At 48.3% G+C, this 69,384-nt stretch overlaps 3 protein-coding genes across 9 annotated transcripts; 1 reads left to right on the forward strand and 2 right to left on the reverse strand.

Annotated features, from left to right (window-relative positions):
* Positions 1-1,424: 1,424 nt before the first annotated feature.
* ZNF219 (zinc finger protein 219) lies at positions 1,425-10,127 on the forward strand. 3 transcript variants are annotated; one of them, XM_049768606.1, is made up of 6 exons: positions 4,782-5,691; positions 6,417-6,508; positions 6,810-7,883; positions 8,226-8,364; positions 8,706-8,837; positions 9,026-10,127. In XM_049768606.1, exons 2-6 carry the CDS (start codon positions 6,503-6,505, stop codon positions 9,655-9,657), a joined length of 1,983 nt encoding a protein of 660 aa, XP_049624563.1. In that variant the 5' UTR covers positions 4,782-5,691; positions 6,417-6,502; the 3' UTR covers positions 9,658-10,127. The 3 variants fall into 3 exon arrangements, with proteins under 3 accessions (XP_049624562.1, XP_049624563.1, XP_049624561.1); XM_049768605.1 differs by lacking the exon at positions 4,782-5,691 and adding an exon at positions 1,425-1,445 and having other exon boundaries at positions 6,810-8,364; XM_049768604.1 differs by having other exon boundaries at positions 6,810-8,364.
* A 580-nt stretch (positions 10,128-10,707) lies between these two features.
* On the reverse strand, positions 10,708-35,386 carry ARHGEF40 (Rho guanine nucleotide exchange factor 40). Of its 5 annotated transcripts, none has more exons than XM_049768588.1 (24): positions 35,275-35,386; positions 32,841-33,038; positions 31,526-32,261; positions 30,721-30,888; positions 30,486-30,606; positions 29,831-29,927; positions 29,650-29,730; positions 29,408-29,524; positions 27,217-27,312; positions 27,006-27,121; positions 26,121-26,247; positions 21,278-21,400; positions 21,058-21,201; positions 19,435-20,033; positions 18,602-18,836; positions 18,079-18,165; positions 17,440-17,655; positions 16,238-16,408; positions 15,363-15,540; positions 12,672-12,776; positions 12,313-12,456; positions 11,695-11,825; positions 11,333-11,379; positions 10,708-11,207 (listed from the first exon to the last, which is right to left on the reverse strand). In XM_049768588.1, the coding sequence occupies exons 1-23, from the start codon at positions 35,275-35,277 to the stop codon at positions 11,338-11,340; spliced, it is 4,035 nt and encodes a 1,344-aa protein (XP_049624545.1). In that variant the 5' UTR covers positions 35,278-35,386; the 3' UTR covers positions 10,708-11,207; positions 11,333-11,337. The 5 variants fall into 5 exon arrangements, with proteins under 5 accessions (XP_049624545.1, XP_049624542.1, XP_049624541.1 ...); XM_049768585.1 differs by having other exon boundaries at positions 10,708-11,046; positions 31,007-32,261; XM_049768584.1 differs by having other exon boundaries at positions 31,007-32,261.
* Positions 35,387-52,997: 17,611 nt separating this feature from the next.
* LOC126001432 (ribonuclease 7-like) lies at positions 52,998-53,468 on the reverse strand. Its single transcript, XM_049768696.1, has one exon. It carries the CDS (start codon positions 53,466-53,468, stop codon positions 52,998-53,000), a length of 471 nt encoding a protein of 156 aa, XP_049624653.1.
* Positions 53,469-69,384: the final 15,916 nt, after the last annotated feature.

The raw sequence follows: 69,384 nt of genomic DNA on the forward strand, positions 1-69,384 counted from the left end.
ATGTTACTGACTATTTTCACCATTACTATTAGTGACACAAGAGTTGAGTCAGAAGTACCAAGAGGCAGACTCTTGAGAGGCAAGAGGCCTTGGTAAGCCACCTCAGCTCTGTTTAATGTGGGATCAACATTCATTGGAGCCCAGTGCCTGTTCTTCCTTTCCTTGAAGGAGAAAGTGGAAAGGGATCTTGAGAATATTGGTGCATCTATTTCCTCCTTGCTCTTGTGAACTGACTTTTCTCTTTGGTGGCTGTGGCCTGGGGATGAAGATGTCTGGGCTGGCAGGCCAATGACCTGAGACTCCTAGAGCCTCATTCTCTTAGATGAGCCTGCAAGTGGATACTGATTCTATTTCAGTGCTGTCTAAGCATCCTAGATTTCCAAATAACGCTGCGGCCGGAAGACCAGAATTCGGTGCAAGTCCTTTTGATGGAACCTGGATTGCTCTACTTAGGAGGAAGACTGGGTCTAGATCATGCTCCAACCTCTGTTCATCCCTCACAGAAGCCCAGTACAGTGCCTAGTCTTCAGCAAGCACCCATTAAATATTTAGTATATTGAAGAGCCATCGGAGTGACTAGGAATAAAAAAAAAACAAAAAAAACAAAAAACAAAAAAACAGGAGAGGAAGGAGCAGGGGGATTGTTTATCAAGAACAGAAAGGACCCAAGAGTAACTTTAATCATGTTTCTTCGATGGCAGACACGAACTCTTCTTCTTTCTGATCGCCCCTCCTCCTACCCCCAAAAGAGAGAGGGAGAAATTGGAAAGGGAGAGGCTTGGAGATAAAAACCCCAGGAGGAACTTCCCTAGTCTGTGCATGTTGGGGCAGCGGGAGCAGAGGGCCGCGCCAGCCAACTCCTTCCTTCCCTGGTATGTCCGGGTTCGGGGTGGGAGGAGCACCCCGCTCTCGTCGGCTTGGGGGTGGCGGGGGGGAAGGACGGGATGACCTTTTCCAAATCTCTTCCAGCAGTCTGGGGTGGGATCGCCGGCGCCCCACCCCCGCGCCTTCCTTCCCTCCCTCCCGCGCTCGGCGCCCCCCAAACGGCCCGCACCCCGCCCCAGGCGGCCGTCCGTTTTGCACCGCGCCTGCCTCCCGGGGGTCCCCCCGGCTCCGCGGAGAGGAGAGCGGAGCGCAGCGCAGCCCCGCGCCCGCGCAGCCCCGCCGCGCCTCGCCTCGCCGCGCCGCGCCGCCCCCCGCATGCTAATGGCCGGGCCGCCTCCCGCCGCACACAATGCGGGCCAGGGCCGGGGGCGGGGGACCGGCGAGGGGGCGGGGGCCGGGCCGGGCCGGGGGCGGGGGGGCCGGGGCCCGGCGCATCTCCCCCGGCCCCACGTAACGCTGACGCCCGCCCGCCCGCCCGCCCGCGCCGCCGGCCCGGCCCGCCGCCGCCGCCGCCTCCCGCCCGCACGCCCGCGCCGCCCGCCCGCCGCACGCCCCGGCCCGTGAGTAGCCGCCGCCCCCGCCGCGCCCCCCCGCGCCCCCGCCCCGCCCCGCCGACCCTCCCCGCAGGGGGGGCCCGGCGCAGCCCGGCGCGGAGCAGGTGCAGGGGGCGGGCGCGGGGAGGGGCGCCGGCGCGGCCCCTGCAAACTTCGCCCGGAGCGCTGGGGGGGTGGGGGCCCGGCCTCGGGAGCCCCCCGAGAGCGTGGGAGCTGGGGGGGCGCCTCGGGTGTTGGGGGGGCGCCCCGGCCCGGGAAGCGCTGGGAGCAGGCCGGCTGCGCGGAGGGGAGGGGAGGGCAGGGCAAGCCAGGCAAGGCAATGCAAGGCAGGGGAGGGGCGGAAGGGGAGAGCAGAGGAGAGGAGGGCAGGGCGGCTTTGTAGGGGCCTGGGGGTGCAGCGTGGACGAGCGCGCGCGGGGGGCCCCCTTCTTCCAGCCCAGGTATCCCGAGCCGGGGGGGGGGGGGAGGGGACCCGAACTCTTCCCCGAGCCGGATGGGGGAGGGGCGCGGACGGGCTTGGAAATGGGGGGTGCTTCCCTCTCTCTCTTTCTCTCTCTCTCCCTCTCCTCTCTCTCCGCGTCCCAAACAAAAGTGTCACAAAGAGCTCAGGCCGGCGGCTGCAGGCGAAGGCGGCTGCAAGTCCGCTTTTGTTCTCTCCGGGCCCCGGGTTGCAGAGCTTGCTCTCTCTCTTTCTCTTTCTCTCTCTCCTGGTCGCCCAACCCTGTCCCTCCACCCACCCACCCACCCACCCCCAATCTCATCCTCCTGGCTTGTCTGTCTTCTTGGGGAGCAGTCTGGGTGGCGCTGGATTGGAAGCTCTCCTGTTCCTGCCCTACTAGCCCACCACCGACTTCTGGGATTTTTGCCCACAGGCTCTCTCGCCTACCCCACACCCTATCCCCCTAGGCCCCCCAACCCCCCCCCCCCAAACCCCCAGTCTGGAAATGGAAAGGTGCTAAGATTCAGACCTTCCATGGGAGTCAGTTGCAGGGATGGGAACTCTGGGCGCAGTTTTTGCTTGTCCCCTGTCCCCTCCCCCTCAATACCAGCCCTGAACAACTTTGAGGAGCGGGGTCAAGTTGGGACATGTTTCTGGGATGCGATTCATCCATCCTAGTGGGATGGCAGCGGCGAGCTTCCTCTCCCCTCTCCCCTCCTGGTGTGTGTTCTGACGGAGGTCCCAACACAGAGAGGAGAGGATCATGGAGGGACCCCGAGTCTAGAGGGAAGCTGTGCCCAGAATTCAGTCTAAAAAGGTGGGCAGGCTGAGGAGTGAGATTAAGCCACCTAAGCCGCGAGGAGGAGCAAGCAGCAGCAGCAGCAGCAGCAGCAGCAGCGGGCCAAGGAGTGGAGGGAATGGCCGACATGCCATCTGTGTGGTCTCCTGAAGCAGCTCCTTTTCCTCTGCCCTCCTCACCCCCCACCTAGTGTCGTGTTAGCTGGGGAGGAGGACTGGAGGTGGGGGGGAGAGGATTCTTAACAGAAAGATCAAGGATTAGAGATGATCAGTGACTGAGGCCTAGTCAGGAATCCCCGTCTGAGTCCTGAATCCTTGCCTCTCACACTTTGTCCCTAAAACTTATGAACCAAGATTGAGGCTGTCTTCCAATCAGCATCCGCCTGTGTAAAATGTCCCTGTTTCTAATGAGGCCTCTTGCCAACCCCTTTCCCTTCTTGGTCTGTTTGGTAATGTCTGACGTCCACACTCCTTTCCTATCTCAGCTCTTTGAACACATCAAATTAATTTGCCTGTTGCTTTGGAAAGATTTTTTTTTTTTCCAAATCCCTATCCCTTGGCCCTGCCTCCCTGTAGAACCCAAATAAGGGCAAGATAACCCCCTTTTCCCAGTGGAGAGGGAAAGTAGGTCAGTGCTACTATCAGACCCAGTCTCGTGGAATGGTGTTTAGGGCCTTGAAAACTCTGTGATTTATTGCCCACAACTAGTATATGCCTGGCCTGAGTTGTAAGCCAGTCCACAGAAGCTGGAGCCCTTCAATTAAGAAAAATTCATGGGATCAGATGGCGGGGCCCTGGTTTGGTAGAGAGTTGCTTAAGGAGCCATCAGGGTCTGTCCATAGGTATTGTTGATTTGAGATCAACCCTCTGGGCAAACTTTCTGCTTCATTTTGGGCCTTTTTTTAAATTTTCCACTCTGGAAACACAAGGTTGGCTTTTATCTTTTTAGATTTTTTTCTTTGGTTTGGTTCGTGGACCACACCCAGTGATGTCCAGGGCTTACTCCTGGTTCACTGTGGTCACCAACTGCTGGCAGACTCAGGGGACCATATGGGATGCTGGGGATCTGACCTGGGTTTTCTGTGTGTAAAGCAAGTGCTCTATCCACTGTACTATCTCTCCAACCCCACCACAGGTTTTTTGTTTATGTTTGGGGTGGGAGAAGAAAGATTTACCCTGTTCCTGTACTGCTTGTCCTGGATATGAGGTCAGCCTCCTATGAGATATTTTTGCTTGCAAAACTCACAGGCAGTTTTTAAAGGTTCTAGAATTTATTCAGAATCAGAATATGTGCCCATAGGTTTAGTCAGCTATGACCATGCAGTATTCCCAGCCTCCCTCCTCCTCCCCCACCATCTGCTTCCTCTGACTACACCAGATTGGCTGTACACCAGGATGTTCCGGGAATCCCCAGGAGAGCAACAGAATGTGATGGACCCAAATATGATGCCTCAGTAACTCATTCCAGGATGTACAAACTGTAACTGTCAGGACACTCCTTTAGCTAATTAAAATTCTTCTAGTTACATCTATTTTCTATTGCATGTATCTATTTTCAGAGACATCCAAAAGGCCAAATAATTTCTGGTACCACAATTGTTGGTTCACCCCTACCCTCTGTCCCCCACTCTCCCCTACCCTGCCTAATCTTCTTCACTATGGTTTCCAGAAAGGAATGTTTAAGAATTCTCTAGCTTTCCTAGTGCTTTCTCAGTGTGGTGCTCCAGTAGCAAATGTGGCCCTTCTATCCCCTCAGAGCTCAATCTGTGGTACTATGGTGGCCAAAGTGGCTCTTCTGGTAGCCCACTGCACTCTCCATGGTACTGAAGGGATGGCCATTTGTTTTAACATCTCTCTGGGGTCCAGAAGAGTTCTGAGACTCAGAACCACAACACTTGCGCTGGAAGGGACCACCATTATAAATCGGTCCAACCTTCCTATTTTATAGATGAGAAACTGGGAGGGTAAGTGATGTACTGAAGGTTTCAGGGCTATTCCTGGTCAGACTGGGACCCCAATAACATCAGGACCTCAGAACTTGGCTGTCACCTTTTACACTACTGCTAGAGGAACCTGGTGAGGGTCTTGGTTCCAGAGAAGGACACTCGGTGAGGGGATCTACCTAATATGGGTGGATACTCTTATTCTGGAGCTACAGAAATACTGATAGTAAAAGTAGTAGTGATGGTTATTTAGTGACCTTTGGGCAAGGACACTCTGTTAATTAACCTCCTGTTAATAAAATTCTCATAACCCAGATTCCACAAGTAACAGGTTTCTGCCCCTTCAGGGAGTCCTATCACATCCATTAAATGTCAAAACTACAGGCGCCTTGGACTTGCAGAGCCTTTTCTCTTCGATGATAAAAACAGGGCTGGCTCGACCCAGTTGTCTTCTATTAAAAATCCTTAAGGAAAGTGACGCTTTCGGGTCTTTCTTTCTCAGCAACCCGTTTAAGCTTCACAATACCCATTGTAAAGAAGTTCTGTATATTTCAGATATTCTGTCTCAAGCAAAACAAAACAGCCTTAGGCCCTCATTTCTCGAGCCTGGTACAAATAATTATATAAGGAGAAAGGTGGACTGGCTGGTTCTAGTCATCATTTCAGGCCATTTTTCTGTGGCTCTTAATTCTGGGTTGCTTCTAAATCCTAATATTCACCTCTGAGGTTTAGAATCAGTCAAGAGCCCCCTCCCTGACCCTCCCACTCCATCCTCTTCCTCTCAGTGCTTTTCTCTTTCCTTAGATCTGGAGCTCTTCACATCTCAGGCCCAGGGAATGTTAGCCTGGAGAATTTTAACCCTATCCCGCCCAGAGCTTGTGCTGAGCCCCTGTCTGTGCAGATGGCCCAGCCCCGCCCCCAGTCCCTCACTGCAGCCTCTTGAGCCCCGAGCCTGTGTAATCCTCCTCTTGTGCGGGGAGCCTCTCTGTCCCCTGCGGAGAGGAGGAAAGCCTGCCTGGAACAGCCTTGGACAAAGGGGCTGACATTGCCCCGTCAAACTGCAGGCTTTCAGGTTTGAAACATGGGAATCCAAGCTAGCTGGTGTTCGGCAGTATTTTTTAACCCCTTGTCCAGGCCAACAGCGCCCCTTAACTTGTACTCCTCCCCTAACTCTCTGCTCATTCCCTCTGCCTCTGATTTTCTCCCCCTTCGTGCCCCTCCCCCTATGTCTGTCTCCAGACTCTGCTGCTGGGAGGTGTTTCTCTCCCATGCATGAATGAGTCTCTGTAATGAATGGAAATGAATGGATCAGGAATCCAGGCGGAGGGAGGGAGAACGTGGGGGAAGGATAGAAAGAGAGGGTAAGGGCAGAAGGAAGGTCTGTGGAGCCTGGAAGGATGTTTCGCTAGCTGGCCAGTGGGACTGCGAGCAACTGGTCCCACTTAGAGAACTGGGGAGCACACTCCAAATCCTCTCCACTTGCTCATCGCTGCTCCCCTCCAAGTCATCTCCCACCCCATTACCTGGGGGAGGGGAGGCGCGGCTAAGGAGGTGGTTGGTGCCAGGCCTTGAAAACAAAAATGGAGGGGAAGAATGTTATTTGGGGAGATTTTGTGAATGTGGCCAAGCAGGGAATGCAAATTCTGAACACGGAAGCCCCCTCTTTGCTGCAGATGCAGTGTGAGAGAAGGGCTATATTTCAGAGATAACAGGGCGCTGGGGCTGGGGTTTGGGGGTTAGTGTCCACGGATGACAATAAGGGCTCAACTTTTCCTCCAAATCTGTCTCTTGCTTTAGCTCTTCAGCACCTGTTGCCTTCACTAGCAGCTTTTCCTCCTCTTCTTCCCTGCACTCCCCAGAACCAAAGAATGTGAAGGGGGTCCATGGAGGTGAGTGAAGCTCTGGCCTGTACCTAGACTCTTTCCCTTCCCCTCTCCGCCTCCCATAATCAGAAAAATTTCCACTTATCTCCTTGGTCCCAAGCTCTGCATTTCCACGCACCCTCTGCTTTCCCTAGGTGAGTGGGATGGCCTCCTCTTAAATTTCAGAGTTTCAGATCCCACCCACCTTTGGCTTCTGCGCCCCCGCCCCTGCCCCCCCCAACCAGTCCTGGCACCTCACAACTCCCCCCTTTTCTTTTTTTTTCTTCTGCTCTGGGGAGGGGGTGCCTGCTCACATCTTTCTCCACAGGGCTCACGTCCCCGCGCCACGGGCGGCCACTTAGCGCCATCACCACCGGCCTTCGAAGGCGAGCTGGATCTGCAGCGCTACTCCAACGGGCCGGGCCCGAGCGCCGCCGCCGCCGCGGCCGCCGCGGCCGCCGCCAGCTCCTCGGGAATGGGAGCCCTGGGCTGGTCCGAGAGTCGCACGGGCGAGCGGCGCTTCCCTTGTCCCGTGTGCGGGAAACGCTTCCGCTTCAACTCCATCCTGGCCTTACACCTGCGGGCCCACCCGGGCGCCCAGGCCTTCCAGTGCCCGCACTGCGGCCACCGCGCGGCGCAGCGCGCTCTGCTGCGTTCGCACCTGCGCACGCACCAGCCCGAGCAGCGGCCACGCAGCCCCGCGGCCCGCCTGCTGCTGGAGCTGGAGGAGCGCGCGCTCCTGCGCGAGGCCCGCACGGGGCGAGCCCGAGGCTCGGGGGCCGCGCAGGCCGCCTCCTCCACCACCGCCGCGGCCCCCCACGAAGGCCCGGCGAGATCCCAGGCCCACTCGGCGGCGGCGGCGTCCTCGTCGTCCTCGTCCGCCTTCCCGTGTCCCTTCTGCAAAGGCAAGTTCCGCACCGCGGCCGAGCGCGAACGCCACCTGCACATCTTGCACCGGCCCTGGAAGTGCGGCCTGTGCAGCTTCGGCGCCAGCCAGGAGGAGGAGCTGCTGCGCCACAGCCTGACGGCCCACGGCGGCCCCGAGCGCACCCTGCCGGCCAAGTCGGCGGCGCCTCAGCCTCCGTCTCAGCCTCCGCCTCCGCCTCCGCCTCCGCCTCCACCCAAGCCCGAGCCCAGACCCAAGCCCGAATCCAGATCCATCCCCGAGCCAGAACCCGAGCCCGAGCCGCAACGCGAGGCCACCCCTGCCCCGGTGCCTGCAGCGCCCCCCGAGGAACCCCCGGCGCCTCCGGAGTTCCGCTGTCAAGTGTGCGGGCAGAGCTTTACGCAGTCCTGGTTCCTCAAGGGCCACATGCGCAAGCACAAGGCCTCCTTCGATCACGCGTGTCCCGTGTGCGGCCGCTGCTTCAAGGAGCCCTGGTTCCTGAAGAACCACATGAAGGTGCATGCCAGCAAGATAGGCCCCCTGCGCGCCCCTGGGCCTGCCCAGCCACCTGCCCGGCCACCCCAGCAGCCGCCCCAGCCGCCTGATCTAGGCCTGCTGGCGGCCTACGAGCCGCTGGGTCCCGCTCTCCTCTTGGCTCCGGCTCCCACTCCTGCAGAACGCCGGGAGCCCCCAAGCCTCCTGGGCTACCTGAGTCTTCGAGCTGGAGAGGCTCGGCCCAATGGAGAAGGCGCGGAGCCGGGAGCTGGGCGCAGCTTTGGGAGCTTCTGCCCGCTGCCCTCGGCTCTCCCGGCCCGGGCGCGCAGGCAGCGCACTGAGGAACCAGAGGAGGAAGAGGAGGTGGTGGAGGCAGAGGAAGAGGCCTGGGCCAGGAGCCGGACGCTGGGCACTCTGGCTTCCATGCATCCTCGTCCAGGAGAGGGGCCCGGGCCCACGGCGCCTGCTACGGGGGCTGCGGTGCGACCCGCTACCACACAGGGTAGGTATGGGGCTCCTCTCGACATTCCCCTCCCAATTCTCTCACGTGTCAAAACCAGCTCCATGACATTTTCACTCTGCACCCAGAACAAGGGAACCCTGCAGGCTGGGGGGGGGGGGCGCAGGAGACCCTCTACTTTATTTTTTGGGCCACCCCCGGTGATGCTCAGGGGTTACTGCTAGTTATACGCTCAGAAATCGCTCCTGGCTTGGGGGACCTTATGGGACGCCCGGGTATCGAACCGCGGTCTGTCCTAGGCTAGCGCGGGCAAGGCAGACGCCTTACCTCTAGCGCCACCACTCCGGGGGCCCTCTTTAATTTGATTCACCTGTGCATTGCAGAAGAGAATGGGATGCTTGTTGGAGGGGCCCGGTCTGAAGGGGGCCGGGGGGCCACTGGCAAGGATTGTCCCTTCTGCGGAAAATCTTTCCGCTCGGCGCATCACCTCAAAGTGCACCTTCGAGTGCACACAGGTAAGCCTCTGCTATGGGTATGTGGGTGGGTGGGTGGATGCCTGGGGACAGGAGAGGAAGCTACGAGGGTGGGTGCTTGTGCAGGAAAACCTGGAGGGCATGTCGGGTGTCTTGTCCCCTGTCTCCATCCTCAGCAGCAGTTGGGAGCATGCTGTGATCACGACTCTTTGCCCCTGTTGCCCCGGCAGGTGAACGCCCCTACAAGTGTCCGCACTGCGACTATGCGGGCACACAGTCTGGCTCGCTCAAGTACCACCTGCAGCGCCACCACCGGGAGCAGCGGAGCGGGGCAGGGCCGGGGCCGCCCCCAGAGCCGCCCCCCACTGCCCAGCGGGCTTCTGGAGCCAAAGCAGCCCCTCAGCAGCCTGCGGCCTGGGTGGAGCGCGCTGCGAGCCCGAGTCCGAGGCCCGCATCCAGCGGCGCTGCATCTGGGTCAGGGTCAGGGTCGGGGTCCCGTCGGAAGCCTGCCAGCCCCGGGAGGGCCCTGCGCAACGGGCGAGGTGGTGAGGCCGAACCCCTGGACCTGTCCCTGCGGGCAGGACCGGGAGGAGAGGCCGGGCCGGGGGGTGCCCTCCACCGATGCCTCTTCTGCCCCTTTGCCACGGGCGCCCCAGAGCTCATGGCCCTGCACCTGCAAGTGCACCACAGTCGCAGGGCCCGAGGCCGCCGTCTGCCCCAGGCCGACGCCCCTGCCTCCGCCTCTGTGCCCTTCGCCCGTGCGCCATCGGGGGAATCCTCTCCCAGTCCTCCGCAGGAAGGAGAGGAGAGTCCAGGGCTGTCGAGGTCGGGAGAGGCCGGGCTAGGGGGCCAAGAGCGGTAGGGAGCCCTTCAAAGGGTGCTTAGTGTAGTGAGCTCACCCCGCCGGAGCGGGAGAGCCCTAGAGGTAGTTGGGTAGAGCAGCCAGCAAGGGGCAGCGTGGGACCCGTCTCCCAGCCCCAGCCCCAGGCGGACCTGAGATGTCGGGGCAGAGGGCTTTAGAGGGGTGGAACGGCCAGGAACCCACCCAGCCCAGGGGAGAGTCACAGTGCCTTAGAAGTGGCAGGGGTGAGGGTCAAAGAACGGGGTCCCAGGGCTGGCAGAGAGGGTGGTTGGTGCCTCTGCGGAGGAGCTGTTCTGCCAGTCTGCTGGTCCATAGGTGTGAGAGTTTATTTTTGTACAATGGGTGGGGGTGGGGGCACTGTACCCTTCTAGCCCCTTCAGGGGCCCTGTAGACCTCGCTATTTTTGGTACAATTCCTGTCATTCCCTGTCGCAGAGTTGTGTCCCCAATAAACAGGTGTCTTGAGGCACAGGTCTGTCTGCCTCTGTCCTGTTGTCCTGGGATGGATGTGTCCAGAAACAGTCATCTCTAGGCTTGATGAGAAATGCAGACTCAAATCTTTACCCCCAGGCTCTTGATTTCAGTAGCCCTGGGATGGGGCCATGTAACATGTAACAAGCCCTGGGGATTGTCTGTCGTCTGAAGACCTCATTTTATTTTTGGGTTTTGGGGCCACACCCAGTGATGTTCAGGGGCTACTCCTGGCTGTGTTAAAAGTCACTCCTGGTGATGGGTGTTTGGGAAATCAGATGTGGCAGGGGATCTGTATGGCTGGCCACATAGAAGGCAAGCACCTTATCCCCTGTCATGTCTCTCTGAGCTCAATTTTAACAACTGCTGGAGTATGAGAGATCTCTGTTTGTCTGTGACTAGCTCAGCCTCAAGTGTGTGGTGGTTCGCTATGGAGGAGTCACGTTCTTCCAAGCTCAGGCTTCCTTTGGGGCCATTCAGGATTACCTTGCAGTCTGGGCTTTATTTCTGTATTCCACGGTTAGGGGAGTGGAAATACTCAAGTTTGTAGTATCAACTCAACCAAAGCGATTGCTCTAGCTTTTCAGAGACAAAGTTTGAGTAAATACATTTAATATAACAATAATACAACAATAGCAGTAATTACATATATAAAGTCTGTAGTTCCCTGCCCCACCCTCCTATAATATTTTGCATAGCTCTGTTTGCTCTTGACACCTCAGAATGGAGATACCAGGAACTACAGTTGACCTGGCAGAGATGAGTCGTCTTAGGGAGAGCTGGAAGAGAGCACTGCATGGGGGGGGGGGGGGGGAGAAGGGCTGACATGAAGTCCTATTCTGGGTCAGGATGGGGAAGGACCAGAGGCAGGTCTGAAGGCAAGCAAGGTGGGCCACTGGTTCCTGCAAAAGGCCTGTGGCTGGGGAGAGAGAGGGTGGCAGTGGGGGAACACGCAGGCACTCAGGCCTTCTCCTGGAAGCCTTGGGGAGAAATCACTGCTTTTGCAGTCCTCTGAAGGTCCCACTGCCATCTCAGTCCCAAGTGTGCTGAGAGGGGCTGAAGCCAAGTTCTGGATCTTTTCTAGAAGCCAGGAGATAAAGAGGGGGATGGGAGAAGGGAGCAGGTGATTTCCCAGCAGTTGGAGGAAGGCAGACACATGGTGCAGGGAAGGGGTGCTGGATGCTGTGGAAAGGGTACTAACTCACCCAGCTCACAGAGGTGTGGTGGGGTCACTCAGGGCTCGGGCATGGCTCTGAGAGAAGAGAAATGAGTGAATTTAAAGGATACAAAACAAACTTCCTTACTTCTCTCTCTCTCCCAAGCTTGTCATTTCACCTTTGTCTCCCCAAAGTGCCTGGTTTGCCAATTTAATCCAGACTAGGCTAGTGACATCCTTTCCTTTCCCAATCCTACACCCTTCCTCCATTCACAGTGAGCTCAGTCAAGATTCGTTTTCACCTGTAGTTCATCTGGGGGGTCAAAGCCTTCAATCCCTCATAAATCCAAAGAGCCTGCCCAGAAGTTGGTCAAAGATCGTGTCATTCCCAGCCCTGCTGAAGGAACTTACCTGTCTGGAGAAACCTAAGATCCCTCCACTGGCCAGGGTGGGAGTGCTGCTCCCAGGATGGGGGTTTTGCAGGCTGGGGCTGTATCTTGGTCCTGGGGACCCGTCTCCAGAAGAGTCAAGTGTTTCTGGTGCTGAAGGGGAAGCTAGAGTGAGAGAGGGCACAGACCTGCTAGATTACCTTATACAACCAAGCTGCTCCAATAGGGAAGAAAAGTTCCATAGCAATAGGAAGCTGAGTCATCATAGCAATATAGTCACAAGAGAAACCCCCTATCAAGAGGCAGGTAATTTTGTCAGCAGCATCATTAGAGCAACCAGGGAAGAAGCAGACCGGAAACTATAAGGGTTGCTGTGGTGAACCCGGAGGGTACAACAGGAAGCTGAGGCAGTTTCCATAGAAACCCAAGGAGAGCTAGAGAGAGGTAGAGGAAGTGCCTCTTAGCAACAGGCTGCTGTAAGCATTGTCCTAGCAACCAGATGGAAGGCTCTTTTAGCGATGGGAAGCTGTACAGTTGTCATGGTAACTGTCTGGAAAAAGGAATTGCTCAGCCGCAAGCAGCTTGAATATCACCATCAAGACCCACTTGCGGGGAGCCACTCCTGGGAGAGGTGCCTCACCCAGGGCAATTTGCTTGACGTCCAGATCCCAGGCCTCCTCCTCGACGCGGGCGGGCAGGGAGCAGGCTCCCGGTGAGAGGCCGGGAAGGGAGGGGCCGGCATGCTCAAAGGATGACACCGCCACCGAGGCCCGGGTTCTGGCGGCTGCAGAGAGGGGGGTTGGGGGTAGGGTGCTGGTGTGGACAAACCCTCCTGAATTCCAGATATGACCCTCAGTTCATTCTCAAGGGGCATCCCAGTCAGTTCCCTGGTTTCTGGGAAGACACGACAGGTCCGCACTTTTTATCAGGCTTCCCTGTGCCATCTTTCTTAAGGTCTTGACTTCCAGGGGGGCCACCCCCCAGCATTCTGACCCTCACCTCTTCCAGTGAGCAGGGCACTCAGTGTCCGTTCCCCAAGAGCCTTAATATCCAGGAAGGGCTTATTCCCAATGCCCATGGAGACCATCTGCTGTACTCGGAGCTCTGGGGAATAGAAACCCAGTTGATTCCCCTTTGCCTCTCCTCTACTCTGGACCTGACACCATAGTTAACTCTTCTATTCTTTCCCAACTCTCATTCCCCCCATACTCTTCTTTCCTCTTTCTGTTGCCATCATAGCACAGATGAGGACCGTGGTCCTTGCCTTCCTTCTTATATCTTTCACTGGTTGTAGAATTGGTGTTGAAATATATGCTTAAAACTCAACAACCAAGAACTTTGCAAAGCACGATTCTTTAAATTAAAATACAAAATAAAATAAAACTACTCTGAGGCTAAAGCAGTAATATAGTGAGTAGAGCACTTGGCTTGCATGCAGATGGCCTGGTTTGATCTCTAAGTTTGATACCTGGAGTGATCCCAGAGTATAGCTGGGTATGACCCCCAAATCAAATCAACCAAACCAAAGAAAGCATCCTCCCCATCTGGCATTCCCAACTTCTCTGTTTAACCTCACCTTCCCTTTATCTTAGGCACTAGGAAAAATTCATGTTTCTGTGGGGTGGAGAATGGCCATACTTGGCAATGCTAAGGGTACTGGTGGTGTTTGGGAACCATGAGGGAAGGGGATCAAGTGTCCCTGAATGTATACCATGCACACTAGCTCTTTGTACTATCGCCACAATTCCCCAAATTCACATTTTGAATCTCCCTCCCTCCCTCCCTCCCTCCCTCCCTCCCTCCCTCCCTCCCTCCCTCCTTCCTTCCTTCCTTCCTTCCTTCCTTCCTTCCTTCCTTCCTTCCTTCCTTCCTTCCTTCCTTCCTATCTCTTCTATTTATCTCTATACACCTTACTTAATTCCTCATTGCTCAAGATGAGGTAATGTTTTGCAGATGAGTGAAATGAGGTTTTAAATTTTTTTCAGCCACACCCAAAAATGCTCTGGGGTATTCCTGGCTCTGTGCTGGGGAATTAGTTCTGGCTGTGCTTGGAGGACCATATGGGATGTTGGGGCTAGAACTTGGGTCAACTATGAGCAAAGCAAACACCCTATCTGCTGTTCAATCTCTCTAGCATTAGGTTCAAGGAATTTTTTTTTTTTTTTTTTTTTTTTGTGGTTTTTGGGTCACACCCGGCAGTGCTCAGGGGTTACTCCTGGCTCCATGCTCAGAAATTGCTCCTGGCAGGCACGGGGGACCATATGGGACGCTGGGATTCAAACCGATAATCTTCTGCATGAAAGGCAAACGCCTTACCTCCATGCTATCTCTCCGGCCCCGGGTTCAAGGAATTTAAAATAAAGTAAAACACGAAGATAAAAAGGAAACACTCCTTTTCCCCAACAAAAGCAATAAAATAATGCCATGCATAACCACATAGCATTAAGTTCCTGACCCTAATGTATTCAGTACTTATTCTGCTCTCCTTTGTTTTCCTGACATTTGTTAGCCCCATCCCAATTTATTTTTATTTTATTGGTTTTTGGGCCACACCTGGCAGTGCTCAGGGGTAACTCCCAGCTCTTTGGGGGACCATTGAAGATACTGGAGATTGAACCAGGATTGGCTGCATGCAAGGTAGATGCCCTACTTTTACTGTTGTTCCAGCCTACATTTGACAACTTTCTTACTCCTTTGGGTGACTCTTAATTTCTTTTGCTGCACACTGGTCAGATCTTATTATTTTTTCCAGACTTTACTATTTTATATTTTGGTTTTGGCGCCACATCTGGCAATGCTCAGGGGTTGCTCCTGGCTCTGCCTTCAGAAATCATTCTTGAGAGGTTCAGGGGAGGGCCCGGAGAGATAGCACAGCGGCGTTTGCCTTGCAAGCAGCCGATCCAGGACCAAAGGTGGTTGGTTCGAATCCCGGTGTCCCATATGGTCCCCCGTGCCTGCCAGGAGCTATTTCTGAGCAGACAGCCAGGAGTAACCACTGAGGAACGCCGGGTGTGGCCCAAAAACAAAAACAAAAACAAAAAAGAGAGGTTCAGGGGATCATATGGGATGCTGAGGATCGAATGCAGGTCCACCCTGGGTTGGCTGCGTGTAAGGCTAATGCTCTATCACTGTGCTACCACTCTAGTCCCAACCTTACTATTATTATTTTTTTTTGGTTTTTGGGTCACACCTGGCAGCGCTCAGGGGTTATTCCTGGCTCTATGCTTAGAAATCGCCCCTAGCAAGCACAGGGGACTATATGGGATGCCGGGATTTGAATCACCATCCTTCTGCATGAAAGGCATAAGTCTTATCTCCATGCTATCTCTCTGGCTGTCCCAACCTTATTTTTTAATTAGAAAAACCACTTTTTGGTTTTTAGTGGTAGTCAGGGACTACTTATGTCTCTGCTTAGGAATCACTATTGGTAGGACTTGGTGATGCTGGGGGGGGGGGATCACTGTAAGCAAGGCAAATGCCCTAATCACTCTCTCTGGCCCATTCTTTGTTCTGTTCCCTGCCTGTTTTCTCAAGCACTGTCCCATACTCTCCAGTTAATCTTGTTTATCTTTTTTTTTTTTTTTGAGCTATACTGGGGATTTAACTCAGGGCCCTCACCTCCATCCCCATCCCTCTCCTACAGGAACCTTTGCCCTAAGCAACCCTTCCCTATCCCTCCTCTGCAGGTACCCTTGTTGTGGGCTGCCTGTCTCCATAGCAGCTGGGCAATAGAGCTGGTCCACTTGAGTTTGATCTCTGGTGAGGTTGCCTGCAGAGTGTATGCCTCTCGTGCACGCCGGCGCCGAAACCACAGTTCAAAGCAGAGCCCGCTGTCCCCGATATTTTCTGTGAGCCCCATGTCAGCAGTCTGAGAAAGAGCGGAGGAGAGTGGGTCCTGGCTAGACGGTGCCACATGGAGAAGCACTACACTTAGCTTGGCATCTGGTAGATGTTCAGTAAATGTTTACTCAACACCTACCATGTGCCAAGTGCTCTACATTTAGTCTTCATAACAACCATAATTTACACAACGGGGAAGCCCAGAGATGTGCAGCAACTTTCTCACAGCTTAGCATAGTTTTTTAAAGAGAATTTGAACCCACAGCCATTTCATTCCAAATATAGGCTTTGCTCTCTGCCCTGTATTCCCCTGAAGACCGGGGATTGGTGGAGGGTCAGGGGTCAGGGACAGTCTCGAAACTTCCCCAGAATCAGGCCACACTGCCAACTCTTAGACCCATTAGTGCAGTGGCAGTTTCTCCATCAACCAAGCCCTCTTTCTTGAGGTTGACAGTCTTTTCTGATCCCCTCCAGAACCACCCTTAACTCAAAAAGCATTTGCTAGTCATGGTAAAGACCCTTCTCTATTATGTCTCCTAAGACTTCTATGGGGACAACCAAGAAAACTGGAGAAATGAAAGTCAGGAACTTCCTTCAGTCAGCCTCACATCATCTTCTGAGGGTCCATTTACAAACCAAAGCTTGTTCTAGAGGAGGACTATGCTGCTCCTGTATCACAGAGGCTTTCTCCCTTTCCCAGTGTTGCTTCCCCCTTCTCCACCTACCTTGAAGGCCTGCTTGTAAACAAAGATCTCTGATCCTCCCTCAGAGCCCTTGAGCTTGCTGAAGAGGAGAAGATGCTCAAAGAGAAAGACATGGCGTAGGCACTTTTTTCTGCCACAAATGACTGTGAAGGGGTCTCGATGTAGGAGCTGGCCCTGCTCCTTCAGATCTGTCTGGGGAGGGGGAAAAGAAAAGCCATTGGCTAGAGTTCTTGGATCCCCTTTTATGTAGGGTAAGTAACCCTGGGATTTAAAGGTCAAGGAGGTACATGCATTGATTTTTAGATCCAGGAAACCAAGGAGATACACTCTCCACTTAGAATCCACTCATGAGCCGCCATCACCACCCATCTGGCCTAGCAATGCAGTTAGGAAGGTATTGCACAGTGGGTTTCTTTTTTTTTAGTTTTTTTTTTTTTGGGGGGGGGGCACATCCGTTTGATGCTCAGGTATTACTCCTGGCTAAGCGCTCAGAAATCGCCCCTGGCTTGGAGGGACCATATGGGACACCGGGGGATCGAACTGCGGTCCATTCCTTGGCTAGTGCTTGCAAGGCAGACACCTTACCTCTAGCGCCACCTCATCAGCCCTGCACAGTGGGTTTCTGAGCTGCCTCTGGGGAAAACTGCACATTGATTTTTGTTTTTGTTTTTTTTTGGGGGGGCCACACCTGGTGTCGCTCAGGGGTTACTCCTGGCTATGAGCTCAGAAATCGCTCCTGGCTTGGGGGACCACATGGGATGCCGGGGATCGAACCAAAGTCCGTCCTGGATAAGCAGTGTGAAAGGCAAATGCCCTACCACTGCACTATTGCTCTGGCTCCAAAGTCTGCACATTGGGAATTAAAGGAAGAGACTTAGTATAGCCTTGAAGTAGGGGAGAAATCTCACCCAGAGAGGGAATGAGGAATAAGAATAAGGAAGTGCTAGGAGATGAGATGCAGGAGACACTTTTGGAATGTGAACAAAGAAATATAAACATCCAGGACAGGAAAGTATTAGTCTTCACAGGAGCATGGACAGAGTGGCAAGGCACAACTGCTTTGCTAACAGATGGAAAAAGAATTGAAATGTAGTGATTTCACAAGACCATCCAGCTGGTTAAACATCAGAACCCAAGGCCTTCTGACCTTGTGCCCACATTGCCTCTAAGGCAAAAGGGCTAGCTAGGCCCTCTGAGCTGGGTGACTGGAGCCAAGGCCTCACCTCACACCCACGCACAGCCTCCACAGCCAACAGGTCTCTGCCACGGGTCTCCTGTTCCCGGAGTAGCTGCATGGCAGCTCCAAGGGCCTGCCGCTCAGAATTCAGCTCAGGTCCAACTTCCCTTAGGAGCTCCTCGAGGAGTCGACCATACCGGGCCAGCTGCTCTAGAGGCTGCTGTAGTGCCCGGGGCAGGTGAGGGCTGCCCTCCAGGTTACCCTGGAGGAGAGAGATGGGGCTGAGGGGAGAATCTGGTGGGGACCTGGCATTCTGCAGGTAAGATGGACAGGTAAGAGAGGTCTTTAAGGCTTGGGAGTTGGAAGCAGGCCAGAAATTCCTGAAGGTAAGGTGAAATCTCCCTACTACCAGAAACGAGGAGGGGACCTGTAGGAGTGTCTATTAAGGTTGGTCAGGAACAGACCAGGAGGTTCTTCATGATTCTTCATGGCTAATTTAGCATTCAAAGTCATCTTTTTCACAAGAGATAAATAAGATTGCTTGGCAGGCCCTTAGCAATTGGGACAGAATGTTGATCAGTAACATTCTGGGCACATGCATGTAAGTTTTTCTCCAAGAATTCAGGTTTGGGGCCTTAGGTTTTCCTGGCATCAGCCATGCTCCTATGGGTTAGGGGAAAGTTACCTTGGTTGGGGGCCCAAGTGCAGCCAGACCATTTTCCAGTTTGTGCCGGTGCTTTACATACTGGGCGTAAAGACTGAACTGGTCCCCCTGCATCCATGGAAGAGGAGAGTCACACGGTGAGCTCACAGCTCAGCCTCCCTTCTCCCTCCCATCATCGGGATGGATCTAGGGATGCCTGACACAGTACTCCCCCCCATTCCATGGTTTTGGGGGCCATGAAGGCCAGAAGCACTAGAGAGGGAACAGCTGAGGACAACCGGTGCTGAGGGGGCTATACAGAACTGTCTCCAGATATCAGGTTCCCAATTTGGTGACCTATTGCCTCCTTTTCAGCTTTCCTGGAACTTTATCTCCTTAAGGGAAGCAACAGCAAACGCTCCCACCCCGCTGTGGCTGGTTCCCTGGGAGGGACCAGGAGCCTCAGGACCACACATTCAAATGGGGCCCGAATGGATGTGTCGTTGTGTAGACAGAGAGGGCTTCGGGGGGTGGTAAGGCTGGACACTGAGCAAGGCTCACTCACGTGGCGCAGGAAACACGCTCCGATGCGCAGTGGGTGGGTAGCACAACCCTGAAGCTCCTTCAGAAAGTGTGTCCGATGGAAGCTGCGGAGCTTCTCCCGGGCATTTAGGGCGGCAGCCCACGTGCCCCGCAGTTCTGGGGTCAGCTCTGGCCCAGGGGTTGGCACTGGCTCGTTTAAGGTGGCCACGTAGTCCTGTTCACAGGCAATCAGCTCGGACACCAGACGCTGCTGGGCACTGTGGGTACCATGGGGGGGGGGAGGCAGGAGATTGGGGTCTGCCAGGAGTCCCCCACCCCATTCCCCTGCATCCAGGCAGTGCTGCCTTTTATTTTAAATTTCTTTTTATTTTTGGATCACACCCAGCGGCGCTCAGAGGCTACTCCTGGCAGGCTCGGGGGACCATATGGGATGCCGGGAATCAAACCCAGGTCGGTCGAGTACAAGGCAAATGCCCTACCGCTGTGCTGTGATATTGTTTATTGTTCCTGCTGCCTTCTTTTTTTTTGGTTTTTGGGTTTTGAGTCATGCCCAGCAGTGCTCAGGGGTTACTCCTGACTCTAAGCTCAGATATCGCTCCTGGCAGGCTTTGGGACCATATGGGATGCTGGGATTCGAACCACCGTCCTTCCGCATGCAAGGCAAACACCCTACTTCCATACTATCTCTCTTCCCCCTCACCACCCTTTAAAATTTTTTTTTTTATTTTTGGGTCACACCTCGAGGTGCTCAGTGGTCACTCCTGGTTCTGCACTGAGAAATAGCTCCTTGCTGCCTTCTTTTCTAAGTGAGTGCCTGGGGCTGCTTCTTGGCCATCAACGGGTCTGGACTCTTACCTGATGCTCCGCTTGCGCTCCATCCGGGGGGTGCCCACTCCCCAGGGCCCGTCGGCCCGGCCCAGCAGTACGTGCTCCCGGGGTGAGCAGGTCCTGTCCACTACCTCCGTGCTCGTAACCTCCAGCCCTCGGATCAGCACAGTCCTGGGAGGTCGACCCTCGCACTCGGGGCCTAGCTGGTGGCTGTTCTCCTCACAGTCCTCCCCGCAGGGGGCCAGGGAGCTGTGGGAGGGGGCTGCCCGTGGCCCAGGGCTGCCGGGGAGGAGCAGGGAGCTGAGACTGGGCGTGGGGCTATGAGGACCCCGGGAGGCGCCACTGCTGGAGCTGTCTGTTCGCCTTCGCCGGTGGCCCCTGGGACTCGAGTCCTCGCCCAACTGTTGCTGAATCTTCCTCTCCAGCTCCTGGCAACGGGCTCGGCAGTGCCCCCACTCGCGCAGGGCCGCGGGGCTGCCCAAGTCCAGGGCCAGGGCCCGCATCTCCTGGAAGGTACCGGCGCTGGGCTCTGGGGCCCTACGTAAGGCCAGGGCGGCCAGCACAGCCTCCCTGCCTGGCCCTGCACCTGCGAGCCGCGCTGAACCTTCGTCGACCCATTCGTGTGCCTATAAGGACCAGAAGGGTTGGAAATCAGGAGTGAGGGCCTGAGATACGCCCTGTTCTCTTAACCTATTGAAGAGTGCATGCCACTCTTCCCAGTGGCCCCAGAATACCTCTGTGTACTCACCAGAATCACTGCCAGAAAACCAAACAAAACAGAACCCAAAACAGCCAGACTAATAGCTCAGTAGGTAGTGTGTAGCCTTTGATGAATCCAATCCAAGTTCAATTCTCAGCACTCTATATGGTGCCCCGAGCCTTTAGTCCTGAGTGCAAAGCCCAAAAACCAAAACAAAAAACAACGAAAGTTGGGCTGGAGCGGTGTAGGGCATTTGCCTTGCACTAGGCTGACCCAGGATGGACCGCGGTTCTATCCCCAAGACCCATATGGTCCCTCAAGCCTGGAGTGATTTCTGAGTGCATAGCCAGAAGTAATCCCAAATGTCAATGGGTGTGGCCTAAAAACCAAAACAACAACAACAACAAAAAACAACAAAAGTAAAAAACAGAAGCACTATCATGCCATGCCATGCTGAGTGGGCAGAGAAAGTAGAAAGAACAAATTAGTGACAAGTTCTGGACTTGTGGCACCTCATTATTACTTTTATAATTCTCATGGCTGCCTTTCTGGATGTCCAAAGAGACCAACTCAAGTTTAACACCTTGCCAGGGTTAGGTTATTCCACAGATGAGTGGCAGAGCCTACAGTTGTGACTTGGCCAGAGAGATAGCACAGCGGTAGGTATTTGCCTTGCAATCAGCCAACCCCGGACTAACGGTGGTTGAATCCTGGCATCCCATATGGTCCCCTGTGCCTGCCAGGAGCGATTTCAGAGCACAGAGCCAGGAGTAACCCCTGAGCTCTGCTGCTGGGTGTGAACAAAACAAAACAAAACAAAACAAAACCCGAAAAACAAACAAACATATAAAAACCCCAAGAGTTGTGACTTAAGGCTCCAGAGGCTCTGCTTTAAGCAACTTCTTGGTGGGCTTTAAGCAAGAAGGGTTTAAGGGGCTATACACACAAACCTGCTGGAAGAAGCGCTGCAGCCTCAGTGCCCGATGGAGGCCACTCTCAGCCTGCTCCAAACGCTGTTCAAAGACATCCAGAACCTTCTGGGAAGTGGCATCCTCTTCCAATGCTAAGGCCTCCTGGGCCTGGGCCAGGCGATCCTGGAGAGGGGAGGTCAAGATCATACGTGGTTCCTCAGACCCAGTCAGTCTCTCCCAGCCAACTTCCCCTTCTCACCTGAACCTCTGCACTGAAAGCCCGGAAACGCAGTTCAGTTTCCTGAAGGGCAGACAAGGAGTCCCCGGGAGCCATGAAGCTTGCCAGCTGTTCTTCCCCCGGGCCTGAGAGCCACTGCAGCACCTAGGCAGATGGTGTGGGGATAGGATGAGGGCAGGGCCATGAGGGAGAAGAGCAACCATGGAAAGGGAAAGGTAAGTTAAATAAGCTCTTAGCAGAGAGCCCAATGCAGAAAATGGTGAGTGTAAGTTTTCATCTCATCTGTCAGTGGCTGTTAATGACAGTAGTTTCCAACAGGTAGAGAGAGACAGTAAAAGATGTTTTGTGAAGATCTGGAGGAAAGAGAAGCCAGGTTGATGAGAAAGCACTTGAAAGAGATTGGTTAGGGTCAGAGCTTCACTGGTGGGGAAATGGATGAAACTGATAAAAGCCCAGGATGGGAAGAAAGAACTGAGATGAGGAAGAAATCATGTTTATGGAGCCCAGGAGTGATGTGTGCAAGTCTGTGCTCATGTGTGCATGTGTGTATGTTTCTGCATCTGCTGTCTGTTACAGGTCTCTTGGGACTCTCATGTTGGCTCTGGAACAGTTTAAAAATAAAGGATGAGAGACTTTTCTTCCCTAAAGAGTGTTGGAAGGTAGAGTGAGATTGCCTGAAAAGAGGAAGCCTAAGAATGTCCCTCAGAGGCAGGGCCAATGAAAAGTGGCTCTCAGGAACTTTGCTGAATTTACTGACTCATCATCTTACACTCTAGAGAGAACTTAGGAACTTGGAGATGCTCCCAGACTTGTCCACATCTCATCCCCAGAGAGCTGAGCATTTTAGAAACCAAACATGGTACATTGCTAATGTTTTTGAAACTAGGGGTGAAAGGGTAGAATAGGTGAAGGGGACAGTGGGTAACAGGGAGCCTGTAGCAGGAGATGTCTCTGAGACAAGGGGTTGGGGAAGCCAATAGATAGAAATCATGGGAAACAGAGTATCTTTTTTTTTTTTTTGGTTTTTGGTTTTTGGACCACACCCAGCGGTGCTCAGGGGTTACTCCTGGCTGTCTGCTCAGAAATAGCTCCTGGCAGGCACGGGGGACCATATGGGACACCGGGATTCGAACCAACCACCTTAGGTCCTGGTTCGGCTGCTTGCAAGGCAAACACCACTGTGCTATCTCTCCGGGGCCCCGGGAAACAGAGTATCTTGCCCATTTTGACATTGACCCTGAGAGGAGCTTTCCCTGATGCTGTTCCCCATTCTGGGGGCTAGGGAAGGACAATCAGGTTTCAGAGGCCCATCTGCCCCTGCCCCTCACAGTAAGTGAAGAGTAAATTCCTTACAGGATAGAAAAACAGGTTCAGAGATCACGTTTGCATTGTTTATGCAAATTGTTGATCTTGGTTCCCCAGGCATTTTGTAGTGCCTGTTGCTCTCCTAAGGTAGAGGGAAGTGTTTCGGTCTGGGTCTGGAGGACAACATTGAAGGAGCTGAGGAGCATGGGTGGGATGTAGTGAAGAGCTGGTATCAACACAGTTGTTTTTTGTTTTGTTTTTGTGCTGTTGGGGATCAAACGCAGGTCCTTAAGTGTCGCACAGTTGGAATGGAAGTGGGAAGGTGGGAAGATGGACTGCTAGGTGAATTTAAATCTCACTCACTGAATAAGTTACCGATAAAATAGATAATGAAATGGCTGGGTGTCGGAGATGGCAGTAGATAAAAGGAAGAACCCAGTCAGGTCCAACCCTTTTCTCACTCCTTTTCCTATTGCCCCTTATACCCTTCTCTTGCTCTCATGCCCAGTCAGATTGCAGGATTTGGCAGGGGCTTGACCTGGCAGAAGGCAGGATGAGGTAAAGCTTATAGGGCCACACTGACAGTAGAATCAAGCAGGGATCTTATATTCAGAGCAAGTTGGAGACTGGAAAGGTGGGCAGGACAACATAGAACCATTAGGAGTACAATCTGGGAAAGGCCCAGGACATGATTTCAGACTAGGAAAACATGAACTGGCTAGAGAATGGCGCAGGGAGAAGACCAGGTCACCATGCACTGGAGGCGAGTGGATCTCAAGGAATGAGACAAGGAATTAATTCACGGGTCTGGAGCAGCACAGGATTGATGAGAACATCATACATCAGCAAAGGAGAGGCCTGGACATTTGGAGAGAGACCTGGACCCATCTACTTAACTGTATAATAAACTCTAACTTTTTTTTTGGTTTGTTTTTGGCAGTACTCTGGGCTTATTCCTGGCTCTATGTTTAAGGATCTTTCCAAGTAGGCTTGGAGGACCATATGGTGTGCTAGGGATTGAATCCAGATTGCTGCATGCAAGGCAAACCCTTTACACGCTGTACTATCATTCTGGCCCATAAACTCTAACTTTTTTTTTTTTTTTTGGTTTTTGGGCCACACCTGGTGATACTCAGGGGTCACTCTAGACTATGCATTCAGAAATTGCTCCTGGTTTGGGGATCGAAACAATTCTATCCTGGGTCAGCTATGTGCAAGGCAAATGCCTACCGCTGTGCCACTGCTCTGGCCTCAACTCTAACTTTTTTTTTTTGTTTGGTTTTTGATTCACACCTGACAGTGCTCAGGGGTTATTCCTGGCTCTACACTCAGAAATCGCTCCTGGTAGGTTAGGGGAACCATATGGGATGCCGGGACTTGAACCATTGTCCTTCTGCATGCAAGGCAAATGCCTTACCTACATGCTATCTCTCTGGCCCCCAACTCTAACTTCTTTTTTTGTTTTTTTTTTTGTTTTTGTTTTTTGGGCCACACCCAGCGGTGCTCAGGGGTTACTCCTAGCTGTCTGTTCAGAAATAGCTCCTGGCAGGCACGGGGGACCATATGGGACACCGGGATTTGAACCAACCACCTTTGGTCCTAGATCGGCTGCTTGCAAGGCAAACGCCACTGTGCTATCTCCCCGGGCCCAACTCTAACTTCCTTTTTTTTTTTTTTTTTTTTTGGTTTTTGGGCCACACCCGGTGATGCTCAGGGGTTACTCCTGGCTATGCGCTCAGAGTCGCTCCTGGCTTGGGGGACCATATGGGACGCCGGGGGATCGAACCTCGGTCCGTCTCCTAGGCTAGCGCAGGTAAGGCAGGCACCTTACCTCCAGCGCCACCGCACGGCCAACTCTAACTTCTTAACCTTCAGTTTTTATGCAATTATTTCATACAGTTCTTAAGAACCCACCAACACAAGATCATCCACTTTCATGCTAACAGCATCCTCTGGGGATGACACTTTATTTTACTTTACTTTTTTTTCTGGCCACAACCAGCAGTGGTTAGGGGCTACTCTAGGCTCTGTGCTCAGAGGTCCCACTTGGTGGTGCTCTGGGTGGACTGGAATGGATTGCATGCAAGGCAAGTACCTTACCTGCTATACTATCTCTTTCCTTTTTTTTTGGGAGGGGGGTCACACCTGGCAGTGCTCAGGGGTTACTTCTGGCTCTATGCTCAGAAATCGCTCCTGGCAGGCTTGGGGGACCATATGGGATGCCAGGATTTGAACCAATGACCTGCATGAAAGGCAAATGCCTTACCTCCATGTTATCTCTCTAGCCCCACTATACTATCTCTTTGGCTCGCCACCTGTTTTTGTTTATTTTGTTATGATTTGTTTTGGGGCTACACCTGGTAATGCCCAAGGGTTACTCCTGGTTCAACACTCAGGAATTATGCTTAATGGGGTCAGGGGACCACATGGGATGCCAGAGATTAAACTGTGGTTGACTGTGCAAGGCAAGTGCCCTACCTTCTGTACTGTCATGGCTCCCCCTACTTTTATGTTTGTATGTGTGTGTTTTCCCCCTGGGTGGTGGGTTTGAGCTACACCCATCTTTTTTTGTTTGTTTGTTTTGTGTTGGGCCACACCCGTTTGATGCTCAGGGGTTACTCCTGGCTATGTGCTCAGAAATCGCCCCTGGCTTGGGGGGACCATATGGGACGCCGGGGGATCGAACCATGGTCCATCCTACGCTAGCGCTTGCAAGGCAGACACCGTACCTCTAGCACCACCTTCCCAGTACACCCATCTTTTGACTCTACTCCAGCGTCACTAGTGGCAGTGCTCAGAGTTCCATATGTGGTAGCAGGGATCAGACTGTGGTTGTCTGTGTGCAAGAGGAGCACCATAACCCCCCTATACTATTTTTCTGGTCCCAACAAAGGGTCCTTGTTCAACTATAAACAGTGTGTGTGTGGCGGGGAGGGTGCTGGAGAGATGAACAGAGGGCAGTGTACTGAACCTGGGTTTAATCCTGGATACTCCATATGGCATCCTAAGATCTCCAGGAGAAATCCCTGAGCATGATCAAATGTGTACCCAAAACCAATATGTTAGGCAAGCATCCTACCTACTATACAATCTATACCTACTATACAATCTGGCCCCATTTCACGGTTTGGATCCTATAAGGCAAACTCTATACATCATCTGCCATTTATACTAGCACCTAGGCATGCTGAGGGTTATGAGAGGATAAAGAGAAGCATGTCCTGCCCAGCTAGGAAGGGCTAACTGCTGTTTCCTGCTTCTAACTAGTCCTTGGTGTGTCTAGTCCCCATGTCTACCCTGCCAAGGGCCCTCACACCTGCTGCTGTGAGTGTGAGCACAGTCTCAACAAACCAACAGACAAGAAAAGCATAAACACTAGAATGAAGGATGAGGCTAGGCCCCCTTGACTGGGCTGAAATTTTAACTGCCTGCTGAGCCTCAGACTAGCCTTGACCAACCCTGGCCTGGAAGTGAGGACAGAGGGAGGGTCACCGAGCCTCTAGTTCACAACACCTGAAGGGAAATCTTGGGTCAAATGATACACAGGGCTCCTACTCACTTGCTGGAGTCGACGCACACGCTGCTGCTGTTCCTGCTGCTGCACATGCAGGTTGGAGAGACGCACGAGCTGGTGAATGGCTTCATCCACCTCCTGATACAGTGTGGCTGGGCCTGGCCCTTCCAGCCTGGAGAAGGAGCAAGGTAGAATGAACTCAAGTCCTGTACAGGTCCCCAACAGCCCCCTCTCCATTTCTTGCCTTTTGTATGACTTTATTTTCCGGGGGAAGAGGGCAAACCCAGCAGTGCTCAGGGCTTACTCCTGGCTCTGCACTTGGGTATCACTCCTGGCAGTGCTCAAGGGACTATATGGACACAGGAGATCAAATCTGGGTGACAAGCACCCTACTCACTGTATTGCTCTAGCACCCCCAACCCATTTCACTTTGTGTACTCCACTTAGAGAAGTGAAACAGTACCCTGGATCAGCAGTGTATGCTGCTGGATATTTTTACCCTGACTCTTCCATTGACAGACTAATCCAGGCCAAAATGTTTGACCTTTACTTTTGTTTATCTGGTTTTGTTTTTGGGCCACACTCAGCAATGCTGAGGGGTTACTCCTGGCTCTGCACTCAGGAACTACTCCTGGCAGTGCTTGGGGGTCTATATGGAGTAACAGGGATTGAACCCGGTTTAGTTACATGCAAGGCAAATATCCTACCCTCTATACTAACTTTCTGGTCCCCAGTTTGACATTTTGGATCCTTCAAAGTTGACTCTCTACATCATTTGCCATTTAAACCAGCACTTAGGCAAGTGAAGGTTATAAGATGATAAAGAGAAGCATGTCCTACCCAACTAGGAAGGACTAACTGCTGGTTTCTGCTTCTAGTTAGGCCTTGGTTGTGCCCAGTCCCCATGTCACCCACCCAGGGCCCTCACACCTGCTGCTGTGAGTGGAGCGCAGCCTCATCAGGATGGCACCACCATCCCTCTGCAACTCTGTCAGCCGGGGATCTTCCAGCACCTTCTGCAATGGGTCACGTATTCTGACTGTCTCCTGGAGGCAGGGAGCAATTGACATTCAGGGTGCCATCAGAGTCCCGAGCCTGATCCTGCCTCATCCGAGGCCTCTGGTCCCTTCTCGTCTCTTACCTCTCTCTCCAGCTCTGCAGCTCCCTCTAGTTCCTCAATGGCTGTTTGCACAGAACCCAGCACACCACGGCACAGGCGGCACAGTCTTGCCACTTCCTGAGGACACACAGGGACAGAGTCCAGGGACTGGCTTTCAGAGCGAACCAGAGCCCTGTGGTAGAGCTGGGGCAGCACCTGAGACTTTTTCTGAGGGGTTTGGGACTATACCCAATTGTACTTAGGGCTTACTCCTGGCTCTGTGCTCAGAGATTATTCCTGAAGGGTTGGAGAACCACACTACACAGGGGTTGCTACAAGCAAATGGCTTAACTCCTAAACTATTGTCTGGCCTTCAACTCCTAAGACTTTGTTTTCTTTTGGGGCCACACCTGGCAATGCACAGGAGTTTTTACTTTGCACTTAGGAATTACTCCTGGCAGTGTTCAGGGGACCATATAGGGTGTTGGAGATTGAACCCAGGTCTGCTACATGCAAGGCAAGCACCCTCTTGTACTCTCTCTGTGGCCCCCAGAGTCAGTGATGGGATGGATTCCTAATTTTGTTGCTTATTAATTGTATGGCTCTGGAGAGGTCTAGAAACCTTCCTGAACCTCAGTTTTTTTCAGGGTAAGACAGTAGTATTATGTGAGGTGTGAAGAGATGATGCCAGGGAAACCCCTAGTATGGGCCAGGGCATTTTGGACAGCATAGAAAATGTCTTTTTTCCATTTGGCCTGCACTGGGTCTTTTATTTCTCAAACTCACGGCCCGTGGGCTGCAAACGGCCCTCCGTACAACATTTTGTGGCCCTGCCCTAGAGGAATCTTTTTTTGTTTTGTTTTGTTTCAGTTGTTTGGGTCACACCCCCCAATGTTCAAGGCTTACTACTGACTTTGCACTCAAGGATCACCCCGACTTTGCCTCCTGCGGCCCCCAGGTAAATTGAGTTTGAGACCCCTGCAACTACTCAGTGTTACATCCCATCTCCTATTCCTTATTTTAGAGACCACATGACTGCTCCTGTGTTCAGTTTCAGATTGTTTGCTTTCTCTCTCTTCTTTAAAGTATTTAATTTTATTTGTATTTGGAGCCACACTTGGTGATGCAATCAGAAATAATTCCTGGAGGGGCCCGAGTGATAACACAGTGAGTAGGACATTTGTCTTGCATGCGGCCAATCTGGGTTCGACCTTTGGCATCCCATATGGTCCCTTGAGCCTGCCGGGTGTAACTTCTGAGCACAGAGCCAGGAGTAACTCCGGGTGTGGCCAAAAAACAAAAAAGTTATTCCTGGTGGTGCTTGGGGGAACTCTATAGGATGCTGGGGGTTGAACCTGGGCAGACTGCTTGTCATGCAAATGCCCTCTGTTCTGTATTATCTCTCCAGCCACAGGTTTGTAGCTCTTTTCTTGAGTGTTCAGCATTATTAGTCACAGAACTCGAGACCATGGCACAATTGCTATACTTTGCAGGTGTGGAGTCTCAGGCTCCTGTGTAGATGCAGGAGCAGTTCGAGAAGTGCAATTCTAAAAGGGTACAATAACTTGTCCATAGTTGACTGGAGCCTGAGCTAGCCTGCCTGCCTTTCAGCTCTCTTCAGAGCCCTTGTGCTATTATCTCATGATCCTGTCCAGTTGTATCTGACTTATCTTCTCCCAATCCCTTGCCAAATCACATGTTCTTTCACATCATGTTAAGAATTTATTTGTTGGGGCTGGAGAGATAGCATGGAGGTAAGGTGTTTGTCTTTCATGTAGAAGGACAGTAGTTTGAATCCTGGCATCCCATATGGTCCCCTGTGCCTGCCAGGTGCGATTTCTGAGCATGGAGCCAGGAGTAACCCTGAAAGCTGCTGGGTGTGACCCAAAAACCAAAAAAAAAAAAAAAAAAAAAAAAAAGAATTGATTTGTTGTTGTTGCTGTGTGTTTGGGGTTATACCAGGTGGTGCCAGGGTTCAGAGGGCCTACATTGCCTTGAACCCAGCACTTACAGGCAAAGTAGGCACTCTAGTACCTGAGCCATCTTCCTGAATTTATTCACCACACTCCAAATCTCCCAACAACCTGTGGGATGTATGCATGCTTGCTTATGTACCTCTCGAACAGAAGAAAATCACTTTTCCTAATCCATGATTGTGTATCAGATCTGCCCTCACTCTTAAAATGTGTCCCAGGAGGGTCATTCCTGGGTTGGGTTGGGAAGAGATGCTTACCTGGTGTGTCTCTACCCAGTGACTGGGAGATGAGTCCCAGTGCCCTCCTAAGTTCCTCTGCAGCTCCTCTGGGTTAATCACTCTTTCCAGATCATTCTCTGATAGCAACTCAGCACCCTGGAGACATACAAGGAGGTTTCTGGGATGACCATTTAGAATTTGGAGGCCAACCAAGGGCTCCAGCTAGCTCCTTCTCCCTCTCTACTGCTGAGGAAGACTAGGTGACAGTGAGGAACTCAAACCTGAAGTTCAGGGAGTTCCTTGGGGGGGTCTTCTGAAGTGAGAAGCAGCAGTCGTTGAATTAGAGGAGGGTCTCCCACATCCTGAGGCAGAGAAAAAAACTCAGTTGTGGGTGACTGAGTGGTTGGGGATGGCACTGTGGAAGCATCAGGAACAGAAATATCACCTCAAAAGGTTGGTTACCTGGAGCTGACACAGGACAGAGATAAGAGCTGGAGGCAGTGGAGGTGCTTTGCGAAGGTCCAACAGGATGGACAGCCCCAATTTCTGTAGATCAGGCCTATGAAGGCAAGAAGAGCCAAGGTGTGTGTGTGTGTGTGTAGGCAGGAAGAGCCAAGGTATGTGTATATGTGTGTGTGTGTGTGTGTGTGTGTGTGTGTGTGTGTATTTAGGGCTACAGGATAAAGGAAAAAGGCAGCACAAAGTCTGGTTTTAGTGTTAATAGTCATCAGGGGAAGTCAGTTGGGAGAGAGGCAAAGAGGTCAAAGTCTGGAATGTATGTCTAAAAGTTATGACCCAGCATTCAGGAATCTGTATTCTCATGTCCTGTAAGTCACGGAATCAAGGTCTAGAATGTCAGAAATTGTACTATGGAAGGGCAGGAATTCAGCGTCAACTCAAACCAAGGTGTCTGAGAGGTTCTTGGTCTTCAACAAATACATGACTGGAAGGGTGATTTGATGCCATAAAACCCTAGTAGTGACTTAGATTATTTGTAAGGACATCAAAAGGAGCAGAGGGCAGAAAGTGAAGATCTGAGAGTTTAAGTGGCAGGTGTCCTAGAAGCTGGCTGTCCAGGGGACACTGCTGTCCAGGGGACCCATGGGGCCTATATTACCTGAGCAGTGAATGGAGGTAATGCAGCGTGGTGCTCAGCATATCTGGGGAGGGTGGGGGCTCCTCAGGGGATATCGGTGGAGTGATGGTCAGCAGGGCTCGTCCACTCTGGTCCACCCCGCCTGAGGACACAAAATGGCCAGGCTGTCCTGGCTGGGGGAGGCCATGGATAGCTCCCATCCCTCCCCATCACTTTTCTCATCCCACTCTTCTTCCTGCCATGGAGGTCCACTTACCTGTCAGTAGAAAGAATCCAGAAGCCATCATATCCCATGGGATATCAGGGTCATCAGAGACAGAGGCTGAAGGGGCCTCTTCTGGGATACTGTCCCTGTTTACTTCCTGCCCAGTCTCCTGGGGAGGTGCTGGGGAATCAGACAGAGGCTCCTCAGGCTCTGTGGGTCCTGTGCAGAGAAAGGCAGAGGTGTGGGCCTCAAGCAAAGTGGGTTTGGCTGCTCTGATCCCAGCTTCCCCCGACCACTCCTCTAGCCCTTTCCCTCACCCACTGGACTCTGCTCTCACCGGCCATGTACTCCAGGCTCAGTTCCTCCTGCTCTCTCTCTAGGCCCCTCTCTCCTTGAGGCCCACAGGGTTCTAGGGGCTGAGGTTCTTTGTCATCTGTGGGTCCCAACTTCTCCTTGGACTCTACTAACTCTGATTTCCTGGAATCTTTGGACTCCTCCTTCACAAGGCTGCCACTGGCAGGTCCCTGCTCGCTGGCTGAGGGCGGGCTGCAGGGAGATTCCGGGGGGCCTGTCTCAAGACAAGATTCCTTGTCTCCAGGGCTCAGTGGGACACTGTCACCTCCTCTTCCTGCTGCTCCTCTTCCTGCAGCCCGCTTCTTCCTTCTGTTTCCTTTGCCTGTCCGTCGAGGGGTGCCAGGTGGTCCTTCAGGTCCCTGGGCTGCCCCCCCAACCTCACTTGGCCTTAGGAAGCAGGATTCTGAGGCTTCCCCTAGTACTTCTGCAGAGACCTCAGCTACCTCTGGGACTGTAGCCTCAGGGAGAACCTCTGCCCCAAGGGGAGACCCAGGAGAGGTACCAGTGCTGCTGCCCTCGCCTGGAGGGCGGGCTCCATCCTGATCCCGAGGCCCCAGCCCCTTCTGGTTCACCAAGGCCCGGTGTCTCCGGTGGCGCCCCTTCCCTCCTGCACCCTTGCGGGTGGGCACTGTTCGGGTCCTGGAGAGGCCTGAGGAGCTCTCAGTGTCCAGGGGACTCCCCCTTACGGGCAGGGTCACTTCCAGTAGCTCCACATACTCTCCCTCGGGTCCTTCAGCAGGGGCATTGTGTCCATCCCCAGGGCTCCGCGTGCCCAGGGTCTCCTCAGCCAAGGGAGGGCTGGGAAGCCCTGGGGGTCCGGAGGGCAGTTCTGGGGGGAGTGTGCTTGGGCGATGTCCAACCATGAGGCCCCCTTTGTGCACAAATCGAGGGCAGACAAGCTCAGCCCAGGGCAGTCGCTGAATGCCTGAAGGTGCAGAGAGTAGACAGGTGCTGAGGCGACCTGTGGGCCTGTCCTTATTGATGCCCTGGAGCCACTCGGGTGTGAACAGGTAAGCACAGGCTTCATGGGGCACAGGCAACTCCTGCACCCGTCCACCCCCTGGGGCCAGGCACTTGATTGCTAGGCGGGGCGCCTGGGCTGCAGAGGGCACCACTTGTAGGTAGAAGTCTCCAGGGCGCAACAGCTGCCAGGGCAGGGCTGCAAGCTGCACCACCACCTGCTCGTGCAGGCAGAGCGGCCAACCTTCATGGAAGAAGAGGAAACCACTGTACTGGGCCTGGGGAGAGAGATGGGGGGTGAAGGTGATGCTTAGGTAGGCAGTTGGAATGGGATCACCCCAGGCAGGAAAGACTTGCCGCCCCATGGGTTTGGGTTGCTGAGAAGCAGAAGGGGGATATACTGGGATATGAAGGTGGCAGAGGAAAGGGTTGGGATAACTTAGATTTCTGGTGGTAGAAAGGGTAGAAAGTTTCTCTAAAAAGCTTGTTTCATGTGTGGGCTGGAAGAAGTGAGTCATTACAAAGACATGGTCAGCAGATGCCATTGTCTTGGGGGAGCCCAGCCTCTTAGGAGACCTTTATTTCTGTGGAGTACAGGGTCTTTGTTGAGTTAGGTCTCTGGAGAAATGGACATGTCAGGAATTGGATTTGGAGGATTGGTCAGGGTGTTTGGGAGTTTATATGAAGGGTGAGTTGAGGGTGAGGCAGATAGATGAGAGAGAGAGAGAGAGAGAGAGAGAGAGAGAGAGAGAGAGAGAGAGAGAGAGAGAGAGAGAGAGAGAGAGAAGTGTTCATGTGGAGGGAAAGGAGAATGGTGGGAGGTAATAGATCTTAGGGGAGGAAAACAGGTCACTCACACAGGCTTCCTGCTGGACCTTGGCAAGCAGGTGCTTAGCAGGCACCAAAAAGTCCAGCGTGTACCTCAGCGCATCCTCCCGATAGGTCCTCTCCACCACCTGGAACACCTGGCCCAGCAGGGTGGGCGCGGTGGCCTCGAAGGGTGGGTACAGTGCAGCGAGTGTGCTCTGCACACAGTCCTCCACTGGCTCTGGCTCCTGAAGGGACAAAAATAGGGTGCAGAGCCCTGGAGATCATGTCAGCGAGGCTCCGTGGGAGCAACCTGCTATGGGCACAGTGTGGCACACAGAGGGCACTCAGGAAAAGCAACTGAGTAGACTCCAGGTGTCTGAGCTGGGCCAGTGCAGAGGCCTTGCAGTGTCCTCCCTAAGCTCTGTGACCTAGGGGGAACAGAAGGGAGAGAGTCTGATCATGGCACAGGGCTTCCTCAGGACAGACTGCCAGGTCATCCAGCAGGGGAACTTCAGAGGTAAAGGGCTCTGGAAGGTGGTGAATGTGCAAGTCTCTTCTTACAGGACCTTCCTAGCTGAAGGCCTTCAGCTGAACAAGCTAATCCTTTTTGGCAGGATAGATTTGAGAGGGCCCCCTTCTCTACCAAAGTCATCCCCCACCCCCCAGAACATGTGGAACTGGGTTACAAAGCATTGGGTAGGGGAAGATGAAAAAAATAACAGTCACCAAAGGAACGTACAGAGAAGGGCAAAAGGAGGCCTGCATATAAGTGTTTGCAGACTCATAATTTCTGGGCCAGGCTCCATCAGGAGTCTCAGCAGACCCCATCTAGCTTTTAGCAGTCTCCCAGGGAGAATCAATGGGACACTTTCTCCATCCCTTCGCCAGAAAACCACCCTCAGGCTACAGCTTAACCAACAGATTTCCCTTTCAAGGTGGCTTTGAAGTTCCTTTTATCAGACATCTGGGCCTGCAAGCATGGAGCAGGGGCAGTCTGTGTACTGCCCTGTTTACCTAGTTCTCTCGCTGTTTACTCCCTGCCAAGTGTCCTATGGCCCCCTTAGCCCAAACTCCCTTCTTTTTTCAGCAGACAAAACTTGCATGTGTAACTTTGAGCCCCTCCAGCCCAAGGCGCCGGCCTGGCCTATCCCTGCGGCCTGAGAGGCCGCGGGCAGCCAGTCCAGAGTCGGCCCTTCAGTGCGTCAGCGCAGAGCCCGATCCCAAGGTGTGTGGGCGAGAAAACAGACCCCCCAGTGTTCCGGGGACCCGGCCAGAGCTGCGAGCGTGGGTGGGTGGGGGGCGCGGAGGGGTGCCGGCAGCCGAAAGGACCGTCTGCTGGAGGCCAGGAAAAGGGGGAGAGAGCTGGAGAGGCGAGGCAGCTGCAACCCATTAGGGGTGGTGAGCTCATGGCAGCAGCCGAGGCCCAGCCACAGGAAACGGCCGCGGCAGGCGGGAGGAGGGGTCTGGGCTGGGAGACCCGACTCCAGAGGAGAGCCCTGAGGTCTGAGTCAGCCCTCCCTGGCCGGGTTCCTCTTTCTTCTCGCTCCAGCCTCTCTTCCAGGGGGTTGGCTTTTTCCTCTGCAGAGGAGGCAAGTCCCGTGGGGCTTCTCCGCCCCCATCCCCGCACCAAAAGCTGCGCCTAGCAGGGCCTCCCTCTCCCCTTCCTCCACTCTGCAGCGAGTGTCCTGGCTGGGCTGGTCCCGCCGCGGTTCTGCAGCGTCTAGTTCTAGGATGCAAGTTCTGGGGTGCGATTGTCCCCTTGCAGTGCCCTCTGGCTGAGCCCCGGCTCCCTAGCATCCCACCCCTGCGCCCGATCTCCCAACTTGGCTCCCGCTCCTGCCGCAGCGGGGGTGCACTTCTCCCCTGCACCCTCCAAAAAACACCTCCCTTCTCTACTCCGGTGGCGTCACGCCCCCTGGTACTGTGGCCCCCTTTGGCCCAGCGGTATCCCGGTATCCCACTGCCGAAGCAGCCTTGCTTTGCTTTGCTTTGCTTTGCTTTGCTATGCTTTGCTTTGCAATGCGTTGCCTTTTCTCCGCGGGAATTTCCCTCCGTGGCCCGCCCTGGCCCTGTGGCCCTGGCCCCGGCCCAGACACGGCTGTGGCCAGCCGGTCCCCTTAGGGCCGGATGGGTGGGACCCGGCGCACCGGGCTGGGACTGGGGATGGAAAAGGGTGGCTCCAAGCAGGTCAGTTCTCATGACCCCGAAGCTCAGCCTCCTGGCTATTCTTGTCCCACCCTCGGTTGGGCAAGGGACCTGGGGACACCCAGTGGGGGGGGTCAGAGAAGACCCTCCCCAGGAGGGTGTGCAGGTCCGGCTGGAGCAAGGAGCGCAGGGGTGCGGAGTGCCTGGATCTGCGGGAGGACGGGAAGAAGGAGCGGGCAGGGCAGGACCGGGTAGTGGGGGGCAGAGTGGCCGAGAAGAGAAGGTGGGGGAGAGGAGCGTCGAGGCAGAGGGTCCGCGGGGGTCTCCGGGACTCACCATGGCTCGGCGGGGGCCGCGTCAGCCGCTGGAACTGGGCAGGCGGGCGGGACCCGCCGCCGCCTCCCTCCTGCCGCTCGCGCCGCGCCGGCTCCGGCTCCGGCTCCGGCTCGGGGGACAGCTCCAGCCGCGGTGGCCGCCTGGCCCAGCCCGCTCGGGCGTCCAGGCCGCGGGGCCTCGCCAGGGAGGGCTGAGACGGCCGCCCCGCCCCGCCCCGCCCCTCCCCGGCCCGGCCTCCCCGCCGGAGACCCCCCCCCCAGCCCCGGAGGTGGGGCGTGCGTGGCTTCCCGGGGCTCTCCACCCGGGACTGGGAACTCCTTCCTCCCCCCCAAGTCGAGTTTCCAGACTTGGTCTCACTCCAGCCACCCGTCTCGCCCGGCCCGGCCCGGCCCTGCCCGCAAGGGGTGTGGGGTGCGGCGGCTGAAAAACTAAAGGGGGGGATCCCTTTCAACCTCCAGGGGCGGCTGGTCTTCCCCCCTCACCCCCAACTTGCATCTCCATTCTCCTTGGGCGCGCGATCGTGGGCTCCTCTGTGCGGCCCCGAGAATTTGGGAAGTAGGGAGCAAGGGAAAGCTTAGATAGGGGTGGACACGAAGGATAAAGGAGCCCGGAGTGTGCATTTCGGGGTGTGCATGGACTGGGCGGGCGTTTTGCAGACTTTGCTTCCTCTCCTCGTCGCCCCCCTCACCCCCCCAATGCTCCTTTCTATGCCTGGACTGGACGCCGGGATGCGGGGCCTGGAGACCGGCCCTCTCTTCTTGCTTGCGGGCGTTGTAGACAAAGCAGGGTTCTTCTCCCAAGTTTGGAAAGTTCTGGTCTGCCCCTCCTCCAACGCTCTGGCTGGGAAGTGAGGGCCGGGTGTGGGTGTCCCAGCAGGCCCGGGAGAAGCTTAGCGGCAGCGGGGCTTGGGGTTGCACTGAGGTTCGGGGATGTGCACCCAAATGTGTGCGCAAAGAGGGTCCAAAGAGGGTCGCGAAGGGACAGGCCGCTGCAAGCGAGGATGTGACTTTGGGGGGAATGTCCATCCGGCGAGCGGCGGGTGCAGCCCCTGCCTTTGGGGGCAGCGAGGGGAGAGGATTTGGACAAAGGAGGGGAGGGCTCAGATGATGGGTTCTTCTCTTACTTTCTTGGAAACCTCATCTCCACCTTGGGCCCCTCCAAAGAACCTGGAGAAGGGAGGAGAGAATGTTAGACTTGGAGGGTAGGAGGAGCAGCAAGATCGCTTTGTTCCATAGTCAAAATTTAACCAAGGGCGACCGACAACTGCAGGGACCATCTTCCAAACAACAAAGCCAGAAGCATGGAACTGGATATTTTTCTTCTGTATATGGGGTGTGGGGCCTGGACTCGCCTGAGATTAGTTCGGGGGAGCCGGGGACTGTGCGAGGATGCTACCCCCTGGTGTCCACTTTGTACTGCTGTCCCGTGGCCCGCACACTCTCAAAGAGGGCGGTGGGAAGGCATTGATGAGCAGTCTTTGCTACTTTCAAACCTGGCTATTCCTGGTGTTGGCACTATCCTTTCCAGGCCTACCATTAAGGAGAGAGAGGCAAATAAATGGGGGGGGGGGGCAATGTGACAAGGTTCTCACAGTTAGGAAATGCATGCCGTATAAAATTCTGGGAGTTGATGAGATGGGGGGGGGGGAATGGCTCATTCCTTCTCCCCAAACCCTATGGAAAGGCTTGTAGATAAGGGAGTTCAGATGCAGGGTCTCTGACCAGTTCCTTTCCAGGAACTGTTTTAATTTGTTCTAAATTGAAAATGCTTATTTTATTAAGATGACATATATAATTGTGATTAAATACCACTTTCTCAAAAAATGCCGAGAGAAATAGTGAATAAAATGTATTTTAATGTGTATGTTTGGAGAGACATGAGGAGTGAAGATCATAATGGAGGGTTTAATAGCTGGGAATAGACCAGGTTTACATCTCCACAAAGTTCTCATTTAGCTCTCATCCTTTGTTTTGTTTTGCTTTGTTTTGGGTCACACCCAGCAGCACTCAGGGACTAGTCCTGACTCTGTGCTCAGAAATCACTCCTGGCAGACTCTGGGAACCATATGGGGTGCCGGGAATAGAACCAAGGTCTGTCCTGGGTCAGCTGTGTGCAAGGCAAATGCCCTACTGCTGTGCTATCTCTTCGGCCCCAGTTCTCATCAGTTTAAAATCCCCTACTCTTTCTTCCATTTGATGTTTCCATGACTGGGTGGGGGTGGTCAAATGCTCATGTGGTTGTGGTGCTGAGCATTTGAACATAGGTTTCTCATACACTAGCTTGAAGAGGGTCACATTTGTTAAGCTGTGGCTCTCATACAGTTCTGGTGTCAATGCTCACCAGTGGTGTTTACATATGTAGTTGTACTCTGTTTTTTCTTTGGTTTTTGGGTCACACCCAGCAGTGCTCAGGGTTTACTCCTGGCTATGAGCTCAGAAATCACTCCTGGCAAGTTCAGGGGATCACATGGGATGCCGGGATTTGAACCACCATCCTTTTGCATGCAAGGCAAACATCTTACCTCCATGCTATCTCTCCAGCCCCGTAGTTGTACTCTTAGTTTGGTGCTTACACACATCTGGCTGTGATGTCTCAGAATCACTTGCAGCATCAGGAATAAATACTAGATAAAATCAGCAGAACTTTCAAAATTGGCTCATGGAATGACACTAGAAATCAAACTCTAGATTTCAAGTTAACATGGCAAGTGACTTGCATCATCTCCTGGACCCCTTATTTTGGAGGAACCACAGGTGTGGTGCTTAGAACTTATTCCTGGCGCTGTGCTCAGGGGTCACTCCTGGCAGGGCTTGGAAGGGCCATATGTGGGGCCGAAGAGATAGCACAGCTGTAGGGCGTTTATCTTGCAATCGGCTGATCAGGACCTATGTTGGTTCAAATCCCGGCATCAGAGCGATTTCTGAGCAGAGCCAGGAGTAACTCCTGAGTGCCGCTAGGTGTGGCCCCCAATAAAAAAAAGGAAAAAAAAAGGAAGGGTCATATGTGTTATAGGGGATCCAACCTCGGCTGCATGCAACACAAAAATCTTACCTACTATACTATCACTTTGTTCCCTATTTCCTGGATCTCTCAACCAATAACTTAAGGTTTTAATCTATACTGCTAAGACTATGTAAGAAGCATCTGACCACATAACCATCATATTTAAAAAAATTAACTTAATTTTCTAGTTACCAGCATTGAAAGCTTTTAAACGTGACTGTTATGTTTCTGTGGATCACAAAATAAATCCATTTCTTCCTAGTGTGTTCTAGAAATCCTAACTTCTTTATAAAAATATGTTGTAAAATGGAATCACCATGAGATAAACCATGAGATACCAAGAGTTTGGCTTCTTTTTGTTTTGTTTTGTTTTGGGGTCCCACCTGGCTCGGGTTACTCTTGGCTCCGTGCTCAGAAATCGTTCCTGGCAGGCTTGGGGGGACCATACGGGATGGTTCTTGTTTTATTTGGTTTATATTCATTTTATTTATTTATTTTATTTGGTTTATATTTATTTATTTGGTTCTTGTTTTATTTGGGGAATACACTCATCACTCTCATCTGGGGTGATGGGAATTGACTCGAGGTTTCAGTAATATAAGTGTTCTATCAATGAGCTACAATTCTAGCACACATTATCTTTCCTTCTTTCCTTCTTTTTTTTGGGGGGGGCACACCTGGTGGTGCTCAGGGGTTACTCCTGGCTCTGCACTCAGGAATCACTACTGGAGGGCCGGGGGTGGGAGAACATATGGGATGCTGGACATTGAATCCAGGTCAGCAAAGCCTTATCTGCTGTACTATTGGCTCTGGCCTTTTCCTTCCTTCCTCTCATTTTGGATCACACCTGGATGTGCTCAGAGATTTCTTTGCACTCAGAGATTATTTCTGGTGAGATTTGGAACCATATGTAGTGAGTGACAGGGACCAAACCCAAGTTAGCTGAGAACAAAGCAAGTGACTTACCTGCTGTACTCTCTTCAGCTCTGGTTCTATTTAAAATATTTTTAATTTTGGGGAGTAGATTAGGGATAGGGGTTTGGGCTATACCCGTAGTGTTTGGGATCTTTCCAGTATCTATGGGTCTCTAGTGGGGGAAGTAGTGGCATTGTAATGTGAAAAGGCAGAAGAAACATCTGTGTCTTACAAGGGATTACTGGCTCATGTAAACCAAGAGCTGTTATTACCAATCTACATAAGACTGGGAATTTTGGCTGTTCATTATTTGTCCATTTGTAGATTTGTAGTGGAGCAGTGACTAAGGCTATTTGTCTGTTGCTTCAAAGTGAGGAGAGTTAACAAGGGTCCACAGGGCGCAAATTTAGAGACAGTGGGACAGACTTGAGAGAACATGTTCTTGTAGTACCTGTATTTCACATGAAGCTATGTGTGTAAGTGTGTAAACCTTTGTTATTTTATTTATTTATTTTTTTATTTTTTTATTTTTTTTTTGGTTTTTGGGCCACACCCTGTGACGCTCAGGGGTTACTCCTGGCTATGCGCTCAGAAGTTGCTCCTGGCTTCTTGGGGGACCATATGGGACGCCGGGGGAATCGAACCGCGGTCCGTCCTAGGCTAGCGCAGGCAAGGCAGGCACCTTACCTCCAGCGCCACCGCCCGGCCCCCAACCTTTGTTATTTTAGTGTAAGAAATCTGCTTAGCATATGTATCTGATTATTCTATATGTATATTGTATTTAATTTCTTCATTGGTTTTGGCTTTATTTTAATGCTATTATTTCTTAAAACTTTTACTGCTTGTAATTACCCTTTTCTTGGGGTCATGCTACCATTCAATGAGCATATAATAAGGGCAGGATTACTGATGCCTAAATAATACACTAATGTCAGCAAAGCTTGGCTTTATCTTAGTGCAGATACATCTGTTCATGAAAGTAATTTCTCTAATTGGTGATCAAAATGTAAAATTTAATTTTGTAGTAATATGAGGTCAGCTATATACGTATTTCTCAGTAATTAGAAAAACTGAAATCTAATTAAAAATCAACAAAAATTATCATCTCTGAACCCTTAAGTCAAAGTCTACACACCCCAGCATTCTTTTGCGTTATTTTTCATTCTGGTGTACAAGCTCTATTGTTACATTTCAATAAATCATTCTTTTGCCTTTTTTTTTCATTCTTTTGCATTTTAGCCAGAGTGATTAGACTAAAAATCCCTGCCAGCTGTGGAGATGGCTCAAAGAGCTAGTGCATATGCTTTGCATGCAGGAGGCCCAGTTCTATTCCTAGCACCACATGGCTCTCTGCAGATGGCTGCTATTATATAGACCACCAAACAACTTGCTAGGAGTAGGCTTGAATACTACTGGGTGAACCCCTTCCCAAAAAAAGCAAAAACAAAAGGAAACTTATTTTTAAAAACGTAGACTACCTCAAACCCCTCTAATGATGTCCCATTTTTGTTTGGTTATGGGCAATGTCCTGTATTGATGAGGGGTCCCCTACAGTACTTGAGAACTATCCCAAATGGGAACCCAGGGTCTCCCTTTTTGTGTCATCTCTCCACCTTCTCTCCAGCCTTCTCTCTTCTTGCTCCTCTCATGTGGAAGTCACTCCTGACTCTTAGCTTTTGTGGCCCTTTTTTTCAAGTCTTCCCATGTGCTTTGCCACTTCCTAGTTTGAATTCTTCTCCTTTTCCCTTCTGCCCAGGAGGCCTCACTTTATTCATCTAGTGATTGGCTCTCATCCTCCAGGCCTAATGAGAAGGTTGCATTCTGAAATGTTTCTTCTGACTCTTGGTTCAGAAGGCTCTTTCAGCTATTGTCTAGTCTAATAATGTTATAAAAATCACTGTTTTCTGGGGCCAGAGAGATAGCATGGAGGTAAGGTAGGAGTGATTTCTGAGCATAGAGCTAGGAGTAACCCCTGAGCGCTGTCGGGTGTGACCCAAAAGCCAAAAAACAAACAAACAAAAAACAAAAAAAATCAGTTTTCTTTACATTATTTGCCTCCATTTGAAACATTTTGGTGCTCTCTCCATTCCTTCCCTTTATTGTCGCAATGAGATAATTTGGGAAGTGAGGAAAGGGTTTGCATATGTCTAGGTGCTGTGCTCCCATATTATTTACTTGTGGTACTTGCTGCAGATATGACATATCTGGCTGTCGTGGTAATACACTCAGCCAGTAGTTCCACTTTCTTAGTTTAAGCAAGTTTTAGTTATTTCTGGTTGTGGATTATGTGTGTATGTATGTTTATGAATTGATGTGTGCTCACACATGCTGTCCAGGGGTTGAACTTCCTAGTTCTGATGCTTGAACATAATTTGGTTGCCAGGGTCAAGCTTCTGCATTGCAGTGCTCCCCTGCTTGTGTGTGGTGCAGCCAGGAATGGTCTGTGCTGCCTGGATCATAGACTACAGAACTGCTAGGCATAGCAGGAGAGATGTAGGAATCAAATGGAGTTCAAGCAATAACACAGGAGGGTGAGGAGCAAACTTGTAAGGTGGTGTCAGTGACTGATGAACTATCTCCCAGGGTCCTGAACATGTGTTTGTTTGTTTATTTCTTGCCTCCAGCAGACACTCATCACAACCCCTTCCACCCTTCCCTAGTACTGTGTGCTAGATAGTATTTAACTAAGCCTGAAAGCTGCTACTCCTCTAGGTGAGGACAGAGAGTAGAACTCTGCAGAGGTACCAGGGAAGTAACTCAGATTATGACCAGCATCCTCCCTGAAGGCTCTTCAAACATTGTGGGCCAAGCTCAAGTAGTACTATTGGGAACAACCACCATGCTTTGCTTTTAGGCCATACTCAGGAGTACACAAGTATACTTAGGTATTGGCTATGTGCTCAGAAATCACTCCTGTCAGTGTTCTGTGGACCATATGTGATGCAGGGAAGTGAACCCTGGTTGGCTCTATTAAAGGCCTTACCCAACTGTACTATTTCTTTGGTCTCTGAAGTCTGCTCGTTAACTTTCTTTTATTCCTCAACTTAACTCTCACAAGTTCTTTATTGGTTGATATTTGCAAGTGGGAGATACATAGGACAGAGCTGAAAACCAAACATGTAACATCTGGATCAGATGTTGGTTCACTGGACTGAGAGACTGGAGAAAGCCTGGTTTGGGGATGGAATTCTTGAAAGGCTCCAAATTTATTTATATACTTCATTAATATGCAAACCTAGAGACTCTTTCATAGTTGTTACTTTTTTGACAACAGTTTTTGTCTTTTCTTTATTTTAGGGTGATTTTGGGTCACATATGGCAGTGCTTGGAAGTTACTCCTAGAGCTGTGCTCAAGATTTGCTTCTAGTGATGTTTAGGAATCAGATGGTACTGAAAATTTGACGTCATTCACATACATGGCAATTGCCTTAAAAAACTGCATCATCTATCTGGGAACCCCCTTGTTCTGTACTCAAGGATCATTATTTTATTTTTGTTGTTGTTTGTTTGTTTTGGGTCACACATGATGACAATCAGGGGTTACTTCTGGCTCTGTGCTCAGAAATTGCTCCTGATATTTCTGAGTGCATAGCCAGAGGAACCCCCGAGTGTCACTGGGTGTGACCCAAAAAGAAAAAAAAAATCACTCCTGGTAGGCAAGAGGAAACCACATGGGATGCCAGGCCTCGAACCACCATCTCTTTGGATAGGCTGCGTACAAGGCACTGCTATGTTATCTCTCCGGCCCCATCAAGGATCATTTGGGTGGTGCTTAGGAGTATGTGTAGTACAGTAGATTAAACCTGAGTTGCCTGTCTACAAACTGAGTTCTGTACCTGATGCTGCTGTACTATCACTCTGGCTCCTCTGTATCCCTATTAAAAAAAAGATTATCAAATTTATTTTTTATTGTAGTTTAAGTAGAATGGTTGCAGAAGTTTGTGATTTTGATGTGCTAAATTGCTGCCAATATCTCCACCATTGTACTTGTATAATTTCTAGCCTGCTTTTTCCTCCCATCTCAAACTCCCCTCTCTGCTTAATAACAACAGTTTTATCATCTAAGACCAAGGGTTTGTCATCATTCTATATTGTTTATTCTCTTGGTTAGTGTCTCTATAGACCATAAATAGATCATCTTATCCTTTACTTGTTCTCTCTCTGACTTCTGCTGAACATATTGCCCTTCATTTTCATTCAAATTTAAGTGAACTACAAGATGTCATCATTTCTTCTATGTAGTTTTCCATTAGAAAACACAGGTTTTTTGTTTGTTTGTTTGGATAGTTTTTTGGATTACACCCAATGATTCTCAGAGGTCACTCCTAACGGTGCTCAGGGGACCTTATGTGGTGCCAGGGATTGAATCCAGCATGCACTTCAGTCCACTGAACTTATCTCTCCTGCAGTTTAACTTTTGTTTTCTTCACAAAGCATTGCTTATACACATTTCTATACATCAATATAATTGTTGTATATTCATCTTCAGTTGAAACACCAATTGATCTATTATTTGTGTAGTCATATTAAATTTGGAGGAATTTGTAGTTTTCTAACACTTCTTATACATAAATAGTATAAACAGATTTGCACAAATTAACTCCTTCCTATTTTGAGTTCTTTCCATCTAGCATATATTGCAAGTGGAATTATTGAAATAAAACAGTGGGGACTGGAGTGGTAACATAGCAGTTGGGCATTTGCCTTGCGTGCAGCTGACCTGGATCAGACCCGGGTTTAATTCCCAGTATCCCATATGGTCCCCTGAGCCTGCCAGGAGCAATTTCTGAGCGCAGAGCCAGTAATAACCCCTGAGCACCACCAGGTGTGACCCAAAAAACCTAATAAATAAATAAAATAAATAGGGGCTGGAGAGATAGCATGGAGGTAAGGCATTTGCCTTTCATGCAGAAGGTCATAGGTTCAAATCCCGGAGTCCCATATGGTCCCTCATGCCTGCCAGGGGCTATTTCTGAGCAGATAGCCAGGAGTAACCCCTGAGCACTGCCTGGTGTGGCCCCAAAAAAATAAAATAAAATAAAATAAATAAAACAGTGGGAGACATCTGCTAGCTCTTGTTGCCTCATGAAGTAATATTTGGAGGGCAAGGGTCATGAAACTCTCTAAGATTATTTTAAAAGTTGAGGGGCTGGGGCCGGTGAGGTGGTGCTAGAGGTAAGGTGTCTGTCTTGCAAGCGCTAGCCAAGGAAGGACCACGGTTTGATCCCCCGGTGTCCCATATGGTCCCCCAAGCCAGGGGCAATTTCTGAGCCCTTAGCCAGGAATAACCCCTGAGCATCAAATGGGTGTGGCCCAAACCCTCTGCCCCCCAAAAAAGTTAAAGGGCCAGAGAGATAGCATGGAAGTAGGGTGTTTGCCTTTCATGCAGAAGGACGGTGGTTTGAATTCCAGTATCCTGTATGGTCCCCTGAGCTTGCCAGGAACGATTTCTGAGCTCAGAGCCAGGAGTAATCCCTGAGCACTGCTGGGTGTGACACCCCCCTCCAAAAAAAAAACAACAAAAAAAGAGATTATTTTAAAAGTTGTGTATATAAGGGCTGGAGAGATAGCATGGAGGTAAGGCACTTGGTTCGCATGCAGAAGAATGGTGGTTCAAATCCCGGCATTCCATAGGGTCTCCTCAGCCTGCCAGGAGCAATTTCTGAGCGTAGAGCCAGGAGTAACTCCTGAGCGTTGCCGGATGTGACCCAACCCCCCACCCCCCCCAAAAAAAAGTTGTGTATAATGAGGGACAAGATTTATTGAGGGGTCTAAAGTGGGAAGTTGTTTGTGAATTGCTACCATTACAGAGAAGTAGATTAGGTTCTATGTAGGGATGATTCCATATTTAAACCTGCCAGGAAATGATGTGGGCTATCTTCATAGGTAAATAAATCCCTTCTTGCTCTGGAAAATGTTAAGCATACTGAGTTTTAAAAGAAATTGTTTTATGGGACCGGGAAGGTGGCGCTAGAGGTAAGGTGTCTGCCTTGCAAGCGCTAGCGTAGGACGGACCGGTTCGATCCCCGCCCCCCCCCCCGCGTCCCATATGGTCCCCCCAAGCCAGGAACGATTTCTGAGCGCATAGCCAGGAGTAACCCCTGAGCGTCAAACGGGCGTGGCCCAAAAACAAAAACAAAAAAAGAAATTGTTTTATAAGCCTTACAGATTTTTGTGATCATTGTATTTTCCTAGCCTCATTCCTTAAATCTGAAAACAAATTTTATTAAACATTTTATAGGGCACAACGCATGCCAGGTGTACCAGTGGCAGCCTGAGCCCTCATTGGCAGACATCCAGAAGTGTCTCCCGGGACAGGCAATCTGGGAATTAAAGTAGCATGAAGTCATATATCCTCCCCATGCCTGCCCCCCAAACTTCTAAACTGCCAAGCAGCCAAGGATAAATTGGTCTTCAGTTCCTTGACCTTTTTTTCTGTGCTCACCGTCTACTTCCAGGTGTCTGTGTATAGTCCACCTATTCTTGAGACCTCTTACCACATTTCCTCTCTCTATGCTGTGCCAAATAATCTCAAGTTAAACCCGGTTCTTTAGTGATTGATGCCAAGAAATTATATTGTCTTTTTTAATTTCCCCTTTTTAATCTAAGATATTTGTATTTCATTTCAACTGAAGAATTTTGGTCACCATAGAATTTATAACTGGTAGAATATAGCACTTATAATTCCACGAACATAACTTCACCTCCCTACCATGAACAAGTGTGTTTACCCACACTTCTAGGCAAGCAGCCTGATTCAGTACAGGAACCAGTTGCTTAACAATCTGTTTTTTTTTTTTTCCCCTCAAGTCAACTTAGTGAAATTATAGTTTTAGAACTCCAAGCTTGGCCAGGAGGAAAAGTCCCTATTGAAGACAGAGACTCAACCATAGTCTCTGAGTTAGTTTCTGAATTTTATTCTTTTATGGAGTACTTATTTAATTTAAAAATAATTTCTTTATTTAGGCACCATGGTTACAAACATGTTCTTCATTGGGTTTCAACCATAAAATGCAAACTCCTCTTCACCAGTCACACCTAGCTGTGCTCAAGGATTACTCTTTCTCTGGTTCAGGGATCACTACTAGTCCTAATAAGGGAATATATAGGGTGTTGGGGAATGAACCTGGGTTGGCTGTGTGTAAGGCAAGTGTCCTACCCACTGTACTATTTCTCCAGTCTTGCAAAACTAACTATTTTTTTGGCCACACCCGGTGCCTCTCAGGAGTTACTCCTGGCTATGCACTCAGAAATTTCTCCTGGCTAGGAAGACTGTATGGGATGCCGGGATCAAACCAGATTGGCTTCATGCAAGGCAAACGCCCTACTGCTGTGGTATTGCTCCAGCCCCACCAAACTAATTAAAAAAAAAAAGTTCTATTTTAAGTCACATGTCTTAACTGATCACATATTTTAAATTAAAAAATGTAGGACTGGGGCCGGGCGGTGGCGCTGGAGGTAAGGTGCCTGCCTTGCCTGCGCTAGCCTAGGACGGACCGCGGTTCGATTCCCCCGGCGTCCCATATGGTCCCCCAAGAAGCCAGGAGCAACTTCTGAGCGCATAGCCAGGAGTAAACCCTGAGCGTCAGAGGGTGTGGCCCAAAAACCAAAAAAAAAAAAAAAAAAAAAAATGTAGGACTGGGGCCGGGAAGGTGGCGCTAAAGGTAAGGTGTCTGCCTTGCAAGCGCTAGTGTAGGATGGACCGCGGTTCGATCCCCCGGTGTCCCATATGGTCCCCCCAAGCCAGGGGCGATTTCTGAGCACATAGCCAGGAGTAATCCCTGAGCGTCAAACGGTTGTGGCCCAAAAACCAAAAAAAAAAAAAAAAAATGTAGGACTATAGAGCAGAAGAAATAGCACAAAGAATAAGAAACTTGTTTTGTATGCTTCTGACCTAGGTTGGAATCCCAGTTTGCATACTCTTTCTCCAAGCACTGCAGAAGAGAACTTGAACACAGAACCAGTAATTCGTTTTGAGTACAGCCAGTTGTGACCCAAAAACCAAAAACTAAAAAGTCAGGCCAATTGAGTAGCAGTACAAAGCTAAATTTTCTTAAGGATGCAAATATAAAAATACCAAATATGCACGAATTAATTTTGGGGGGAGCCACACCCAGTTGTGCTCAGGGGTTATTTGTGGCTCTGCACTCAGAAATAGCTCCTGCAGGCTCAGGGTGCTGGGTTTTGAACCTAGGCTGGCTACATGCCAGGCAAATGCCCTACCCAATGCTCCAGCCCCATGCACAAATTTTTTACTATAGACATTATTAGTACATGTCTGATTTTCTTAAAGGTTTCTATCATAAATTTAAAATTTCTGGAATTAAAATAAATTGTTTTTTGAGAGTATATTTTAATTTTTTTTTAACATATTCAATGAGCCAAAGGCATAGCAAGCAGATATTTTGACACCTCAGTTTGGAAGCTACTCTTAGGCCCCAACTTCCCAACTGAATCCTGTTAATGGTTACTGTGTCATTAATCTCTGAATGAACCAATTTCACAGTCCATGTGCCATAGTTTCAAGTTACACTCCATCTATTTCTTTATCCTACTCACGGAAGTCAAAAATTCCTACCCAGGTTGCCACACCACTTGTTTGGATATTATGAATCTATTTAAAGATCCACTCTCTGCTGAATTCTTGCAAACACTCCAGAACTTAGGACCACAACTCTTACAGATATTCAATGTTTGAATTTCTCCTTTTTTTTTTTTTTTTTTTTTGTCGGAATCTGGTTATATATCTAATGTTATTCACAAAGAAACTTGTAATGTAACAGGACATTTAACATTTAACAGAGAGCATACTTTAGGATGAATGAAATCCTAGGGGACTTGGCAGAAAATATAATGGAATCTGTTTACTTCATTATATGCTTTATTATGGCTTAGAATGTTTCAAAGACAGTACGTTCTCTTGCTCTCTTAGTTGGATAGTAAAATCTGACTTCAAAAACTTAGATGTGTTTGACTAAACATCTGGAGAGAGCTTAAAGGACTGAAGCCCAGGCCTGGCTCACACAGGGCTCTGGATTCCACTTCTGGCACCACATGAACTTCTGGTAACCCTCAGCACCCTCAGCACCCCTGGAGAAGCCCAAAATCAAAACCAAAGCCAAACCATTACCACCACTGTCACCACCACAAGCCTCAAATCACAGCTCCTCCAAAGCCATAACATGTGTAGAGTACATGTTAGGAACCCAAGGAAATTTGGAGAAAAGAACCCCAGCATATATATGTATGTATATGTATATATGTGTATATATATGTATGTATATGTATATATATTGTTTGTTTTTTGGGTCACACCTGGTAGCGCTTAGGGGTTACTTCTGGCTCTACGCTCAGAAATCGCGCCTGGGCCAGAGAGATAGCATGAAGGTAGGGCGTTTGCCCTGCTTGTAGAAGGATGGTGGTTCTAATCCTGGCATCCCATATGGTCCCCTGATCCTGCCAGGGGCGATTTCTGAGCTTAGAGCCAGGAGTACCCCCTGAGCCCTGCCAGGTGTGACCCAAAAACAAAACAAAAAACCAAGAAAAAAGAAAAGAAATTGCTCCTGGCAGGCTTGGGGGACCATATGGGGTGCCGGGATTCGAACCACCATCCTTCTGCATGCAAGGCAAATGCCCTACCTCCATGTTATCTCTTTGGCCCCAACCCCAGCATCTTTTGTGTCATTTTAGGATAGTGTGTGACATTGTTTTGCTGTGAAAGCAAACAAACAAACACAACTAAACAGAAAAGAATGAGTTGCCATAGGTATTTCTTAGATTGGGACCTTGAATGATAATGTATGCCATTTCCCCTAACCAATACTTACAGAAACCAAAAAGAGACAGAGGGTTTGAGTTTATGATGACTGTGGACAGAGGGGACAATCACTATAGGTAGATGGGCCTGTGTGTCTGCAGCTTGGGAAATTGGGACAGGAGAATAGCAGCTATTGTGAGCTGATAAGTGGCAGTTGAAGTCACAAAAACTTCTCAAGTCACTGACGAGAATGTAGTAGGAAAGGGAGTTAAGAATAGGTCTCTTGAGTGATGACTGCAGTTAGAGAAATAACTACACTGAGAACTATCATAACAATGCGAATGAATGAGGGAAGTAGAAAGCCTGTCTTGAGTACAGGTGGGGGTGGGGTGGGAAGGAGGGAGATCTGGTAAATTGGTGGTGGAAATGTCGCACTGGTGAAGGGTGTGTTCTCACATGACTGAAACCCAACTACAATCATATTTGTAATCAAGTTGTTTAAATTAAAATATTAATTTAAAAAAAGGAATAGGTCCCTGAGGTACACTATCATTTAAAGTGCAAAGACAGGAAATGGAGCTGTCCATAGCAATGGGGGAGAAGAGAGGAGCATTGAAGAATGTTTTCCTCTTACATCAAGTTTACTTGTCTTGGTTATAAACATAGGAGTGGACAAAATGGTGACAGTGATGGGCAGAGCTGGTGGGGCTGTCTGGATGCTTTGAGGAGTTATTTGGAGCAGTGTGGTGGATAGCAGGAAGCTCTTTGCCTTTTATTTCCTAGATGGTAATAAAGGCTCTGGGAATTGACATTCCTGGGTGTTCTGTTTTCTGTCACTTCAAATTTCACCATCATTCTTTCCTTAGCCTAATCTCGAATTTGTAGGAAAATCTCTGTCCGTTCATCATTCATGTAATCATTCATTTATTCATTTTTTTTCCTCCTCTCTCCCCTCTTGCTACTGTAATGATGGGGGTGGGGGTGAGGTGCTACTTTTAATTGCAGTGCTCTGTAGCATTGTGGCATATCAGGTGGTGGTTTCCAAATACTTAGCCTTGGTGCTCACCAGTGGTCATGCCTCTTTCTTCAGTTGCTTTGCTTGAATCCCTGCTTCCTGGGGGTTACACTCGTTTAGTTGTGAAATTCACCCACATTCTAGTTGTGGGGTCTCCTGGAGGTTCCTGTGGTGCTTTTATAAGTGATTTCTGGGTAAAATTTCTTTATTTCTTTTCGGTTTTTGGGTCACATCCAGCAGTGCTCAGGGATTACTCCTGACTCTACACCCAGAATCGCTCCTGGCAGGCTCTGAAGACCGTATAGGATGCCAGGATCCATACCACCATCCTTCTGCATCAAGGCAAACACTCTACCTCCACGCTATCTCTCGGGCCCTGATAAAAATCTCTTTCTAAATGTGGAAAGGGAGATGTGAGAAGGCACACTCAGTCAAGGTAAGAGGCATGAGGCTGTATCTCAGTGGTTGTAGCGTTTGCCTTGCATGTGTGATGTCTTGGACATACACACACACACAAACACACACACATTCTAAAGGAAAGGAGAAGGCTGCCATACTATTGATTATATCCATGTGAGTAAGGATGTGTCTCTGTGTTCATATAAGTATATGGATGCATGTCTTTTTTTTGGTTTTGTTTTTTTTCGGGCCATACCCATTTGATGCTCAGGGGTTACTCCTGGCTAAGCCCTCAGAAATTGCCCCTGGCTTGGGGGGGGGGACCATATGGGACGCCGGGGGATCGAACCGCAGTCTCAGTCCTTCCTTGGCTAGCGCTTGCAAGGCAGATACCTTACCTCTAGTGCCACCTCACCAGCCCCGCAGATGCATGTCTTTTGTTGGCTTTTATATATTTATATATGTAGAATACATGTATTTTCTCTATAATAGGTAAGTATAAAAATTGTAGAGAACTCTTAGAGAGAGAGAGAGCTCTATCCCTTTCCCATGCTTTCCCTTTCTTTCCTTTTTCGTTACGATGTCTGAGATTCGCACACTTGGTGTGTAACTTGGTGGAGTAATAGGGTTTTCACTCTATTCAGAATAATTCTTGTGCTTGTGCTTGTCACTCATGGACTGGAAATATCTCTGGATTGGTCCCTTTCCCTACTTGTTCTTTACCTATGGGGGGATGGTTTGTCTCTCTTCCCAATAAAGACCTGGGGTCTCAGGGAGAAGCAGCTTTTGGTTTCAATTTCCACAACTAATCAATCTGCCTGCTGATATCTTTTGCTAGTGAGCAGAACGCTTGTGGTGGAATTTTTCTGAACCTGTTTTATTCTCTTCAACCCTGTGTGTATTATTTTCTGTCAGAGTTTGCTTCCAAACCTGTGCTCCCCAATTTCTTGGGATTGGGGCATGAGGCTTCCTCTTCAAGTGGTGGTGAGCTATAGCTTGTTACACCACAACTTGTGGAGATAGGGATCTCAGGATGATGCCTTGTACAAGGCTTTGTGGTGGGGAAAAGGTTCATGGTTTCACAACTGTGAAGCAGGTGCTATAGCTGAGCCACATTTCCAGGTCTTTGAGATACTTTTATAGTACTTTAATAGTTATTTTATATGGATTGAATCTAATTATCATAAATTTGGACTTGTATTTTATTTTTCTGGGAGGTAGGCCACATGCAGAAATGATCAGACCTTACTCCTGGCTCTGAACTCAGCGGTCTTTCCTGGTGGGGCTCAAGGCATGCAAGGCAAATACCCTACCTGTTGTACTATTGTTCTGGTCCCCTGACTTGTTATCTATCCCCTGTTTTATTTTTTTTAGTAATTGCTTTTATTTTATGAAAGTACTGGTCATGGGGCAGGTTGCATCCCTATTGCTCCTCATCTCAGTTCAGGAGCACTAATTAGAACTAGATCAAGAATCTTTGAAGCTCCAGACTGTGAAATTCCCCAGAAAAGGAAATTCAGTTGAGAAGTCTGAAGTTCTTGTTCCAAGTTATATTAATGAGGCCTCAGGTGAAATTTGAGCAGAAGACCCATTCAGGCTTCCCTGGTTCAGACTGAATACCTTCCTGAATTAACTTGTCACTGAAGTAGATACCCAGGTCTCAGATAAGTCCACATTAGACTCTATGGCCTACTCACTACTTAGGTCACATTGGTGATTACAAATAAAATAAATAAAAGATATTATGCTAAAAAAAACCTTAAGTAGTCAGGTCTGATTTTTGACTAACTTATTGGGGTGTAGTCTGCTCTTCCTCTCTTTCCTCTGAGATGGGATGTCATCCCTCAGGTTTTTTTTTTATATATATATATAATTTTTTGGGTTGATCTCAGGGCTACTCCTGATGTGGTGCTCAGAGGTCACATTTGAAGATGGTTAGAGGGACCATATGGTGCTAGGATTGAACTGGAGTCAGCCACATGCAAGGCAAATGCCTTAACCTCTGTTCTATCTCTCTCTTTATTTTTTTCTATCCCTCCCTGCCCTCTCTGTACTATCTCTTCAGCCTCATACCCAGACAATCTTAAAATGTCCCTCCAGGCAGGGCAGGTGAAACTGATGCATCACAGTTTTTAAGCCTTCAGATTTTTATCTCAGGTAGGAACCACACTTGATTAGCAAAATCTTTTATTGCAGCAAAATCAGACACATTCATTCCTTTACGCAACACAGGAAAACCAGAACTTCCTTCAAGAATCTATCTGCCTGGGATTTTCTATTGCGTTTGTGCTTTCATATCCTTTTTCTTTAGGACAATCTCTCAAGCCATGTCTACTATCACCCCTATCAAACTTGCACTCCCCCTTGCCATGGTCCTTTGTGTCTGAAGGACCACGTGGCAGCAGACAGGTCAGTGGCAATGTAGAACCCAAGAGAAGGACCACCCCTTTCCCTCACCCCTCATTCTTTGAGCATTCATAAAATCCCTTCTGGAATTAAGAATATGTAGAGTTGGCTGTGTGGGTGGGAAGTGGTATTTGCAAAGAAGGGAAGGATTTGTGAAGAGAAGAAATGCAACAGCAGCAGCAACAGGAGTAGAGTGTGTGTCAGGGGGTTGGTGACAATCAGTTGGTCTTAGATGACTTTATCCAAGTGTACAGGAACCAGCTTGTAGTTCTGATCATCTTTTGCTTGGGGAGGATCGCAGGCAATGATGAAGGATGCATCCATTTGCTTCTCTTTGTACCTGCACTCTGGGTACTTTCCCGAGGTCAGCTGACAGCTGGTCAAGGACACAGGCGTTGGGCTCTGGTGGCAGTTTTCCCGGCCATTCTTGCAGGCTATGTTGCGGGTTTGACAGGTCCTGGTCACGCTGGAGAAAGATTCATGCAGGAAGGTGTTGAGGCTCTTGCAGCGTTTTGTGTACTGGTTGATGTGACTCATGGCCACGCTGCATCTCTTTGGGCTTGGCTGCACATGCTGGGTTTCAAACCATTGAGCTGAGGTCATGTTCTTGGGCTTGGCACTGGTAGGGCGCTGGGCCACCCACAGTGCCAGCAGCAGGAACAGCAGCAGGGGGCAGTATTGTGCTCTGGTTGCTGCCATCTCTGGATAAGAGGTGCAGAAAAATAAAGGGATGGAGGGAGGGTGAGTACATCAGTACAGCAGAAAGCCCTGATTGCCTTTCACTGATATATATATATATATATATATATATATATATATATATATGTATGTATATGTATATACATACATACATACATGCATACATACATACATATATATCCTAAGGGAGTTTAATTCCTTCACTGTTTATGTATATATATATATATATATATATATATATATATATATATTTTTTTTTTTTTTTTTTTTTTTTTTTTTTGCCACACCTGGCAGTGAACAGGGTTTACTCCTGACTCTGCACTCAGGGATCACTCCTGGCAGGCTTGGGGGGGACTACAAGGGGTGCAGGGGATCAAACCCAGTTTGGTGCAAGTGAGGCAAGTACTCTATGTTCTCTACTATTTCTCCAGTCCCTGGTCACTGGCATTTTAAAACTTAGTTCCAGCAGATGATGAGTCATTTTATGTACTTAAACAGTGTTTATTATAGAATGGTTTTATGAGGTAAATATAGTAATTAAGTATATATGCATGTCTATATCTATATGTGTATAGTATACACAAATGGACAAGCAGAGTTGATAAACATAAACGAAATTGCCATCACTGCACAGTATCAAATGTATTATAATTTTAGTCAAGACCTCTTGGCTTCCTAAGTCCCTGTTCTTTCCACATTCCATGTTTCTTTTATTGAAAGTCTGAGAAAAGACAAACTATTGTTGGAAAATATGCCGAGGGTCTATATTTTATTTTCCTCAGCTAGCTCAGACACTCCTGAAAGAGTTATTATTAAGGTTGTGGAGTCAGCTAGTTCCTCTGTTCTGTGGCCCAGTTTCTCACTGAAGCTAGAAAAACAGACACTCCCAGAAAGGAACCACCACTCCAGCTGGCAAAGCTCAACAGGGAGTTGGGCTCTTTCCATGGCGCCATTTTGCCCTATTGGAGAAAGTCTTGTCATGGTAACAGGTCAGAGAAAGAAGAGACCTTAGACATCATCTCAATCAATATCTTACAGATGAAAGAATGAATGTGAGTTTCTGAAAGAGCAATTACCCATCCCAAGGCCACCAAGTGAGTTTCAGGGCCAGGCAAGGGGCTCCCAACCCACCCCTTTGGTCTAGTGCCTGGATGAAGAGGGAGGAGAAAGCATGTCTTATAAGAGGCAGAGCTTGGCAAGTGTGGTCTGTGGCTTTGGATGGTGCATAAATATTGTCTTTATTGATTCTCTTCTAATCCATCTGATAACATTTAGGATAAAATTTGAGCAAAAAGGTATGTTCTTTATTTTTCTTTCTTTTGGACAGCAGACTGAATCTTCTTCACCTGAAAACAATATCTGGAAAGAATTTTTAAAAGTTGGCTGATATATTTTTTTTTTTTTTGGATTTTGGACCATACCAGAAGTACTCTGGGGTTACTCAGAATTTACTCCTGGCACATTCAGAGGACCATATGGAATTCCAGGAAATGAATCTGAGATGGCTCTGTGCAAGGCAAAACCCTATCCCACTGTGCAATCATTCTAGTTCTAGACACTTTTTTTGGGGTGGGGCACACCCGGCAGTGCTCAGGGGTTACTCCTGGCTCTACACTCAGAAATCGCTCCTGGCAGGCTCAGGGGACCATATGGGATGCCGCGATTCGAACCACTGACCTTCTGCATGAGAGGCAAACGCCTTACCTCCATGCTATCTCTCCGGCCCCACAAAACATACTTTGAACCCAGGAAAAAGTTTTCCAGTAAGCCATTGACTTGGACCTTAGAGAACAAATGTATGTATTTCTCCCTTGCAGATCTCTATCTGTCCCTCTCCTGGTGAGATGAAATAATTACTCCAGTAACTTATTAATCGTGCAGACCCAATTTCTAATGCTTTGGAGTGAAAGGGTGGAGACAGTGGCTGGAACCAAGGGCTGGCCAAACATTTCATGCTGACCACAGACTTTGCAAGCTCTGTGTCAATTAGGTTGCAAACATGCCTACCCTCAAACAGGGGTTGGTTGATTTTGCCACTGGCCAGCACCAAACAGAGAGGCCTGGTAAATGGGTTCCTTTGATTGCATTAAAAGTTTTTTATTGGGGCCGGTGAGGTGGTGCTAGAGGTAAGGTGTCTGCCTTGCAAGCACTAGCCAAGGAAGGACCTCGGTTCGATCCCTTGTCCCATATGGTCCCCCCAAGCCAGGGGCAATTTCTGAGTGCGTAGCCAGGAGTAACCCCTGAGCATCAAACGGGTGTGGCCCGAAAAACAAAAAAAAAAAAAGAAAAGTTTTTTATTGCATTTTTTTTATCCTAGTCATTTATCACATCTTCCCAGCTGCTGAAGCTATGGGTTGTTTTAGCCATTAAACACAAATCTTATTCTAGGGTCTGGAGATTCTCAAAGACCCATAATATTTAAAATTGAGTACAAATATAAACTAATACAGGAACTATCAACTTCAAATAAAATTCACAATAGTTGCTTACCTACTACTATAGCTACATAAAATTGATTTAATTAATTTTGAAATATGGCATACATAAAATTGTTTATTCCATTGGAAATAAGTCTCTGGTTATATTTTCTTTATTTTAAAATAATTCTCAAGTATAATAAGAACAGATGCAACAATGATAACAAAAAATTGTTGTAGTAGTCAAACAATTTTAGATTAAAAATATTATTTTGGGGCCCGGAGTGATAGCACAGCGATGTTTGCCTTGCAAGCAGCCGATCCAGGACCAAAGGTGGTTGGTTTGAATCCTGGTGTCCCATATGGTCCCCCCGTGCCTGCCAGGAGCTATTTCTGAGCAGACAGCCAGGAGTAACCCCTGAGCACCACCGGGTGTGGCCTAAAAACCAAAATATATATATATATATATTATATATATATATATATAATATATATTATTTTGGGCCATACCTGGCAATGCTAAGGAGGGGGTTTGCTCCTAACTCTGCATTCAGGAATTACTCCTTGTAGTGCTCAGGAGACCATATAGGAGATTGATGATCAAACACAGGTCAGCCATGTGCAAAGCAAACATCCAAGCTGCTATGCTATGTATTACTCTGGTCCCCAAATACATTTTTAATCTATTATTTATTTATTTATTTATTTATTTATCTATTTATTGATTGATTGATTGTGTTTTTTGGGGGGCACAACTGACAGATGCTCAGGCGTTATTACTAATTATTCACTTGAAAATCATTTCTGGTGGTGCTCTGGGGACTAATTGAGATGCCAGGGTTTTAATATTGGTTGGCTGTGTGCAGAGAAATTATATTTTCTCTTTGGCCCTCAAAATAAATTTTTTTTCCTTTGGTGCACCTAGTGTTGCTCAGGGGTTACTCCTAGCTCTGCACTCAGAAATTACTCCTAGCAGGTTTGGGGAACCATATGGGATAAACCAAGGGATCAGGGATCAAACCAGGTTGGCCACATGCAAGGCAAATGCCCTACTCACTGTGCTAATACTTCAGTCTCTCAAAATAAAATCTTTAATCTTATTTATTTGTTTTGGTTTTTGGACCACATTTGGTTTGCCTCCGACATTTTGTTCAGAGATTACTCCTGGTGAGCTTGGGGAACCAATAGGATGTCAGAAATTGACCCAATATGGCTGTGTGCAAGACAAGGACCCTACCCTCTGTAGTATCATCATAAAGTCTTTTAAAGTTATTTCATTAATTTTTACATAAGTGATATTGAGTGTAAGAAGATACATGCTATATATTCAATGTGATGTGAAGAAATCTATATGTCCAGCATAGTGTGGTGGCATCAAATATAATTTTACCAGAGACATAGGGTTGGTGCAACTACTTTGCAAGCACATGGTCATAAGTTCAAATCCCTGGTGTCTTACATGTACAAAATATGATCCTGACAGCTTTTCTGTCTTTGGTCCCTAGCACAAGTGACTTCCAGCTGTACCATAGCCAGGTATGCAGAGCACCACATATTCTATAGCCAAAGACATGTGTGAGCACCATAGCCAGAAAGTGCAGAAAATGCCAGCTCTGGTGCACATGTGTTCTGTTGTATCTCAGTGTGGCCAGGCAACTCACAAAGGCATGTAATAATTCTTTATGAACTAGATCACTTCTCAGGTCCCCCAAATCTCATTGCTTGTAGCAACAAGCATTTCGGCTGGATTGTTTCCCTTGGAGCCCTGAGAATGGCACAGTGTCAGATCTGCCGTACAAGCATATGGTGATGAGTTCAAATTCTAGGTGTCTCACATTTGCTCAGCTCAGCTCAGGCAGCTCTGCTGTCTGTGATTCCTGGAGAGAATTTCTACAAGAGATTTCTAGCCACACACACAGACAGGCTAGTGCAAAAAAAGTTGTGATCCCCAGTGAGCACCACGAAGAAAAAGATTTGCATGCACCATGGCCAGGAAGTGTAAACTCTGGGAGCAAATTTTGTGAGCACAGCAGAGACACACCCCACCCCAGTTAGCACTATAACCGTAACTTGTGTAACTCAACTAAGAAGTGATATCTGACAAGCATGTGTACAAACACCACAACTAAAGGAATGACCCCAGTTGTCAGGTGTGATAAAATTCCAAACAAATGTGTGTTCCCATGTTGCATGTGTGCAACATCTGGTTATTACAACAATAGCAACAAAGGAAAATGGTGTGTGTGAAAAATAAGAAAGATGGTCTGGAGAGCTAGTCCAAAAGACTAGAGCTCATGCTATATTGCTATATAGGCAGGAGCTCAGGAGTGGTCCCTAGCATTAATGGTCCCCTGAGCACTGCTGGAGTAGCCCTTGAGCACCTCTGAGTATAGTTCTCTCCCTCCCCAAATAAGAATGAAATATAGGGGGCCGGAGAGATAGCCTGGGGATAGGGCATTTGCCTTACATCCAGAAGGATGGTGGTTCGAATCCTGGCATCCCATATGGTCCCCTGTGCCTGCCAGGGGCGATTTCTTAGCACAGAGACAGGAGTAACCCCTGAGCACTGCAGGGTGTGACCCAAAAACAAACAAAAAAAGAAAAAAAAGAAAAAAAAAGAAAAAAGAATGAAATATAATAAAATGCCCTTATTTCTAACAGTGTTAAATAAGACACATATCGAAGTGCTGGTAGCCAGATGAGAACAGGAGAGGTCTATGTAAGGAGATGACCATAAGATAGTTCAAGAGAATGGAATGCATGGTGCCAGAGAGATAAAATGGAGGTAGGGCTTTTGCCTTGCAAGCAGAAGGATGATGGTCACCCGAGCCTGCCAGGAGAGATTACTGAACATAGAGCCAGGAGTAACCCCTGAGTGCTGCCAGCTGTAACCCAAAAACAAAAAACAAAAAGAGAGAGAGAGAGAGAGAGAGAGAGAGAGAGAGAGAGAGAGAGAGAGAGAGAGAGAGAGAGAATGGAATGCAGGCAGTAGTAACACTGTTGAGGCAGAAACAGAGCAGAGAATAAAAATGATCCCCTAAGCACCACCTAAACTTAGGGGTGAGGGTGCCAGAAAAGCCTGTTTGGGGCACAGGTTTGAAGATCAGCAGTATGCTGAGGGTTCTCATACCATAGTACTGCCCTGGTTCTGTGCAAACAACCCCCCTGGAGTGAGGGACATCGTCTGCAGGGAGAGAAGGGTTCTGAAGGTATATTACTAGTTCTGGTTATGAAACATTATTGTAGTATTATTTCATACGCAAGACTGAGATTGTTATTCTTGAGCATTCTGATAGCTCAATGAGTACATAGGGCAATATCTCAGAAAAAGGAAGTAGAACAGTATTTTGGAAAAGGATGAGTAATGCAAATAGAAGGAACATCAGGGAAACTGGATAGAGGCAAGATGAGACTGGAAAACTGGAGTTGGGGGGGTCAGGATCCAGGAAAAATGAGAAAATTGCAGGAGTGTCCACCACTGAGCAGCTCTGAAGAATAAGTGGGATACCTTAGCCCTGAGAACATGCTTCTTCCTAGAATCTGAAGACTTGGCACTGAGTTAGCCACCAGGTCAGAGGAGCAGTGTGTTTTAGATGGAGACAGGAACCTGGGTAGAAGCTTTCATAGGGAATCCCAGCAAGCAACAGGCTCTGAGAGTTTCCAAGACTATGTCCATGGATCCAGGTTCAAAATCTCAAACCTGGGAGCCTGAGCAGAGGAACCCTGTAGTCTTAATACTTCTAGAAAGTTTCAACTAGTCCCGACTGACTGACCCATCTCTTTGTTTATTTGTTCATTTATTTAAGGGGACCCACACCCAGTGGTGCTCAGAGGCTACACCTGGCAAGATTGGGGAACCATATGGGGATCTGGTGATTAAATCTAGGTCAGCTGCTTACAAGGCAAATGCCCTACTCACTGTTCTATTACTCTGTTGTCTGCCCTGACTTGTATCTGTCTGTCTGTCTGTCTATCTCTTTCCCTCTCTCTCAGCCTTCTTTGTGCATTCAAAAAAGTTTAATTAAAATTTAAAATTTTAAACATAGTGATTTACAAAATTGCTCATTATAGTTATTCCTAACATTCAACATCTCAACACCAATCCCACCATTAGTATAACATTCCCTCTACTCTAGTCACCAGTTTCTCAACTTTCCTGAAACCTGCTCTTTAGCAGGTACAAATAATTTAATTACTAGATGGAAGTGGAATTATTTACAACTTAATCAAAAGTACATTTTTGGGGCTGGAGTGATAGCACAGGGATAGGGTGTTTGCCTTGCAAGCAGCTGATCCAGGATGGATGGTGGTTCGAATTCCAACACCCCATTTGGTCCCCCATCCTGCCAGGAGCAATTTCTGAGTGCAGACCCAGGAGTAACCCCTGAGAGCTGCTGGGTATGACCCAAAAAGCAAAAACCAAAAAAAAAAAAAAAAAAAAAGTAATAGAAGGTCTAATTACTCTGATAGTTCATGGTTCCCCAAGCCAAGAGTAATTTCTTCTTCTTCTTCTTCTTCTTCTTCTTCTTCTTCTTCTTCTTCTTCTTCTTCTTCTTCTTCTTCTTCTTCTTCTTCTTCTTCTTCTTCTTCTTCTTCTTCTTCTTCTTCTTCTTCTTCTTCTTCTTCCTTCTTCTTCTTCTTCTTCTTCTTCTTCTTCTCTTCTTCTTCTTCTTCTTCTTCTTCTTCTTCTTCTTCTTCTTCTTCTTCTTCTTCTTCTTCTTCTTCTTCTTCTTCTTCTTCTTCTTCTTCTTCTTCTTCTTCTTCTTCTTCTTCTTCTTCTTCTTCTTCTTCTTCTTCTTCTTCTTCTTCTTCTTCTTCTTCTTCTTCTTCTTCTTCTTCTTCTTCTTCTTCTTCTTCTTCTTCTTCTTCTTCTTCTCCTTCTCCTTCTCCTTCTCCTCCTCCTCCACCTCCTCCTCCTCCTCCTCCTCCTCCTTCTTCTTCTTCTTCTTCTTCTTTGTTCTTTTTTTGGGGGGGGCACATTTGGCAGCACTCATGTTACATCTGGTTCTGCACTCAGAAATTACTCATGGCAGGGTCAGCGGACCATGTGGGATGTGCAGGATCGAACCTCAGTTGGCCATTTGCAAGGCAAATGCCTCCCAGTTGTACTATTGCTCAGGCCCCTGCCAGGAGTAATTTCTGGTTGCAGAGCTAGGAGTAACTCCTGAGTGTAGATAGGTTTGGTCCAAAAACCAGTCAAAAAGTGAATTTGTGCAAATTGTCAGACCTCAGAATGGTGTCCTGTCTCTTTAATGGCCAATGTATCTTCTGTGTCACTTCTGGGGGACCTTCTCATCATGCTCTTGCCTCAGTGAGTGCACTATGTTCCCATGTCCCTGTCTATATACTCCATCCTCCGAAAAGAGACTGAATCAGAGACCCACACAATTGTGAAACATTTTATCATTAGGAGCTATTTATGAGAAAAGCCTTTGACATACTCTAGAAAACAAGGTTGCTATGGGTAAAAACGGCAGAGCTCATGGAAACTATGGATTCCTAAAAATTGCAAGAAATTAATATTTTCAGTTATTGCTAGTAAATAGAATAACAAGAGAACATAGGAATGCAAGGTATTAATAGGGGGATATAGAAATAAAGACAAAAAGAAAGAAATCAACTAGAGCAGAGTCGCATGGTCCTCCTCATCTGAGTTTTGTGATCTGTCCTTACAAAAAACAGGCAGCAGTCAAACCTTGCCAGGATGAGGTGGTGATGATAAAAAATAACATCCTTTCCTGAATTTTCTATGTTTCAGTCATAGCTTCAAAAGGTATCTTCCTGTTTTTGATCTTTTTTTCTTTTTCTTTCTTTATTTCCCACACAAGGCTGTGTTCAGGACTTATGCCTGGCTTTGCACTCACTCAGGGATTATTCCTGGTGAACTTGGGAGATGATATGTGGTACTAGGGAAAAACCCAGGTCAACTGTCCAATACAAGAAATCCTAATCATTGTACTATCTCTCTCCAGGGGTCTTCAAACTATAGCCCGCGGGCCACATATTGTATTTATTTCCATTCTTTTCTTCACTTCTAAATAAGATATATGCAGTGTGCGTAGAAATTTGTTCATAATTTTTGTTTTTACTATAATCTGGCCCTCCAACAGTCTGAAGGACAGTGAACTGGCCCCCCTGTTTAAAAAGTTTGAGGACCCGTGCGACCATTCTTTCTTTTTTTCTTTTGTCCATAAAGGATCTTTCTACTGTCTGGCATCATGAAAATACTATCTTCTCCACCAGGTTCTTTTGTATTTATATTTTTGGTCCACTCCAGGAGATGCTCGGGTTTACTCCTGACTTTGAGCTCAGGGATCATTCCTGGCAGGAATCAGGGCACAGTTTATGTGGTGATGGGGATCTAATTTAGCTTGGCTGCCTGCACGGTGTTGTGCCTTACCTGCTGTACTATTGCTCAGCCCACCCACCCCATTCTTGAAGAGAAATGCTGTGCAGGGATACAAACTCACAGATAGCAAAATAAGAAAACTGCATTAAGGCTAAAGGGCTCCTATGCTAGAATGAATGTATATGAGTTTAGAAACTACAAGCCTCAAGATAAATGGGATTTTTCAATTTTACTAATTTTATTTTTGGCAGAAGGAGTGATTTACTAAATTGGTTGATAGAAAAAGAAGTTTTATTTAATGTTGTATATTGAAAATATGTAGATGACACATTTTATAATATGTTTCAGAAATAATGCATAACAATTATGGAATGCTTTATCTGCATTCCCCAATTTTGAACATTTATAAACTATTTGAGAGTAATTAGGTCCTCTATCTCTTAATATTTAATTATTATTTGCTTTTTAAATTATAAGTACTCTTGCCTACATAACCACATTAAACCATCAACTATTATCACACAGGAAATCCTAAGATAGCCTTAATATCTATGCACATGTTTATTCTACAAATATTAACAGGTTTGCATTACAGTGCATGCTTTGCATTCTTCAGGATGTGCAATTGATCTCCAGTACCTCCTGTCCCAACCAAAATTAAAATAAAAAAATTAAAGATCAGAGATATATCTCATTGAACTGAGGCACTGCATGCAAGAGGCCTCAGTTCATTTGCTGCCAGCACATGGTCCTTCAGTACCCTTGGGAGCAAACTACCTGTACTGTGTTAAGAGCAGCCACTGAACTTAGGTTAACTTTGACCCCAAAACAAAACAAAAACTAAAAATATGCATTAGTTAAGTTAAAAAATAAAGGAGGCATGAGAGAAAGTTTGTGTTTGCTGGCCCTGACTTTGAGTGTTTTCACTAGATCTCTTTTGTCATCACTTAACATTTGGGGGAAAGCCTAAAACACTGCTCTGTGGACTGTAATGGGCCATGTGAACCCAATGCTAGCTGGTGCTCCTACTTGGAGATTAAATAAGGGTGATCCTTACCAAGGAGAGGTTGTCCCAGGCCCACCAGGGGCCTCACTTACCTGGAACTTCACTGCAACGTTTGTACTCTGGTCCTGAAGGGAAGTAAAGTCCTTTGTTCTTGAGTGAACCCTTATTTATGTCTCCAACAGCCAATGACATGACCTAGGGACATGCGTGACTAAGCTACCATCAACTTCTTCTATGTTATGTTTTTCCATTTCATTGACACAATGTGAGCATTCAGGTAAAGGAGATGTGGTCTACAGGCAAGAAGCAGCAGTGTAAACTTGTCAGGATCATGTGTACTGAATACTGTTTTGTTGGGTTACACCTTATTTTACCTAAAACAAAGTTTATCCCCTGTTTCTTTTTTTTTTTTTTTCCCCCCTCGGGTCACACCCATTTGATGCTCAAGGGTTATTCCTGGCTAAGTGCTCAGAAATTGCCCCTAGCTTGGGGGGACCATATGGGACGCTGGGGGATCGAATGGCCGTCTTTCCTTGGCTAGTGCTTGCAAGACAGACACCTTACCTCTAGTGCCACCTCGCCGGCCCCTCCCCAGTTTCTTTGTATCTGTTTGTTTATATCTATTTACTACTTGGTTTCACCCAAAACAAAATTGTCTTGTAAACCTGGGTGGGTTTACTGTCCTACCCAGGGGTGATCTCTGTACTCAATAAAAACGGTAGTTCTGGCAGGCATCGAGGTGGATATTAGGTAGAGAACTGCCAGACTACACGTGTTTTACCCTCAGCCTGGTCTGGATTGTTTCTTGTGCGATCCTGTTTCATACTCAGACTGGCTTGGAGATACAGCGTGTGGGAGATTTTACATTGTTTCAGCTGAACATGCCTTTTCTCATATTCATGAATACACTTTTTTTCAGGCTGACTTGAATTTGACCTTGAAAAATGTCTGAGACTGGAGAGATAGCATGGAGGTAAGGTGTTTGCCTTGAATGCAGAAGGATGGTGGTTTGAATCCCAGCATCCCATATGGTCCCCCGAGCCTACCTGGAGCAATTTCTGAGCATAGAGCCAGGAATAGCCCCTAAGCGCTGCTGGGTGTGACCCAAAATTCAAAACCAAAAAAAAAAAAAACATGTCTGAACTCCATTTAGAGATATTAAATTGAACGTTAATTTAGAAGCACTATTGAACTGATTCTAGAAATTGAGCCCCCTATCCCTCTCCTCTCCCATCACCACACACCTGGTGGTGCTCCAGCATTACCCTGGAAGTGCTTAGGAGACCATATGGTACGTTAGTTATTGAACTGGGCTTGATTGCATGCAAGCAAGTCTTGTCCCATGGACTATCTCTCTGGCCCCCTCTCTGTTTTTTTGATCCAATCTAGTGATGCTTAGGGGGCACTTGTGGCTCAGTTCTAAAGAGTTCCTCCTATTGGTGCTTAGAGGAGCATATAGGATTTAGTACTAAGGACTTCTGCATGCTAAACATGTGCTCTAGGTCAATGAAATAATTCCCTGGCCCTTAGAAATTGAGATGTTACTAAATTAGCGGTACAATCTTGAGCGAGGTCAAGGGTCATTCTCTGGGTCATATTTTTATTTTTATTTCCCATTGGCAAAATGACAGAACTAGAGATTATTCTGAAGTCACTATGTATGATCCCTGGTAAAATTTTAATTTTATGGGTTTTTGTTTTGTTTTTGTTTTTATTTGGGCCACACCCAGTGATGCTCAGGGGTTACTCCTGGCTATGCACTCAGAAATCACTCCTGGCTTGGGGGGGCCATATGGGATGCCAGGGGATCAAACTGCGGTCCTTCCTAGGCTAGTGCAGGCAAGGCTTACCCCTTCCGCCACTGCTTGGGCCCAATTTTATGGGTTTCTAAAGCTAAGCAACTGTCAAGTTCCATCTTTTGCTAAGTGCCATAACCCACGTAGGAATTTATTCTAATTCACATTAGGGTCAGCTAATGTTTTAAATGTAAATTCAAGTAAGTTTCTCTGTGAAGATCACAGAAAAGAATAATTTATGATGTTTTCCCATTATAACCAATTCATTGGAAAACAATGGGAGGCCATGAGCCGTGGACATTGGTGGAAGCCTAATGATTAGTGAGAGGTGGAAGTCAAACTAAGAAGTAAAGTTGAGTCAGAGAGTATAAAATATAAGTGGTCATTATGAAGGACTGAAGATATAGTAGATTTACCTATCAACTTGTATAAGTGTCTTGGAGTTGGGCTGTCAGTAGAAGCCTCTTTCTATCAATTGCTGTGATAATTGAATACACTGGAAAGGAGTAGGTACACAGAACACTTCAAAATCAAAAGTTAATAGTGCTAATCATTCTGTTTTCTTTTCCTATTTTGGATTTAAGAAGGGTAAAGATGAGAAAGCCAGACCTTCCTTATAAAGCATGGTTTAAAAAATATTTGATGGGGCCGGAGAGATAGCATGGAGGTAAGGCATTTGCCTTGCATGTAGAAGGTCAGTGGTTCTAATCCTGGCATGCCATATGGTCCCCTGAGTTCGCCAGGAGCGATTTCTGAGTGTAGAGCCAGGAGTAACCCCTGAGTGCTACCAGGTGTGATCCCCCCTCAAAAAAACGCCCCCCAAAATATATGATATTTTCTTTTTTAAAAATTTTTGTTCTCATTAAGAATATTCCTTGTGGGGCCTGAGAAATAGCATGGAGGTAGTGTGTTTGCCTTGCATGCAGAAGAACAGTGGTTCGAATCCCGGCATCCATATGGTCCCCCGAGCCTGCCAGGGGCGATTTCTGAGCCAATTGCCAGGAGTAACCCCTGAGTTAGTGTGTGACCCAAAAACCAAAAAAGAATATTCCTTGCATCATCTCACTCCAAATCACCTCACCTAGAGAAGCTAATGCATGCTGTCCTTTTTCTCTGACCTTGGACCTAACTTTATCTACACTTGGCTTAGAACTTATTTTGGCAGAGTGAGAGTGAGGAGGAGTTTGGCTTCTTTTATTTAAGTCTTTTGTTCTTCTGTCACGGAAGTCAGGCTTGCTGCATCCATCACAGGTTTGGCCACTCAACATTTGACACCACAGTAATAAATATGTGATAACACCTCTCAGACGTTTCCTACATGCCAGCAGCTGTACTGAGTGCTTTATACACATTGTCACATTAAATCTAGCTGCTCTCTCTATGAAGTACATTGCCTTTCTATGGAGTGGGAATTTCCATCTGTGGAAGTCAGAGAGACTCTATTTGTGTATATTTCCATTATGGGTAAATATCTGTCCTTACTTTCCAGTATGAACAATGGGCTATCAGGCTTCATTAGCAATTGAGCTTGCTCATAGCCCTTTGGTTCCATGGACAACTCAAATCTTTGGTGAGGCTTGAGGGCCCTGCATAGGGCCTAGTAGGTTCTAGTAGAACTGTAGCTTATACAATGGGTAGGAGGAATAATATCACAGAATGAGGATATGGAGTCTTCAGGACAGTTTTGGAAACCCAGTTATGTGCAAGTATGGAATGAAATGGGCCAAAGTTCTCACAGAGAGAAGGCTCCCTAGATGTTGTTGCCACTGATGTTTTCTGCTGCCAGGGTTTTGGGAGTTATCCTGAGGTGTCTAGACATGCTGAAGAGGGCTTGTTAAATCTACTGGCGACAAGGGTCCTGTTTGAAAATGTCTCTCTTGCATTGGGCTCTTGACACAGGACCTGTCTTGGGGTTGACATCATGGCCCTCCCATATTGTCTGTGGGCCTTTTCCTTCAGAGAGTTGGAACCAGGGTCCTGTAGAAAAACCTCCTTTTGAATCCACCTCAGATAGTTTTGTGAAAGTTAGGTCACACTAGCACCACTTCCTGTGCTACTTTCTTTTCTGGACTCCATTTCTGGTATTTGGAGGCGAGGGTGTTGGAGCCATACTTGATTGGGAAATTTCTCCTGGCTCATGCTTGCTGGGTTACTCCTGTAATGCTTTTGGGATACAGTGCCAGGGATCATATGTAAAGCATACATTCTAGCCTTTTGAATTATCCTGCTGGCGCTGGGTTCTTTTTCTGATTTTTAGCTTGAGACTCAAATAATTTTATTTAAAGCCAACTACACTCCTTCCCCTCTCTAAATTCACACACCAGCAACAAAGATCTTTCACTTTATTTTATTTTAATTATTTGTTTTTTGGGTCACACACCTGACAATTACTCCTGGTTCTGCACTCAGGATTTACTCCCAGCAGAGCTTGGGAACCATATGGGATGTGGATGATTAAACCTGGATCAACCACATGTAAGGCAAATGTCTTACCTGCTATACCTGCTGTACTCTGGTCCTTATTTATAATTTCTTAAAATCAGTCTCCCTTATCCATTCTTCAATTTGTTTTGTTTTGTTTTTGGGACACACCCAGCAGTGCTCAGGGGTTTACTTCTGGCTCTGTGCTCAGAAATCGCTACTGGCAGGCTTGGGGGACCATATGGAATGTCTACGATTGAATCCTGGTCTGTCCGGGGTCGGCCAAGTGCAAAGCAAATGCCCTATTGCTGTGCTATCTCTTCGGCACTCATTATTCAATTTTCAAGTGAGAACACACCAAGAATTTAGCCAGTTTTGGTATTTGGCTGAAACCTACTATTGGTTAAAACATTTTTTTAAACTTTATTTTATTGATTGATTTATTGGCTTTTGGGCCACACCTGGCTGCACTCCTGGCTCTGCACTCAGAAATTGCTCATGGAAGGCTCAGGGGACCATATGGGATACCAGGAATGAACTGGATTTCTCCCAGGTTGGCCGCATGCAAGGCAAATGCCCTACTGCTGTGCTATCTCTCCAGGCTCCTATTATTCATTTTGGACCTTAGCTTTGGTTTTAGAAGTTTGAATAATCAAATTTCTATTTTAAATTATTTTCTGGCTGTTCAAGATAATGTGAATGAATGGGTGAAGGAATGGGGAAATCAGTTAAAGCATCAGTCACGAGTATAAGTCAGATCATTTGAATTGATTGTTAATATCTGAAGCAAATTAAAATATTGGTGAACTTTCTAGAGACAACTTAAAGAGAGTGAAGTTATTCTTGTAAACTTTTTTTTGTTTTTGTTTTTTGGGTCACACCCGGCAGTACTCAGGGGTTACTCCTGGCTCTATGCTCAGAAATCACTCCTGGCAGGCTCAGGGGACCATATGGGATACCGGGATTAGAACCACCGTCCTTCTGCATGAAAGGCAAACGCCTTACTTCCATGCTATCTCTTTGGCCCCTCCTTCTAAACTTTTAAGTGTTGGATTTCTATTGTTTAGTGGAAGTAAGTATAAAATAAAATTTATTATTTAATTAAAATGTTTAATAATTAATGGTTATGAAGGTTTGTATTATGTACAAAACAATGAAGGATTTTTTACAGCGTTAAAAATAGGAAAATTAATTAACAATGAATATAAATTATAAAAGGAAATATTTTATTAGTTAAATTTAGGAAGAACTATATATTCTGTTCAACAAGAGTATAACATTTTAATTTTTATAAGTACTATTTAATAGTACAAGGTAGAAAAATAGAAATAAGGTATAATAGCATCATGATATTTATAGAATTTTGTATTAGCATTTATAATGTTAAATAATATAATCCTTAAAGATTATGTTTTCTTTTCAGTGGTGGGATGGCATTGAAACTTTGGTGGAAGGTAGGATGAATTCTGCATACATATAGAGGTGTTAGGGTATGAAATTATTTAAAATTATAAACTTATGATAAAATAATTTAAAAAGAAATAAAAACTATACATTTTGGGTTATTTTTATTGTGTACCAATTAATTCAGTTAAGTATTCATATGTTAATGCATATATCAAGGAGTTTTCACAAAATAAACATTTCCATGAATTGCCAACTTACCTCTTAACCTTTCCTGGATAATACTCCCTTAGGCTACCATTATTCTATATCTATTATCACAAATTACTTTTGAAGTATGCTTTTTTATAGCTAATACAATTTAGATTATGAGTCTTTCAAGATAAAGTCCCTACTTAGAGATTTTCATTTTGTGAGGCTGCAGTAAGTGCATAAATTAAGCAGTTTCAAAATTTTGAGAGAATATCTTCAAAACCATCAGAAAAATAATCAATACAGACTATTTAAAGAGTTGTGAAAAAAG

Source organism: Suncus etruscus, chromosome 2 (assembly GCF_024139225.1).
Source record: "Suncus etruscus isolate mSunEtr1 chromosome 2, mSunEtr1.pri.cur, whole genome shotgun sequence".
Classification (NCBI taxonomy): Eukaryota; Metazoa; Chordata; class Mammalia; order Eulipotyphla; family Soricidae; genus Suncus; species Suncus etruscus.

What these genes read in the sequence shown, in the direction of transcription:
- ARHGEF40 (XM_049768585.1), bottom strand. An exon ending in CTGCAGAGCTGGAGAGAGAG is followed by an intron (nt 27,122 to 27,216) that starts GTAAGAGACGAG and finishes CCCTGCCTCCAG; the next exon opens with GAGACAGTCAGAATACGTGA. An exon ending in TGCAGCGCTTCTTCCAGCAG is followed by an intron (nt 20,034 to 21,057) that starts GTTTGTGTGTAT and finishes TGGTCCTTATAG; the next exon opens with GCACACGAATGGGTCGACGA.
- ZNF219 (XM_049768605.1), top strand. An exon ending in GCGACCCGCTACCACACAGG is followed by an intron (nt 8,365 to 8,705) that starts GTAGGTATGGGG and finishes TGTGCATTGCAG; the next exon opens with AAGAGAATGGGATGCTTGTT. An exon ending in GCACCTTCGAGTGCACACAG is followed by an intron (nt 8,838 to 9,025) that starts GTAAGCCTCTGC and finishes TTGCCCCGGCAG; the next exon opens with GTGAACGCCCCTACAAGTGT.
- LOC126001432 (XM_049768696.1), bottom strand. Translation starts at nt 53,468, where the DNA reads ATGGCAGCAACCAGAGCACAATACTGCCCCCTGCTGCTGTTCCTGCTG.